This window comes from Rattus norvegicus, chromosome 4 (assembly GCF_036323735.1).
Source record: "Rattus norvegicus strain BN/NHsdMcwi chromosome 4, GRCr8, whole genome shotgun sequence".
Lineage (NCBI taxonomy): Eukaryota > Metazoa > Chordata > Mammalia > Rodentia > Muridae > Rattus > Rattus norvegicus.
In genome coordinates this window covers 80974319-81045981 of record NC_086022.1, presented here as the reverse complement: position 1 = coordinate 81045981, position 71663 = coordinate 80974319, and the positions used below count along the sequence as shown (strand labels likewise).

At 43.4% G+C, this 71663-nt stretch overlaps 3 protein-coding genes and 1 long non-coding RNA gene across 4 annotated transcripts in view; 3 read left to right on the top strand and 1 right to left on the bottom strand.

The window, feature by feature from the left end:
• Npvf (neuropeptide VF precursor) overlaps window positions 1-2854 on the top strand; it is a 3918-nt gene extending 1064 nt beyond the window's left edge. The window contains exons 2-3 of the mRNA NM_023952.2: window positions 724-1103; window positions 2599-2854. Coding sequence (NP_076442.2) covers window positions 724-1103; window positions 2599-2692 — 474 coding nt within the window. The 3' untranslated portion in view covers window positions 2693-2854. The remainder of the gene's footprint in view (window positions 1-723; window positions 1104-2598) is intronic.
• A 24065-nt stretch (window positions 2855-26919) lies between these two features.
• Spmip4 (sperm microtubule inner protein 4) lies at window positions 26920-51836 on the top strand. Its single transcript, NM_001024329.2, has 10 exons — window positions 26920-27070; window positions 27565-27720; window positions 31735-31911; window positions 35511-35582; window positions 37452-37481; window positions 40129-40310; window positions 40621-40709; window positions 47520-47694; window positions 47973-48064; window positions 50960-51836. The coding sequence occupies exons 2-10, from the start codon at window positions 27587-27589 to the stop codon at window positions 51773-51775; spliced, it is 1767 nt and encodes a 588-aa protein (NP_001019500.1). The 5' UTR covers window positions 26920-27070; window positions 27565-27586; the 3' UTR covers window positions 51776-51836.
• Window positions 47690-61010, bottom strand: LOC102546410 (uncharacterized). Its single transcript, XR_010065797.1, has 3 exons — window positions 60872-61010; window positions 57100-57353; window positions 47690-50067 (listed from the first exon to the last, which is right to left on the bottom strand). It is a non-coding gene; the product is annotated as an uncharacterized LOC102546410 (long non-coding RNA).
• A 204-nt stretch (window positions 61011-61214) lies between these two features.
• Cycs (cytochrome c, somatic) lies at window positions 61215-63315 on the top strand. Its single transcript, NM_012839.2, has 3 exons — window positions 61215-61281; window positions 62077-62253; window positions 62359-63315. Exons 2-3 carry the CDS (start codon window positions 62085-62087, stop codon window positions 62505-62507), a joined length of 318 nt encoding a protein of 105 aa, NP_036971.1. The 5' UTR covers window positions 61215-61281; window positions 62077-62084; the 3' UTR covers window positions 62508-63315.
• Window positions 63316-71663: the final 8348 nt, after the last annotated feature.

The following is a 71663-nucleotide window of genomic DNA, read 5'->3' as shown; positions in this document are numbered from 1 at the left end:
TGAAAGTTTCCTGTTAGTAAGTATCAGTCAGATTATAATCAGAAGAGAATTATTTAATTTTTTTGCATGTGGTTCAGTGTTTAGGGTGGAACCAAGTCTAAATATTCACTGCTCTCTGTGAGGCTCCGGCGTTGCACTAAAAATGTAATCTGCAGTCTAATTAAAGTGCAACCGGTTTTTTGAAACATGTTTTTCGAGTGAAACTCTGAATATGAGGGAGCAAAGAAAGAAACTCGATGGGGCCGCCTAGGCCCATTCCCAGACCAGGCAAGATCCAATTCTGTGGGTCTTTAAAGGGGTGAGGTGAAAGACAAACACACAGGGGAAAGGAAGTTTTCTCTAAAGTCATAATATAAGCACATAAAAATACTCCATAAACAATATGAATCAAAAACCTGAAAGAGAATAACTGTAATAAAATAAACTTTTGCCTTATTTCGATACTTCATTATATTCCTGCTGCTTAAACATACTGCTGCACTCACTATATATTTTTATTAATATTTTATAGTTGTCTTATAATAGTCAGGGGACAGAGAAACTAGATTGCTTTAAGAAGCTTAATACAGATTATTTATTTAAAAATTCTGCATATAGAAACACAAACTTTGTTTATAGCCAGAGCAAGTGTGCAGATTAAAGTCTGGATTTAAGTTAATTTAGGGTTTAAATCTATGGCTTGTAATAATAATAAATTATTTTAATTCTTGTTTCTAATTATAGCTGAGAGGAATCCCAAAAGGGGTAAAGGAAAGAAGTGTCACTTTTCAAGAACTCAAAGATTGGGGGGCAAAGAAAGATATTAAGATGAGTCCAGCCCCTGCCAACAAAGTGCCCCACTCAGCAGCCAACCTTCCCCTGAGGTTTGGGAGGAACATAGAAGACAGAAGAAGCCCCAGGGCACGGGCCAACATGGAGGCAGGGACCATGAGCCATTTTCCCAGCCTGCCCCAAAGGTTTGGGAGAACAACAGCCAGATGCATCACCAAGACACTGGCTGGTTTGCCCCAGAAATCCCTGCACTCCCTGGCCTCCAGTGAATTGCTCTATGCCATGACCCGCCAGCATCAAGAAATTCAGAGTCCTGGTCAAGAGCAACCTAGGTAAGTGTGGAAAAGCTGCTCGGCTGCATGGGGGCGGAGAATGAAAAATGTGTGTCCCGCACTGTCAAAGTGGGCCACTAAAAAAGCTAGCTTCTCAGAAGGACAAAGGCGACATCCCAAGTAAATAAGTGCCTGTACACACAGAGCTCTTCAAGGCGCAAAAAACCAAGCCAAGTACGGCCATACACTAAATCCATGCAATGACCAGACTGCAGGTTTAAGCTATGACACATGGTTCAATGTTTATCTCTCTACAGCAGAAGTCCCATGTGAGAGAACTGTTCCCCAGTTTAGATGACACAACCATCTCAACCAGATGGTAAAAGCAGGGATTCCCCCTGAAGAATACTTTGGGGTGGTAACGGGGATGGAATGTGGGCCTTATACATGCCAAGTCAATCAGACTGGATGCCATTCCTGCCCGACTTTTAAATGAAAGTTTTCCTTTTATACGTAAGTCCTTCTACAGTCATTCTGGATTACCTAAAAAGTATTTATTACCCACTACCTAAAGATCAGAGTACCAGTTGCTATATGGGATTAGAAAATGTTATTTCTAATACAGACCATATATTAAGAAAATTCAAATTCCTGACTTTAGTTAGGGACTGAGGGATGTAGGGTTGCAGAGTCTGTGACAGAATCAGAGAAGCTGCCTCAGAATACACCTGGCTTCCTGTTTCCAAGAACTTACAGCCATCTGACTTACATGTTTCGGTTCCATTGTCTTTAACAGACTTTCATTTCTGTAAGTTCTATCATTTTATCTACTGCCCTAATGTTTGGGCCTAGACATGTGACTGCCTCGTAGTAAGTCCTGGGTATGTGAGGGAATGAATGCACGTCATAAGGGACTAATAAGATCCTACAGAGGCGGGTTCATCCGCGGGAGGGAAGTCAGAGATATTTCCTCCAGAGAGTGGCGGGAGTCTGAACATGAAGAGACTGTGGGGAGGAGACAGGTCATTTCCAGATGAGGATGGGCTAAGGCCCTGAAGATAGCAAGCCATGGGGAAAGTCCTCTGTGGGAGCAGAAACAAGTGAATAGATGGGGACATGGGTAGAGGGGGAGCAATGCAGACAAACGGGACCCAGACATGGGCTGAGGCCCAGTAACTGGTAGATGGAGAGTTGCTGTCGATTTTTGCTGAGGTCCTGGGGTATGTAAAACATGAGGTAGACTTGCACAACTAAGTCAATGGTAAGAGCGTATAACAAATTCAGAATTCACCCAATTCAGCTAAATTATAAGTAAGTAATTACAAGGATGATATTTTATTTTATTTTATTTCGAGACATCATTTCACAGTGTAGCTCTGACTGTCGTGGAACGGTCTCTGCAAACCAAGCTTGACTCAAACTCACAGAGATCCACCTGCCTATGTCTCCCAATGCTGAGCTAAGGGCGTGCACATCTACACCCCAGATGGGCTGTACCTTGACGTCCTTCTGCTTGCTAGTGCTCAGATGAGAACACTGTTTTGTTACATTTAAGGAAACGGGTGTTCACGGAAACAGATGATGCAGAAAGGAAACAAGAAAAAATAGGAAACCTCCAGCCAGTCCTTCAAGGGGCTATGAAGCTGTGACCTGCGGTCTGAGCAGCTCTGTGGTGTTGGCAGGAGGAGCATCGAGGAGAGCCATCATTCCTGTCAGTATAGGTGATGTTGAAAGTTGTTAAACGGGATCAAGGATGCTTGTAACGTAAATGTAAAGTAACCTTTGTCAGAATAAACAGTATTGTAAATAAAGAAGCCTCTGGTTAATGAGAGGGAGGGAGGGAGGGAAGAAAGGAGGGAGGGTGGGAGGGAAGGGGAGAGAGAGAGAGAGAGAGAGAGAGAGAGAGAGAGAAGACTGAAGCTACAAGACTGCACATCAGAACATATGTGTCCCTTCCTCCCTACACCCACATCCAGCATTGAGCTCTTCCTCCTGCTAACTAGGTCTGGGGAGGCCACCAGAGCCTGGCATTTACTCCATAGCACCCAGCTCCACCTCCAGCTCAGTCAGCTGAGGGATTACAGGACAGAGCTGGGGGGGGGGTTCTACATCTATGTGATGGAGAAAAACTTCCCAAAGGTGCAGAAATGCAGTCAGCCTAGGCTCCCAGCCAGCTCCTGCTGCCCCATGAAGCTATGAGACCTGGCTAGAGCCCACCTGGGCAGAGCAACTGCCCAGCTCCTGGGGTCCTTTTTGCATTCCCCCTCCTTGTATCACAATACCCTCAGGTCTTCAGTGCCCCATCAGATAGCCTTCTGAGGTCAACCTTGGGTTACATTTCCAGAAACATGGATGAGAGGATGCCTTCATTGCTCTCCCATGGAGAAGGTTCTGTTGTTAGGTGAGCGTGATGACCACTACACCACGGAAACACCCATTGAGAAGGTTCTATTGTAAAAAAGGAAAGAAAGAAAGAAAGAGAGAGAGAGAGAGAGAGAGAGAAGAAAAATCACAAAAAAAGGTTTGTATAAAAACATATCAATGTACTACACGGGGATTCTTTCTGAGTCTCTATCTCTCTCTCTCTCTCTCTCTCTTTCTCTCTCTCTCTCTCTCTCTCTCTCTCTCTCTCTCACACACACACACACACACACACACAATCATATGCACAGTTATGATTGCTTACAAAGTTAAATAGAAGTCTGCCCTAACCGATAGCAGGGTAAAGGTTGATTGACATGTGAGTGGACCAAGGTGACATGGTCACTTGTGAACATGTTTTAAAATGTCCTCTTCTCCAGGTCACTTTAAGTGATTCTGGGACAGGCTGGAACTTAAAGCCAGACACCTCTCTGTGTAATTGGACAAGACAAAGGAAGCCCCGTGGTTGTAGAGGGACGAAAGAGAGACCACTGTGAGCTGATTCATTTAATGTCTCTTGCGTCCATAATTAAAAACTCGCTTCTCATGCATCTCTCTGCTCCTCATTTAAAACTTTAAGGCTTTGATTTGACAAAAAAAAAAAAAAAAAAAAAAAAAAAAAAAAAAACATCTGGCCACTCCTTACCTAACAGTTTATAAATGCAGCGGAACCAAACTCAAATGCACAGTAACCCAACCTTCGTCCTAAGAATATGAAGCCCTTCATCAGCTGTAACGGGCTCACTGGACGGCCTCAGCTCCACAGGGGACCCACAGGAAATGATTTTCTTTTTCCCCTACCAGCCTCCACTGGGCCTTGTGACTCTCCCACTCCTGCTGGGCAGAGATTCATTAACGGTACCCTGGACAGACTCTATAACTTCCTTGGTCACTTCTTGATATTAAAAAACTCTGTCAAGTTCGGGTGAAGACACCATCCTCATATCCAAAGCAAATTGTTCCGTCCCTCACCACTGGCTGGCCTGTGGGCTGGGAAGATCCACAGTGGGAATGGACGATTCTGCTCTTCCCTCTGCCCGCAAACCTCAGTGGCGGTGTGGTGTGAGGGGACACAGTCTAGAAATCTAGAAAACAGTCTGTCCCCTTCTCCAGAGTGTCCGTGTGGGCAAAGGGTGATGGGAATTCAGAATAAGAGATGCTCATACAGTCTGTATGAGGTTGCCATTTCTCACAGTGATTAGTCAGGGAGCTGGACGGGCTTTCAACCTGCCTGGGTCACTGCCCTGGGGGCTTACACGCTGCTCACTCCCTACTGCCTTCCACCCGTCCTGTCCTCTCTGTACCCTCCTATTGCCTGAAAGCAAGGCTTGGCTACCTTTCCAGTAACCACTTGGGACATAAGCAAGACAAGTTACACTGGTCACATAAGTCACACAAGAATATGAGAGGCTACCATAGAGCTTAGGTGTCCCAAGGAACTACCCGGAATAATGCCCTGATACACACACCAGAGTCAAGAGCACTGGTGTTGAAGAGACCAAAATCTCCCATTCTTCTCTCCGCTACACAGCAGCCTGTGGGACCTAGAGCCAGAATGGTCTGAGAGCTCCACCTTGTAATCCCTTGGAGCAACTCACTCCATGCTTTGTTCTCTTCGTTTGATTTTGGTCCTGGGACAAGAGACTGAGGTGCATATTTTACATACCAAAGCAGGCCTGGCCTCCAGGTTCTCCCAACATCCCTCAGTCCCTCGTCCCTGGGTCTGAAACCAAACACGCTTTACCTCATCTTTCCTGTGGCTTAACTTCCGCTCTGGAATAAACGTCTCAGATGGCTTTGCTCTCCTTTGCACAGCTGTAGCACAGCCAATTTAAACATATCCCCAACTAGCGTACAAATAAATGAGACTCACACTTTTGTTACTTGACTTTGACAATTACTGGAGGGGGGGACCCCTAATCTACTTTTCTAACCGCTGACCTGGCTACTTCCCCAGCGGTGTACCCCATTTACTTGCTGTTCCTCCTGGCTGTGTGCCCATGGTCCATCTCCCATCATGGTGGCTCCCTCTTCTCTCCTCAGTCTTCCTCCTTTCCCTCCTGTTCTCTCTCCTCTCTCTACTCCACCCCCAAGCAAGTAACTCAAAACCCACCTACCTCTTATCCCTCCAGTAGCCGGTTGTAGCAAATTTTATTTAACCAATAGTTTTAAATTAAGGAACAAGGTTTTCACAACAAAACCTTGTAACCAGGAGAAATTCTCGTAGGCCTGGACCTCTTGATATAGAATTTAGCATTACAATCCATAGCAACCGACCAAACTTGAACATATACCACTCTGCTCAGTTAGATCTTAGGGAAGGCCTCATTGGATTCATTCATTACTATCCTCTCATGCATCCCCACCTCAAGGCCGCCATCTTTCCTAGGGCCTCACCAATATGGAACAAATTACAGCGTTGTGCTCCTGAACCTCCAAAACTGTGAGCTAAACCATCTCTTCCTGAAATAAGGAGCCCAGTTGGAAGTATTTTGTTATAGCAATGAGTGAGACCTGCCCCTTCCAAAGGTCATTACCTCCTACGACACTCCAGAACTAGAGCCAAACTTCCAGCCCATGAACAAGCTTAAGCTACCCAGACCGCAGCACCTGACTTCCAGAGAGCCACGGCAGGCCCACTGCCAGGTCTCTCATCCGGGCTTTTGTTGCTTACCCCAGAGTAGCTTCACAAACCTGTGACCTGTGGAGTCTCACAGGGCCCAGGCTTGATGATGTGAAAGTTTGGAGATGACTTAAATGTGATCCTCAAGGGCTCCTGTGTTGGAGGCTTGGTCCCTACTGTGACGGTATGGAGATGTGAGACTACGCGGAAGTTCAAAGGTCTCTGAAAGTACCTCGCTAAGGGCATTAAGGAAGGATTAGTAGGAGTCTGGGTGAGTTTTCATGACCTCGGGTCACACAGACCCAAGACTTCTGATTGCCTCGTTAGCTTTCTGTCTTACAGTTCAATCACTCACTCCTGCCCAGAAAGACTGCCGACATTGTGTGTGATTATTATGGTTAGGGTATGAGATGTGCCCATCCCGAAAATCACGCTTGAGCAGTGATGGAGTCATATGGGCACTACCCTCCTCTGTGAATTAATCCATCGTGCTGGAGAATTCTGTGTCAACTTGAGCAGAGTTGCCTGGAAGGAGGGAACCCTACTTAAGGACGTGCCTTCATAAGATCCGGGCTCTGTTTAGTATTATGGTCTGTCCTGCCTCCTTCAAACTTGACGATTCATCGATGTGCGCTCTTTTTTTATTTTGTGGTACTGGAAAATAAACCCAGGGCCTGGCGTATGCTAGGTAAACAGTCTTCTGCTTGACTACATCAAAAAAGAGGAGAGAAAAGAGAATGCATGGAAATCTTTCCCTGTCCGTGACTGAAAGCTTACCAGATGCTTTGAACTTTGCTCCAAAAAAAAAAAAAAAATCAGATCTTTGTCTTTGGTTGTTGCAGCTATTTTTTTATTTATTTTATGGGTATGTGTGCTTTGCCTACATGTATGGATGTCTGTGTACCACATATATACCTGGCACTGACCGAGGCCAGAAGAGGGCATAAGATCCCTCAGTGGAGTTACTGTTTTGAGCCACCATGTGGGTGCTGGGAATTGAACCTGGCTTCCCAGAAGAGAAGTAGCAAGTGCTCTTAACCACTGAGCCATCGCTCCAGCCCCCCTCTGTGCTTTCTAAGTAAAAAATACATCATGTTTAATTAACATGATTTAATACTTCCAACCTTATTTTAAAAAAATAATAGCACATCATTGTACCCTATAAATATACCCAACTATAATTTTTCTGTGTATAATAAAAGAGACTCAAAAATTGGAAAAATGTGCATACACACATACAAAGCCTTGGTCCTAGTGTAATCATCAATTGGCATTCAGAGTTCATTAGTCCGTTCATCCCCTACCTCCTACCCCACCGTGCCAGGTAGGGCTTGACTTTAGAGACAACAGTAAGGGTGAGCTGGGAGTTCTCGTCCAGCCTCCGTGCTCTCTCTCAGCCTGGCTGCTCCCTTGGATTCCACTGATAGGGAAGAGATCCAGATGAGAGGCAGGAGCAGAAGACAGTTCAGAGCAGGCTGGAGAGACTCTCAAAACCGGAGGCTAGCCCTTTGCTCGCAACCCTGCTGTTCCCCATAATCCCTTCCTGGATGTCCTGCCAGAGTCCTGGAGCATGGATTCCCACTCCATACACGCCTGTGTCTCCTCTGGGGGCCCCTAAGGGAAGGACCTAAATCACGCTCTTATGAAGCACATGTATGGTCATGTCCGGCTCACCCTTCCTGCTTAGGCATGATTTCAAGGGAACTCTGCCCTGCCTCTCCTGCCTGTAACATTTGGAGCCTTTGTTTCAATAAACCACACGAAAGACATTTCCTCAACCAAGGGAAGCCCCTCAGGCCTGAGTGACCGGTGTTGGGAATTTTGTAACTGTTAGATTTTGGTGTTGGCCTACAACTCAGAGGGAGATTTTTCTAAGAGTTCAGAATTATTGGAAAACTCATAGAGATTTTCTTTAAGTTTTTGGATTGTTTACGTGTGTGGGATTCCTGCTGCCTGTGGAGGTCAGAGTAACCCAGACCTTTTGCACGAGCAGGTGCTCATAGCTGCTAAGCCACCTCTCCAGGCCATCAGAAGAGATTTTGATGTCAAAAAGTTTAAGGATCACAGCAACAGATTTATTCTAGTATAATTTTAAGTGAGCATCTATTTCAATAGATAATAGGTGATTGATGTTTCTCCCTGGCCCCCAACACTATCTTTTTACAGTAGAAAAAATACAGAAAGGAGAGAGAGAAAGAGAGAAAGAGAGGGAGAGAGAGAGAGAGAGAAAGAGAAAGCACTCTCTCCAAGCACTTTGCTTCCCTGTAATGTACCTGGACCGTACAACCCAGCTGGCCCGAGAAGGGGAGCAGGGACCAAGGCTTCAGGAAAAGCTGGGGATTGGGCAGTTCTGATACAGCAATGATTTTCACGGAAGTAACTGCCACGTGGTCTCAACGCCACATTTCATACATCATGCTCTGACAATGACCTTGAAAAATACAAAGAAGGAAAACGTGTCCTGACTCCGGGGCAATTTCTTATGAGAGAAATGAAAGGTCGGTGCTCATCTAACTGTGACCAAAGAAATGAAATAGTAGGGTAATAGGTAAGCGCACTGGCTCCGTGTACCCTGTTCCCTTTTCTCCTTCTTAAAGACTGCCTGGGCCATCACACAGTACCTCTCCTTCAGAAGATAGAAACTTATCACACTGCATAATGAACAAACCAAGCTGCATGCTATTTTCTGTACCTGTGTCTATGGAAATTTCTTCTTCATCAGGAAAGCCTGTTTCCTACTTAACAAAATCCCTGGTCAAATTTGGTTGCAGATGCATGCAACAGAAAACCTAAGTAATATTGTTCCAGCCAAGAAAGGCTTCTTTCTTCTCACATACAAAAGGGGGGTGGGGAGGTGGTGGTGGGGCAATCCTGAGCTGGTGTGAAAATTCAGTCAACAGCCAACAGGGACCCAATCTCCTGCTATCTTTCCCTCCTCTAGGTCTTAGTAAGCTACCAGGTCTGGCTCTGAGAACAGAAACAGAGCCAAGGCAAAGGAATCCTCTATTCAAAAACAAAACAAACAAAATAAACCCCTTCAAACACTAAGTGGTGATTTCCTTTGTTTCGTGCAAAGGGCTACCCTCATCTGGAAATAAAACAATGCTTCTTTCTACTCCAGAGTGTGGCCCCACCACTCTGACTGTGAAGGAAAAAGGCAAGCATGTAGCAATTGGACAGGCAGCCTCTACAAGCCACTTTCATGGTATATAAAATGCTTATCACATTTTAACTGTTCACTAGACAACAGTAAGCCATTGAGTTTGGGCTCAGGGACTATTGGCACATCACCAGTTAGTTGGCAGTCCACATAGTTTCTATCTATAGTTTTACCTGTTATGTGACAATGGGACTACTCTATAAAATGTCTCTTGACACTACCAAATGTTACCTGGAGGTCCACATAATTCCTGATTAGGAACCACTTAATTCAATTATTCATTCCTAAAACTCCTGACTATTTATTGCTGTGGGGATTATGTCTGTTTTAGCATTTACTACGTTCTGTTACACTGATATCTATACATGAGAACAGGGCTTAGAAGAAACAGGAGCCAACAAACCAGTTCAACAGACTTTAACCTGTCTTAAAGGTCACACTCTCTTCAATCCACTGCCCTGTCCACCAGCAATGGTCTGCTCTCCAGCTCCCTAACATCCAGCTCTCTAATGTACTGAGCATGCGGGAAACGCCAGCTGAATTAAGCACCAACGGTAAAAAAAATAAAGGATTCCCGAGATTAAATCCTTAGTGTTTTAAAACACCATACACGGATTCGGAAGGGAAAAAGGGAAGGGATGGGGACAGGAAGAGAAGCAGCAGAGTAGGAGGGAGAAGGGAAGGAGAGACAGAATATAGATTCTGGAAGAGCATTACCTTGTCTCTTCCCCGAGGCTTCTAACTGTAGAGGAGGAAAGGAGTACCCACCTCACCAGGAATAAGGAGTAAGGGGTACAGGGTCAGAGAAGCTGAAGGGTACCATTGTTATCTTGGGTCATCAAGGAGTAACTAATACATTTTCTTCTCCAGTGTTTCGGGTGTTTCAGGTTGCACGTCTGTCTGTGTACACACACACACACACACACACACACACACACACACACACAAAGGCAATGTATAAGTATAAATGCATGTGTACATGTGCATATGTGGACATGCATGTAAAGACCTCAGGTGCTGAGATTTTCCTTTGTTTTTCTTTTCTTCCTTCCTCTCTTTCTCTCTTTCTTTCTTTCTTCCTTTCTTTCTTTCTTATTATCTTGAAGAAGTTCAAGTAGGCTAAGCCCCCAGATCCACCTCTTCCTACGTCCTCCATACATGATGGCAGTGGACCACCGTGAACCTCAAGTCCTTGTGCCTGCAAGGCAGCACTTACCAGCTAAGCTTTCTCCCCAGCTCCCAAAGCACTCTTGTTGATGATGAAGACCAGCTTCCCATTCCGCTTCTGCACTGAAGCTGGGCCAGAGGTACAGGAAATCTCAATGGCTGACAAACAGAATTGAGGAGCAGTGGCCAGAGGTGCTCTCTACCTGCAGAGGTCATACACTCCCTGGGTGATTTGCAGTCTGTTACAGATCTTATTCGGGAAATGGAACAAGACAATAGAGCAATTAAAATTAATCAGCAGTGTGCCCTGACCCTCCAGCATGAAGTGTGGTAGACGCCCCCAGCCCATCCCATAGATGGATGGCTGTAGCCATATGCTCAGTGCGATTCACTTTGGAAATATTACCCAGCAAGCACCAGGCCCTCTTCACTAACCCCAGTCTATGTGAACTTCCCATTTATTAATTAACTCTGCAATGTTTGTCAGATGTCCATGCTTTACTCACTATTGTGCTTTTTAAACTGGAGAGATGTTGCTTGCCTTTTGAAACAAATTTTTATTGTGATAAAAATCCATATAACAACATTTATCCTCTTAATTTCCTATATGTTTACAATTCAATAGATTAAATACACCTCACTAGTCGTTTTCTGGAGTCTGGTTCTATTCGTTATACGAATGCTGATACAATGCAAGCACACCCAAAATTTTGTCTTAATTATGCAAAAAAAAATCCCATGAAAACAACAAAGCTGGTTTTTTCCAGAGGCCTGGGCTCGACAACAGTGCTTCCTTTACCCAGAAATGTTAAACCACATCACCTAAATATTTTTCTTCTATAATGTCGTTAGCATGTCTCAGAGGAGGCTATGTTGCCAGTCATTTCTTCTCCCCTTTTATTCACTCATGGCTAGCACACTGCACTGCCCAGGGTCCCAAGCTCATGGAAGGCTTGGAAGTACCTGGGCGAGCACAGCTTTCTGTGAGCATCAGATATGAAGAGACACTTAAGAACAGTCGTGAAAACAGTCTGATTAGTTTAATTCTCTTAAGAAATAAGAGGCCGTGCTGCTGCTGTGCTGTTTTGCAATGCTTTCTCGTGAACTTGAAAACTCATTCACGTTCTTCGCAAGAACATAACTCATGGCATTGCCTCTTGCCTGTTTCCTATTAAAGACAGTTAAAATCTAAAGCTTTGCACTTGATGTCAGAAAAAATCCACCCCAAAAGATGTCCAAAAATAACCAATAAAAAAGCCCCTTATAGAATGTATTGTAGCATTTTCCTCTCATAACGTAACCTGAAGGTGACGTGCACAATCCTAAATGCAGCTAAGGAAATAGCGAGAATCACTACCCATACCCTCATTCTCAATATAGGATCCAAAACATGAAAGGAGCCAAACAGGAAAACCACTATTATAATCAAGAATGGAACTAAATTATAACCCAATTGATGCAAATATTAATATTTTCTTTGTAGAAATAGAAAGATATTATTTTAATCCTGAAGGATAAATATCACAAAATTGATTTTACTTCTGGCCCAGATTCTTAGGCACTGGTATATTGTGGTTAATAAAGAACAATCTATTGTTCCTCTTTTGTACAATATGCAATAAAAGTAGTTAGCTATGACAGGGCATCATGCAATTCTCATACTTGCAAAATTAATTGTGTCTTTTTTTTCCCCCTTGTAAATTGTTAAGTAGAGCCAGCATTGCAAAATTACTTTTATCCACTAGGGGGCAGAAAATGTTTCACATTTGTATATTACCAACTTTAAATTCTTGAGCTAAAAAGAGTCTCCACTACAACAAAAGGTCCTCAAGGTCGTCCTGTGTTCTGTACAGCACACTGCACATATAGTGCTCAGTTGATAGCTGTAAGGGTTGTTTAAATGAGGATATAGTCTCCTTGACCCAACAGTTCACTGACGGTGGACATAAGTATCCCTCGGAGACTAACAAATCCTCCGGGAAAGGAGGGTTGCTTAAAGCGGGCTCACAGCCTCTGAGGGCAAGCAAAGTCCTTTCTATGATACAATGTCTGCAATGTGATGCAAAGGTGGGGCTTCCTCTACAACTGGGTTGACACTGAACTCACAGAGCTACAAATGCTCCTCTACTGGCTCTGGAAACTTTGTTACATGAATTTGCCATACCACAAGCTAACAATAGCTTCAATGTGACAAGCATGTTCTTAGTTTCTTCTTAATGCATCTCTGTGACCAATTAATATGTTTCCCTTGTTCCCATTCCAATAACTAAAGCATTACTTTGATTAAAAGACACAAGCTCTTTACTTTTTCTCTCTCCTTAACTAAAACACATCAAGGTAAATTGTCCCTCTTGGGTTTCCATCTGAACGGGTGACCTTTTAATACCGTTCCTTGCTCCTCCCCTCCGTGTCAGTCTTGGCCATGCCCTACATCACTGGACAGCAAAAGTGTGACAATAGCAGGCTGGTGGAGGAATGGGGCTGGCAGGGAGCCAGGAATTATCCATCACCGAAGTTGGTGACTTCACCGATGCATGGGGCTCTCACTTGCCAGTCAAACCTCACACAGATTTTAACTTGCATGGCTTTACCCACTACCCTAAATCACTTCGACTGTAAAGTGTTTTCCCTTAATGGAAACAATTCTTCTCTCTCCACTTCCTAGGTCTATGGCCGACACTCACTCTAACACTAAAAACCACAAAGTGATGGTATGGAGAAGCTGGGAGTGGGACAGTGTGGCAGCGTCTCCTCTTTAGTAGTCAGAGCAGTCTGCCACTAAAAGCAGGGCCTTTCGACTAACACCAGGTCTAGGAAGGTGCAAATACTCAAAGTACAGATGTGTTTGAAAATACCCTAATCAGTCCCTTCCTTGTATATGGTTAACAGATGCTAATAACAATAAGGAGAGGGACTGGGGAAATGGCTGGTGTAAAGGCAGCTACCATGCAAGCCTGAGTTTGACCCCTGAGATTCACATGGTGAAAGGGGAGCACCACCTCCTGCAAGCTGTCCTCTGCACTCTACGTGCACACCATGACACGCATGTGCTCTCACAACTAAGAAACGGTGATTTGGGGAGGGGACGGGGAGAGAGAGAGAGAGGGAGGGAGAGAGAGAGAGAGAGAGAGAGAGAGAGAGAGAGAGAGATTCATGTTGCTTCTCACTTCCCTTTATCCACTATACAGTCCAGGATCCCAACGAGGGAATGCGGCCAACAGAGAGTCCCCTGATGACCTGTTAACATCAGTTGACCATACACTTCAGATTTATCTCTGGTTCTCTATTTTATTCTACAGTGCATGTCTACTACAGTGCCAGTAAGGACTGTTTCCAGCCTACAGATTCCTGAAATGATGTTAAGTCAAGGAGCGTGATGTTTCCAGCTGCTTGGTTCTCAGGATTATTTTAGCCATTAGGAGTTTTTGTGATATGATTCCATGTGAATTTTAGGATTGATATTTTTAAATTGTATAAAAATGGGGAAAGAGGAACTTCAGAGATGACTCAGTAGATAGAATGCTTACTAAATGGGCAAGAGAACCCAAGTTCAGGTTCCAGCATCCAAGTAGAAAGCTGGATGTGGTGGTTTGAATAGGAGTGCCCCGCCCGACCCATAAATTCGTGTGTTTGAATGCTTAGCCATAAGGACTAGCCCCATTAGGAGGTGTGGCCTTGTTGGAGTAGGAGTGGCCTTGTTAGAGGAAGTGTGTCACTGTGGGGCGGGCTTTGAGGCCTTCTGTGCTCACATTATGCCCAGGGTTGCACACAGTCTCCTCCTTCAGATCAATAGAATTCTCAGCTCCTTCTCCAGCATCACACCGCCTGCATGCAGCCATGCTTCCCACCGGAACAATGGACTAAACCTCTGAAACTCTAAGCCAGTCCCAATTAAATGTTGGCCTTTATAAGAGTTGTCATGGTCATGATGTCTCTTCACAGCAATAAACCTAAGATATCGGATGTGACCATGTATTATGCTTATAGGTCCAGTGCTGTGGGTGGACAGACAGCCTAGCTCCTCAGTGAGAGACTCTGTGAAAGAAGCAATAAGGTGGAGAGTGACAGAGGAGGATCCCTGATGCCCTCCTATGCACTGTGGGAGCACTCACATATGGAAACCCATATACATACATGCATATACCACACACATACAACACACATATGTAAATATATTATACACCACACATGTGTGTGAATATACCACGTTCACATATGCATATATACTACCCACACTTATACATATATCACATGCATACATCACACACGTACATTTGACATCCACACATAAGTGAGCAAATATTGGAAGGTGGCACAAAAGTAGCCAATGGCAGTATAAAAAGGTGCCCAAGAACATTAATTATCCAGTAAATACAAGTGAAAACAACTAGGAGATACTGTCTCACTGCTGTTAAGATGGTATTCATCAAAAAGGGAAAGAGAATAAAGACGGGCAAAGGTTTGGGGGAAAGTAAACACCTGTACACTGTTATTGGGATGTAGAATGCTGTAGCCAGTATGTTAAACAGTACAGAGATTTCTAAAGAAGTAGAGTTACCCCGTGACCCCAAAATCTATCCTCTGGGCATTATTTAAAGGAAGACATCACTATCCCTAATGATACCTGTACTCCCATGTTCACTGCATATATTGTGTATATGTAATACATATTGTATTATTGGTACCATACTTGATTAATTTTTTATTACTAATATAAATATATATATATGGCTTGTGTTATGCATGTGAAAGTGGGATATATATCATATGTATTATATATTTATATACAACCATATAATATAACAAATATAATAGGGGATGGGAATTTAGCTCAGTGTAGAGCACTTGCCTAGCGAGCCCAAGGCCCTGGGTTCGGTCCCCAGCTCCAAAAAAAATATATAATAAATATGTTAATATGTAATTAATGTATTGTATTATATACTACACATATCCATACATATTATAAAATATTATACTTATAACATAAGCCATATTATTTATATCAATTACTTAAACTATATGCAATTTGATGCATATATGGTGAAAATTATCCAGCCTTTAAAAAAAAATGAGATCTTAGGGTTGGAGATTTAGCTCAGTGGTAGGAAATCACTCAAAGTGGCTCATGAGGCCCCAACACTCAGTAAGGGACTCCCGGCCATGGATAGTTGGGGGACACCTGTCTCCCAAGTTACCCCGTGCTCCAGTCATTACCTCCTGGTCATGCTCATGCAAACAGCTCTGATTAAACCCAGCGGGTCACACACAGAAAGGAGTAAGGCTTCATGGGGAGAAAGAAGGGTTTCAGTGGAAGCAGGAAGCAGATGAGAGAGGGATTGGAGGTGAGGAAAACTAAGATTCAATTAATTTAAAAATGGAGGGGGTGTCGTTTACAGTGTAATTTTCAAAGCAGAGTACGTTTGCTCACTGGTTGTCTTTCTAGTGAGCGGATGCATATCCTGAAACCAATGCGGGACAATGCTTCATGTTTTTAAATGCAATTTTTTAAAAAAAGTACTGACAGAGGATAATACATCTTCCAGGCAAGGAATAAGATCCAGTTTTTCTTTGTTTAAGAAATCTTCTTATCTGCCAAGAAGTTCCCTCAAAAACTTAATTCATTTTTGAAATGCCACTTTGTTAAAGGTCTCTATAAGATTTAAAAGAAAGGTTATAGACTATAATTCAACCTTTAAATTATTATATATGTCCTGGAAATTCTTTAAGTGAAGATAAATGGTCCCATCGTTATCTGGGACATTTTGTCAACGCAGACACAATGTTCTAGGCATTTTCCCATTTATGTACCCTCTGAAAAGTTCTCAGAATTCCAAATGCCCCACAATCGTGCATTATCTGCAGCTGGCAAAATCATGCTTCTGCTAGAGCACGAGGCAAATCATGGTCAGCTGCTGTGGGCTGAGGCTGCCCACACCTGGGAGTTTTACCTAAAATTTACTTCCATGTGTGGAGGACTGCTAAAGCAGGAAAATTAGCAAGTGAGAAAGAGATCAAGCTTCCTGAAGGAGAAAGGGGATGCAGGGTGTTGATGCCATCAATGGTCACTGCATCCTAAGTGAGTCACTGTGACTGTCTAAGCAGGTCACTTGTGTTGGTGGGCTAAGGCAAATGAGTTAAACCGTCAGTGCTAGGGATCAAATGTATTCTCAAACATATAGAGCTGACCCTGATGTTGTCCCTGAGAGCCTTTCAGAGATGTGTAGCTGGCCCCTGCTACCTTGGGGGTTCTTCTTTTTCCCACCCTTTTATGCCCCTGTTTCACCCACTAACACTAGATAGAGAAACTAGGAGAGAGGGGAGAGAGGATTTAGGGAAATCACTGAATCTAATTTCATTCTCTTTCTTCTTTGGCTGTGGCCACTGACACATTGCAAGCAAACTCCCTAAAGGACCAACAACCACTGACCCAGCCTCTCAGGGCCCTCAAATTTATGTACCCTCTGAAAAGTTCTCAGAATTCCAAACATTACACTATCACAGAAGTTATCCTAGGCTGGCAAAACCATGCTTCTGCTAGAGCATGAGGCAAATCATGGTCAGCTGCTGCTGACAGACTGAAGCTGCCCCCCATTCCTACACCTGGGATTGAAACAAAAGAATATTCTTATATTTCTGTTTTATAAAGAACCCAAAATTCTAAAACTCAAAAATGTCACTACAGAGATTCATTTCCAAAGAACACTTGTTTTAAAAAGATGGTGTCTCTTTCCTCTAAATTTTTAGTTAAAAAGCTTAATGATGAAAATAATTAAATTTTCTACCCTTTACATTCGGATGAAAAAGAAAAGAAAGAAATAAAAAGGAAAGGAAAGGAAAGGAAAGGAAAGGAAAGGAAAGGAAAGGAAAGGAAAGGACATGAGTGCTACTAGGTATGGTGGGGGAGAAAGTTTATTACAGATGTGTGGGAGAGCACAGCCAGAGGGAGGGACATCTGGGAAGAGTCCAGAGGGGACGTGACCTGACTAGGCCACCTGGGCAGAGGAAAGGAGAGAGAAGGGGAACCAGGTGCAGCACACAGGAGGACAAAGATACAAAAGTCGAGGAACAAAAATGATTGGATTATATTGGGAGGAGCATCCCAGTCCCCTGGGCTCAAGAGTTTAGGATATCGGGCAGGTATGCCAACCAGGAGGGCCCTGTGCAGGTAGGGACTAAGGGACTACAGGTAGAATCTGGCAGCCAGTGTCTGATATGTTAAATAGGCACTTCGACTGTTTATCTCAGGTTTGAAACCTAACAACATTCACTTGAATTAAAATAAAAACATAAATCCACCACAAACAGGTTACAGCCATATCATTAGAGGCCTGTGCCTTTAAGATAGCCATAGCTCATAAGAAGCCAGACCCCACAGCCAAAACAAACAAAACAAACAAACAAAAAACAGATCATGACCCATGACCCCATGACATTCTGTCTCTGAACAGAGATTAAAGAACTGTCCTATGTTGTGCTTTTACAGCTCCTAATTTATGGTCCTAACCAGTATCTAGCTCTCCTCTGCTTGCTGTCATGTGTGCTATGTTGAACTAATTCACCTAGTGTAAAGTATCCACTTATCCTAAAAGGCTATACAAGTCCGGTACCTCCCTTGTTTGGGGATTTCTCTGACCAGGATGCTCTGGCCCATGCCTGCCCATCCATATCCACGAAATCCTCCTATGGTTGGTGGCTTTCTAACTTCCTGCCTTTTGTTCTCACTCAGGACGAAGCTCCTCTCTAGGTTTTAAAGAGAAGCTTCTCCTTCCATTAGGACCCTGATATATTGTCGTTCTTTTTTGTTTATTTATTTTTATTAGCTTTTTTTTTTTTCGGAGCTGAGGACCGAACCCAGGGCCTTGTGTTTGCTAGGCAAGCACTCTACCACTGAGCTAAATCCCCAACCCCTTATTGGCTTTTTTTTATTGGATATTTTCTTTACTTGTATTTCAAATGTTATCCCATTTCCCAATTTCCCCTCTGGAGTCCCCCTAAACATTTCCCTCTCCACCTGCCTCTGTGAAAGTGTTCCCCACCCACCCATTCCCTCCCATCTCCCTGCCCTGGCTTTCCCCTACACAGGGGCATGGAGCCTTCACAGGGTCAATGGCCTCTCCTCTCATTGATGTACAAGACCATCCTCTGCTACATATGTGGCTGGAGCCATGGGAAGAAGAATGAATCTTCCTTCTTCTAATGTCCAAAGTAGGTCTCCAGCAGAAGGTGTGGCCCACACGCCTGGATCTGGGACTTGCTTTGTCCCAGATGACCTTGAACTCAGAGATCTTCTTAACTTGATCTCCGGATATTAAAGGTGTGTACTACCTTGCCTGGGCCTAAGCTTTTCAAAGCCACTATGCCTCAAGATCTCCATGCCAAGATCCAGGTCAGAAACTATTGTCTTCCAACCTCAAGATGTGAATCACAGGTGAGCCCTTCAATTCTGGATTGTAGTTCATTCCAGATATGGTCAAGCTGTCAACCAGGAATAGCCATTACACTTCTGGATAAAGGGAGGAAGCCCCTCTGCCCCTCTTTCAGTCTGTATTCATACTGAAAGTCCTTAAGCCCTGCTCCACAGGAGATTTCTGCTCCCCCAAACACTTCCCTCTCCCCCTCCCCTTCCCCCTCTCCCCCTCTCTCAATCACAAGAACACAGAGAAAAAGAAAGAGAGTGCACAAGCACACATAAGCACACATCAATCAGAATTTATTAAGGCTTTAAAGCAGCAAAGACAGGGACTGAGGACCTGGTGGTCACTTGGTTCAATGACAGCCAGGACTCTGCAGAGAGACCCTGTTACAAGCCAGAAGTGTTAATAATGTCCCAAGTGGAATGTGTAGAAAGAGTGCATGAAATTTTCAAAATAGTGCATCACCAGAACGTCTTCAATTCATGTGGACAAGGCCTGAGAGAATGTAAACAAAACTGAAAAGGCAGGTGGGAAATGCTCAAAACATACCAGAACAGGCTGCCTGGGGCACTCAAGGGTTAGGCCCGAGGTGTGACTCATCATGTCCTGGGAGGGAACTGAGGTCCCTGACAGCAACTGGACCTGAAGGCACCACTGGCTGCAGGTTGGGGTACTCTGGGTCTCTTCCCAGGCTTTCTGTTCAACAAGGCTTCTTGACAGAAACATTCTTGGAAGAAAGTTCCAGCACGTGGCTGATGTCTCTCCAGAGCTCCAGGTCCTCCTTGGTGATCAAACCCTTGAGTTTCTCCAGCAGGCATGGCACCTATGCACTGGTGTCTGGGGAGCAGATGCCCCCAAGTGCGACAGGGTGGTCCACAGGGCCAACAGCAGATCATCTAGGAGCTTCTGTCTGCTCCCTGGCTTGTGGGTGGCCTGCACAGGTAGCCTGTGTCAAATGGGACCCAGAACTGTGGTGAGTATCTTGTATTGCTTCTTGAAGCACTCTGCCACAGCCTAGAAAGGGCCCAGCACCTCCAACTGGGCATTGAGTATGGCGGCCAGCTCCCGCTGTTTCTGCCAAAGCAGCAGCTAGTGTCACAGTTTCAGCATCTTCCCCTGCAGCCTCTCCTTCTCCAGGTACATGGCTACCAAGTCCTTCTCAGTCTTCTCCTACAGCAGACTCCCTCACAGACAGTGGGGTCAGCAGCAGTATCTGGCTCTATCCATGGTCTCCTGCAGATCCTGCCTCTTCTTATGAAGAGCTCTTTTCTGAAGGGTTGTGAAGGACGTGTGGCCTCTACTTTCTTTGACATTGTCCTGTCTAACTGGGAAGGTGCTTTTGTTGATGGTGGCAGAGAGGTCTAGGGTGGTGGAGTTAGCATGGTGGACTGCAGGTCATGCATGGGTCCTCATCATCGGGGGTTGTGGATTGCTGCTTGTGTGTTCTGCTCCCTCAAGAGTGCCTTACTCAGGTGTGGTCAGTGAAATCTTAATTGGTCAGATAAGGCTAGAGTCTGTGATTGGGCAGTGGAAGGAAAGGCAGAGCTGAAAGTTTTAGAGGGGAGAGAGAGATGGAGGAGAGAGAGGGAACAGAGAATGAAGGAAGGTGGAAGAAGATGGAGCTGAACCACGTAGTCATAGGAGCCATAAGTAACTGAGGATTTCATAGCTGGGAAGTAGAGTAATGTAGGGTGCATTTGCTCGATCTAGGTGTGCAGCTTGTATTTATATCAATTGATTTTTGTGTTCTTTGTAGGGCATTTTGTGGTTGGAGATTTACTGTTATAAATCTGGCCGGGATATTACAAGTCTTTGGTGTTATCATTTTATGGGGCTAAGGGTACGTGGAAGCCAACAGCCGGCTTTCTGCAGGCTAGCCACAGGTAGTGGATGGCCTGGGAAGTTCGAGCCACCTGGCAGCAGCTAACGGAGAGAACCAGGGCAAGACTGCAGAATGGGGCTGGTCACGGGGGTGGGGGGTGGGGTTGGTGCCGGTGCCTAGCTACTTTAACATGGATAGATTTGTTTGTTTGTTTTTTTAAACTACAAGCTACAGATGACGTCCATTTTGTGGTAGGCAAGAATCCACTAGAGATATAGATTCCAAGAGTGGGAGAATCAGTCTCTCTCAGTGAGAGGAGGAGAGTGACTCAGGCACACAGGATTCTAAACAAAGAAACATAGGGTTAGACCCAGTTCAGCCTCTAAAGTTACCCTGCTATGAATAGAAAAATAAGTAGAAGCTGCCTGCGTTCTACAAGCAGGTATTCATAGAGGTTTGGTTTAATTGTGTTTAAAGTTAGAAGAGGATACAGATTTTGACCGAGTCACATGGGGAATTTTGCCACAGTTTGAATTAATGCAGGAAAAGGGCCCAGATGTGGGAGCCCCTGCGGTGTAAGGACAGGCTGAACTATCAAAAAGGCTAATGCTTCCAAAAAAGATAATAAAAAGATGGTATGGGGTTGGGGATTTAGCTCAGTGGTAGAGCACTTGCCTAGCAAGCACAAGGCCCTGGGTTCGGTTCCCGGCTCCGAAAAAAAGAAAAGAAAAAAAAAAAAAAAAGATGGTATAAAGGTAAAAGTCTCTAATAAAGTCTTACAGGATACTCATATTCTTTCTAACGTGGGCTCCACAGGGATTTCAAGTTAAGAATCCTGGCTCGATGGATTAGAAAAGGCCTAAGATTGGCTCAAATAGTATCTGTTTCACTTTTTTAAAATTGTTTAATTATCAAGATATGGGTACGATGTTGAGTTTTGTGGTTATCTTGTTAACCCTCTGGGAGAGAGGTCAAGCTAAAAGTTTTCCTGGTTTACTGCCTAAAGGACATACTAATTTGGGAGAAAGGCTTTGTGTTTTTAGAAAGGGTAATTAGACTCAGGACACCTTCCAGAGTTATATGGATCAGCTATGACAGAGAGAGACACCCTGAAGAATGCCATTCAAGAGAATCAAACACAAAAGGTAAAGCTTCTTTGTGCCGTCCTTCACATGGCACAAATGAAGACTTATGATTGGTTTTTAAAAAGGGCTCATAAAAAATTGTCTTTCACATGCTCAAAGGAGGAGCCAAATTTCATTCCTAACTAGTCTGTAACCCTACACAGACTAACACAATCCATACAGATATCTTGATGGCACTTATATTCTGTTTTAAGATTTCTGTATTGCAGAGTGTACAGTTTTGGTGAGATTCATCTTCAGACAGGCTGGAACTCATGATGTCATGGATTCCAGGTTGCCTTGCGTCATTCAACCTTACAGATGGATCCAGTCAGAATTTAGACATCAGAGACTATAACAATTGTTGGCATGGCCTTCTTAAGGCCTAACCAACTCCCCCATTTTCCCTACCCTTCCCACCCCCTTCAACGATACCACACTGCCATATTCAGCAGGAAGAAGTTATGACGAATCATTGTCATCTCAGTTCCCGGGGCTTGGGGGTCTGCAGGTGGTTATTCTAGGATGTCTTTCTGGGGAGTTTAGAAATGGTCGTATTTTGAACAAGGAGGGAATAGCTAATATTGATTTTGTAACCATAATCTCATTTGGTAAAAATCTTCATATTGTTACAAAATTGAAGTTATAATTTCATATACATTGGTACAGAATTTATTTGGTACAGATTTAAGGTTTTCATTGGTATGAATTTCTTCAACTGATAGAAAACTTTAAGAATATAAAGCTTAGACCCAGTCCTTCTCTAACTGCCATTACAAACTGATTTTAGATGATTAAGCACATGCAGTAAGGGCCAGATAACAAACTCGTGGTTCTGACTTAATTGTAAGTGTGTTTTCAAGGTATTTTAATTAGAAATAGCTGCAAGTAGTTAAAAGACAACAGTCTAGATTACTTTACATAGTTTTCAAAACTCCGGAAATCCACAGAAAGTGGCATTAATGCTAGCTAATCATTTGTTGTTGAGACATATGCTCCTGACATCACCCTATTCTTGGATTCAAAGAAGAAACTGAGCGCCTATACCTCCAGGTGAGGTTGTACATCATGGCAAGGTATCCACTGGACAGATCGTCTATTCATCTACAGACAAAAATACTGTCCAGAAGAAAGGACACACTATGCGGAATAGTCGACTGATAATCTCTGCCTAGAGACAGAAATCAGTCCGTCATAATTCTGTACCACAGAGGTCTGTCAGAGGATCCTGGGCCAAACAGCCGCAGACTGATGCTCCAATGCGTTGAGAAACAGTGGACTGTGTCGCTAGGCAGCTGTCTCTACAATTTGTTTGTTTTGAAAGCTATCTTAGTGCTTCCCATACTTTCAGGTAAATTTTATGTCACTCTTGGAACTCTGAGGGGGTTGAAGACTAGTTGTACTCTCATAGCCAACCCAAGCTGTTTAGCATCGAGCAAGATGATATAGATTGAGAGGACGGTTTTCAGATGATACACAATCTGAAACCAGGACATAACATGTTTACGCTAGGATAGATGATAGTGCTTTATTTAATTGACAAAATATATGGACTGGGTGTTAAGTATGTCTTATACTTTATAAATTACAGAGTGGTAATAGCTGTGTTCAATTTATAGCTGAGAGGAAAGAGCCTTTTAATTAACCAGGGCAATATTGTGGATTGCTGTTTGTGTGTTCTGCTCCCTCAAGAGTGCCTTACTCAGGTGTGGTCAGTGAAATCTTAATTGGTCAGATAAGGCTAGAACCTGTGATTGGGCAGTGGAAGGAGAGGCAGAGCTGAAGGTTTTAGAGGGGAGAGAGAGATGGAGGAGACAGAATGGAACAGAGGACAAAAAGAAATGGAAGATGGAGCTGAACCACGTGGCCCTAGGAGCCATAAGTGATTGGGAGTTTCGTAGATGGCTGCTAGTTGCATTTTCCTGTGAAGCTCTAATGATAAATGACATGAGCAAAGCTGCCAGGCAGTGGCCAGAAAGAGTCAAGTGAACCCTTAACTCGGTGGTTCTGCTAGCTTCTGCTTCTGCACATTGCACACAATGACTCTCCTCCGAGTCCCAGTGTCTTGACTTAGTTTCACTAGTATACAATTTTATGCATTCTATACTTGCTTATTCAAGAACCACTCTTAAAGGTACAAAACTTATTTCCTAACTTCAGTAGTTTTTGTTTTTCCTTTCTCGGGGTCCCAATATTGGCTCTATTTCATTTTCTAATAATTTCTTCAAACTTCCTTTGCAAGTCAAACATTAATCTGGAGCTACCATTGTGCAGTTATTGTTTCTGAGATGAGAGTGCACAGCATACACCTGGACCATTAGGGCTGTGCTCTGCGGTGCTGTGCTGTGCGGTGCAGTGCTGTGCTGGGCTGGGCTGTGCTCTGCGGTGCTGTGCTGTGCGGTGCTGGGCTGGGCTGGGCTGGGCTGTGCTCTGCGGTGCTGTGCTGTGCGGTGCAGTGCTGGGCTGGGCTGGGCTGGGCTGGGCTGGGCTGGGCTGGGCTGGGCTGGGCTGGGCTGGGCTGGGCTGTGCCCCTATGCCTCAGTTTTTAATTAAGAATCATTACATCGGGCTGGAGAGATGGCTCAGTGGTTAAGAGCACTGACTGCTCTTCCAGAGGTCATGAGTTCAATTCCCAGCAACCACATAGTGGCTCACAACCATCTGTAATGAGATCTGGTGCCCTCTTCTGGCCTGCAGTCACATATGCAGGCAGAATGCTGTACATAAAATAAATAAATAAATCTTTAAAAAAAAAAAAAGAAAGAAAAAGAATCATTACATCAACAAACACTTAGTTTCACAGAATTCACCAGAGCAGAAGGAGAAATAGAAAAGATGGATATAGTAGAATAATTATGCACACCAAGGCCAACTGAAAAGCAGTCACGCACTAATGAAATCTATACTGCCATTGTCCAGGGCTAAGGTTAGGAGAAATGGGAACAACTGTTTTTTACAAAGAACTGTCATGGGCTACTGAGATGTCTCCATCCTGGCCTACTGTAGGCAGTCCCTTATTTCCGATTGTGGGTCCCCTGGAGGGATGTGTCGCCTGCTTCTCAGGGTCCCAGACACCATCCTTTTTTAAAAGGAGCTGCCACAGGCTTCTGAGATGTCTCCATCCCAGCCTGCTACAGGCAACCCCTATCAGGATATGCTGTGCCCAACATACTGGACTGTTTCCTCACCTGCCTATCCTGTTTATTCCTGAGGGTGGGATCTCTCTCCCTTTTCCTGGTCCTTGGACTTCCTTCCCTCAACTACTAAAACCATGGGCCCGAAAGCTGCAAATTCACACTTAAGAAATATCTTCTGCCCTAATACGTATTTCAGAATCCTGCCAGGTCCACGTGTTCTCTCAAAATCTGCATCCCTCAGATGGTCCCACAGAGCCTGGACAGCAAGTGAAATAGCCAGCTCTCCCAGGACTGTGCCAAAATCTCCCAAAGATTTTGTTGGCCCCAGATAACAGGAAACAGTTTAAAGAGAGCAGCTCCCTCAAGTCCAGCCTCACCATCACCGCTTCCTGTTTCTTCACCTTTAATAATAAATGGGAGGAATGTTGTGAATCGGGCACTCTGCCAGTGTGCCAGCTCTGCAACTCGGCGGCGGCAGCATCTTTCCATGGTAATGCGTTTCCACTATGCAGCACACACATCCATTAAAAGATCCTGGCCACCCAGATCTATCTCTGTCTGTGTCTGTCTTGTCTGTTTGTTCTGTCTCCTGGTCTCTTGTCTCTCTCATGTCCCCACTGGGAGAAGGCATTTTTCTCTTCCTTCCCTAATAAGCCCCTTGGGCATTAGATCTGTTCTGTAGCACGAACACTTAGCAACACACTTTGGCCCCAACCTGCCAGGGTACTCCAGACACTTTATCCTAATAGTGTTGGAAATAATACATTCAAAAGACTTTGAGGGCTAGAGAAATGGCTCAGCGGTTAAGAGCACTGGCTGCTCTTCCAGAGGTCCTGAGTTCAAATCCCAGCAACCACATGGCAGCTTATAACCATCTGTAATGAGAGCTGATACCCTCTTCTCGTGTGTCTGAAGACAGCTACAGTGTACTTACATATAATAAATAAATCTTTAAAAAAAATCAAAAGACTTCGAAAACCAATAAGTTTTTAATATTCAGTTCTGCAGAAAGCAACAAGCACCAAGAAAAGCCAAACACGGCTGGTGTACTGATTTGAAGGAAGACGGTGGCTTTTCCCGTGACATCGGAAAATTTTCATCCTCTCTTTATATAGACCAGGACTTTCCCCCTTTCCAAATTCTTCATCCTTTGGTTTATCCATAATTTCGGGCTTGAGAGTGTCCCCTTCTCTGATCTAGCGCTCAGCAGGCTACTAGTAGCTCTCCAATTCTCCAGAGCTGTGAGATAAACTGGGTGACCCACCAACTAGGAGAAGGGGTACCCAGTGCCTCGGGCTTTTCGGTAACTGATGAACTGAAAGAGCACATCATAACTGTAAACTGACTATAACAATCTGTTTATTATACAAAGATCTTCTCGTTCTCCTACCCAGGACCAGAGCTTTTGCTTCCTTCACACCTTGAGAAAGCATGCTCACTCTAGGACAACTGTGTAGGCCAGATAGATAGTATAGGGATGAAAGGATTGCCAAACTGGCACCACCAGAGGGCGCCTGGGGTCAGCCTGTAGCAGGGCGTGAGGTAAGACAGGGTGGGGGCGGGGCCTGGGGCTGAGTTGGTGCCCATTGGAGGCCTTGGGGCGAGGAGGGACCTGGGAAGGAGGGAGGCCCCAGGGGCGAAGAAGGACAGGCGTGTGGGCGGGGCCTAGAGCGGGGGCGGAGCGCAGGGGTGGTGTCGAGTCTGTAGCTGAGAGGCACCGGGAGGTGCTGGAGTTTATAGGTGCTAGGACTCCAGTGCCCGCGATGGAGCTGATGGGGAAAAGCGGCGGTTCCACCTTCCCGCTAGCCACAAAGCCCTCTTGCTTCACTTCCGGCCTCTCTTCCAATTCTAGTGGCCTGGGGTCCTCTGAAGGGCTCACCGCCGCTCATCGGCCTGCGCTCCGACCAGCCACGCGGGCGCCCCACCCTCAGGATGTGTTACCTAGTGCGTGGTCACCGCCGCCGTCACAGGCAGCCTCAACCCCACCCCGGCCTACCTGCAGCCTTTCGGCCTTCCTGCCCCGCACCTGCCCGCACGCTCCCGGGGCCCGCAGGTGCGGAAGACCACGAAATTCCACGCCCCGCGGAGAGAAGAACCACCAGCTCCCTAGACAAGAAAGGGAGGCGCGGTCAGGCAGCGCTCCCGGACAGATGTGGCAGGTGCGTGCGACCCCGGGCTGCAGGGAGCCTCCGACACGAGTCCTCCGAAGGGCGGGCTTCTCTCCAGCGCTCTGGGGAACCCAGTGTCCCCCCAGTGTGGCCAGAGGTGCTGAACCACCCAGTTTAAACTGCCTTTAGAGGAAGGGCTCTTGACCTGTTAATGAGGAGTCCCCCCCCCCGCCCCCGGCTTAGAAAGGCCACCACAGTATAAGTTACCTGAAGACATGAATTGTAGTAGGGGGCTCGATGCTTGTTTCACTTCGCAGGTTTGCTTCAGTTTATTTCCACAGAAGTTAACGTCACTTTATTACAGGTTTGACAGAATCCACAGACCCTCACAGCCAGTAAGACAGTAAGTCCCTGATTTTTGTGCGTCGATGAGATGGAAGAATTTTGGCAGCAGAAAATGTTTCCTGTCAGACCTAAGGCAGAATCACTGTTATACTAACCAAGACAAGACCAAACGTTAATTTTTTTTTTTTTAATCTATCCAGATTGCCTTTTTAGGCGAGAAAGATGGAGGTTATTCACGGCAGACCCTACTGTTGCAGGGAGCTTGAAGGAGCTGACATTCTGTCAAACACCTTTTACTCTAATGGACTGCACACCCCTTATGAAACAACTATTCGACCAACCGCTTCAGAAGACAGGTAACACAAAAATTAGAGAAATTCAGAAGAAAGATTTCCTCACATTAGTGACGTTATTCTATAGCATACACATCTCTATAGCTCTCCCATTTATCACATGAAAGTGAAGGCAAACTACTACATGGTTAATCTGTTAAAACAGGAAAAGTACTGCATACTATAAAAAGGCAGACATATTCTTCCACTGCATCAGAGAGAGAGAGAGAGAGAGAGAGAGAGAGAGAGAGGAGAGAAAGGAGAGTTGCTAGGGACTGAACCCTGACCTTGTGCCTGCCAGGCAAACAGTGCCACCAAGTTACACCTCCAACCCTGTTCTAGAACCCTAGAATGGCCCCTTCCTTCACTCGGAGATTGTTTTAAATAGATTATTGTGGTATACACTAATAGCCTGTCTACCAACACCTTCTGCCCAGAAAGAATCCCAGAATTGGTTGCAAACACGATGCTGTGTGAGCCCTGCATCATTTTGTTGTAGCTCTTTGCCTCCTCATGACAGCCATGAGAACAGTGGGAACTGTTATCCTCCTTCACCTATGACATATGTAGGGTTAAGACAAATACTTTGTCAGCTCCCCCCCACCCCCATGACTTACTTGAATCACTTTTAGAGGAAGAATAACTGTCTGTTTCTAAGTACCTTGTGTAGTTGTGTTCTTGTCCTGTGTTTTTCTAATTTCACATGGCCAAGTCCCCAATAATTCTTTATAGAAGGGGATAGGTGGTAGATGCCTCATCTGGAAAAGTGCTGACCACACAAACCTGGGGATGTGAGTTTCATCCCCAGTACCTACATAAAAAGCATGTGAAGGCAGTGTGAGCCCATCACCCCAGTGTTGGGGAGGCAGAGGTAGGAGCAGCCCTGGAATCCCTGGGGCTCACTAACTAGCTAGTCAGTAAAATCAGTAAATGCCAAGTTCAGTGAGAGACCCACTCTCCAAAAATGGAGAGCAATTGAAGAAGGAATTTAACGTCAACTTCTGGCTTTACACATCTGGATAGAAATACATACACAAACTTTTTTATTAGGGAATTAGACAGAAAGCTACCTTGCCTCAGTTTAAACACTTTCAAAGTAGGGCTAGAAAGATAGTTCGGCTGTGAGAGCACTTGCCATTCTTCCAAAGAACCTGAGTTTGGTTCTCAAGACCTAAGTTTGGCTCCCATCTCCTACATTAACATGGTAGTTTGCAACCACCAGTAACTCCGGTTCCTGAAGATGCAATGGCCTCTCCTGGCCTCCTAGGGCACCTGCACACATATGTGTACCATACATGCAGTCAGGCATGTACACACTCAGAAGACAAAAACCTTCCACAGTGGTACACTGCTTCCACACAGGTAATCCCTTCCACCTTGGACTGTCCCTGGTTGTTGATCATTTTCTTTGGGATGTTTCTAAGAAGACTTTTCTTTCTTGTAACTTCTATCTGCTTGTTTTGGCTCTTCTGTCTGAAACATATGAAATAACAAGTAACCATCCCCAGGCCTGGAGCTCTTCAAGGGTCTCTCTAAGGGTCTGAACCCCAACACTGGTTCTCCAAGACACTCCTCTTATATTTAGTCTCTTGCCATCCTGGTCAGGTTTCATGGATCCGTTTCAATTTATAAACCTGCTCTTTGCAAAAGTTTTTTTTTTCAGGGCTGGAAAGATGGCTCAGCTTTAAGAACATTTGCTACTCTTACAGAGGACCCGGGTTCAGTCGCTGGCTCACACTCCAGTTGTATGGAGTCTGATGCCCTCTTCCAATGTCTGTGAGCACCAGGCACACATGTGGTGCACATACATGCGGTGCACATACATGCAGGCAAAATATTCTTATTAATAACAAATATGTATACAGATGTTTGACATGATCTGTGCTTTTGAAAACAGAAACATTTGAGAAAATTAAGTGACCATAAGATCAGTTATCCATAGAGTGGGAGAGGCCATTTAAAGCAGTGTCTGAGAACGACGATCCTGGCTTCTCACAGGCAAGCCTTGCTGTCCCTGTTATTTCGAGTGAGGGCTTTCCTGTTGTAGTCTCCAGACAGAATGCCAGGATGACCGTGTGCTCCTAAACCCTTCCTCTCAATTCCTTCATTGGGAGGCGCCAGGCAGCTTAGAGAAGATACTTTCCTTCAGCCTTCTGGATGTTCTGGAAAGTTTCATTAGGATAACAGCAGCATCTCCACATTGTCCTACCTGAGGCTTGCTTCCAAACAAGTTCTGGGTCAATGGCTCTCAACAGAAACCACAGGGTACTCACCAAAGCAAAACAAAACAGCAGAGAACAGAAAGCCCCTGCGTGCCAGGGAATCACTCTCCTTGGTGGTAATGAGAAATCAAAGTCCCCGTGTATGTCAGCGTTCAGAAACTCAGTTTCTAAGCATAGACAAAGGCACGCCCTTAAAAAGTGTGACAGATTTTGAGTTAATTTGGCAATTTTAATGGTTACATACAATCACACCAGCCCAGTTTGTCCTTTACGTAATGGGCAAAGCAGTCAGAGTACATTAATTCACCTATGGATAATCCCAGCAGCTTATCCTTATAATTTGAGCACTTGGGAAGCTAAGACAGTACCATTGAATAAGAACTGTTGTCATGAGTTCAAGGCCAGCCTGGGCTTCCAAGTAAGACTTTGCCTCAAAAAAAAAAAAAAATCACTTGAGAAGCTTTGTGAAAATATACATTCCCAGGCTTAACCTTCATGTATTCTAGAATGCAGAAGAGGGGCACAAGAACCTGAGGAAGACTGAGTGAACTGTAAACAGTAAGAGAGTCAGAAATAGGGTTCTGGCTTACCCAACGATCAAAGAACGATCTAATCTTACACTTCACTTCAATTATCTTATTCACTTGTGTGCTTTAGAGCACTTGCAGTGGGCAGTATTTTATCTCAGTTGTTCTCCTCTGAGAATGTTAATAGGCAACATACCCTTTTGTAATTTTTTTTCTGTTGAAAATTTAGAGACAAGGAACAGTTCGGTGGCAGAGCTCTCGCTCCCAGGCATGAAGCTCTAGTTCAATTCCCAACATATACTCACACCAAGTATCTAAAATAAAAGGAAATATACCGGGCATGGTGGTTCACTCCTGTCAATCCCAGCATCCAGCCCCGACACGGAGAAAGACTGCAGGGGCGGGCAATAGGGGGGTCATGGTTGATTTAGGCATTACCTCTTATTTAATTTTATTTTAATTTTTTTTCAACTTTCCAATGTCACTGTGTTCCCGTACACATGATTGATTAACATTTCCTTCTGGCTTGTCTTCCGGGACAATGCAATTTACTGGGGTCAGATATTGAGAAATTGACTCATTTATGATTCAAATGTAACTTTACAAACTTAAAAATTAAAGCCTAGCTTATCATTAATCACAAGTGTTTAATATTTTCCCTTGTCATGACCCCTAAACCATATGTGTTGATCATCGTCAGAGCTGGGGAGAGGGGAAAGGTTTGACAGCTAGCTATTTGCCAGGTCCCCAGAGGAACTGTCACCAAACTTTCCTAGACTGATTAGTGTAGAGCCTAGGACATGTTCTCTGTATCGAGCCAGACAAAACAGTTCATGCTTTACAGTTTTACCACAGATGCTCAGTTCTCCTGTCGCAGGATGAAGGCAGCCACAGACTAGTCATACATAAATGAAATGCAGGACTCCAGTAAGATACTATTTTCAAAACAGTTAGTAGGCCCATGGGCCACAGCTTAGTAATTGTTTACCTAGCAATTCCATTCAGTTCTATTTGTAAGCTAGTTCTGAGGGTTAATGATCCATTACACTTAGAGGTTACTGTATGTGGGTATGTGTGTGGGTGTGGGTGCTCTAAGCGCTTACTATGCTAACATAGAGACAGAACTACCTGGCAGCTCATGCCTCTCCAAGCTCCACTTCCATATCTCTGACTGCTCCCCTACACTCTCGTAGTGCAGCCCACAGGGCTCAGAAGCCATCAGGAGACCTAAAACCCTAAAGAAGCAAAAGGGATTCTCAGTGCAGTCAAGAGTCTGTCCTGTCTCACAGGTATCAGGAGTTGAGGCAGGCACTGCCACAATGCAGGCTTCGGTGGGGTGCCGACCGGGAATATGGTGGCATGCTTCCTGTTTCCCTTCCCGAAGAACACAGGCCAAAATGTGAGCCTCCTCGCCTCATGAGCAAAGGACATCAGCATTATGGATTTGGTGGAGAGATCTGGCCCAAGTAAGTGAACTTTCCAGCATTCACTCACATAAGGTCTGCACTGACCATTCTCACCTTCACTGTTGGCTCTTTGTCAACATGTCTACTTCTAGGCTCCTCTTATTGCTTATAGAGAGACACAAATAGAAAAGCGAATTCTGTGCTTCCCAATTGTGAAGTCAGCAGAAAGTCTGTAGGATTCGTTTTAAGTTGCTGTCCATTTGAGATATTGAAGTATTGTAATTAAAATTTTTAACTAATTCCCCACGTAGTAAAACCAAATGAGGGCTGAGAGGTGGCTCAGCTGTTAATGAGCACAGGCTGCTCTTCCAGAGAACATGGGTTTGGTTCCTAGTACCCAACCCCATGACAGCTAACTCTAGTTCTGGGAGATCTGCGCCCCCCCCCCACACACACACACACAGTTACAATAACATGTGATACAAAGATACTCATGTAAGCACACACAGCCATACACATAGAACAAAAATTTAAATTAAATGAGATAAAGGGTAGGAGGAGGAGATTAGGTTACAAATGTTTGTGCTTGAGCAAAAGCTAGCCCAGTTTGTACGGACGTTTGGTTTGAGACTTGGCTTTCCAGTTCTTTCGTCAGTCTTTACTACAATATTTGAAGCTATGGGACACTATTTACATATTTTTCGTATGTGTCTAGGGTGGGTTCATGGAGGTCAGAGTACAACATTGAAAGTTGGTTCTCTGCTTCTGCTATATAGGTTCTGGGCATTAGTCGGGCTTGGCAGTGGGCATCCTTACCCACTGAACTCACTGACCCGGTCATATTTTTAAGTAATAGACTGTGAAGTCATTCCTTCAGCAAGGGAATTGAAAACACAAAACTGAAGGACTCTGAGGCTGGTGATGCAGGTATACAATCCAAACTGACTAAGAGGCTAAGGCAGGAGGATCAGGGCAACTCGGTAAAAAAGACCCTGTCTAAAAATGAAACATAAAAGAAAAAAAATCAGGAAATAGCTCAATGTTCCATGGTGAAGAACTTGCCTAACATGCACAGGGCCCTAGGTTTAAAACAATAAAGCATGAGCAGCAAATTAAATTAGATACCACAGTGTTTGCTGAAGGTTATTGTATTTACCCAGAACGGACTCCATAAAACGGTGACACAGTGCCCACCTTCTTTCCTGCCTTATCTAACACCCCCAGTTGCCTGGCTTACTAACAGTCTAGGTAGCTAGTTTCTTGTTATCCTAAGCATGTGAAAGACATAAATTAGGAAAGATAAGCCACAGCTAGAAAATGAAATGTTAATACATGGCCACGTGCAATCAGTGACCTTCTCTAAGCATCGACAAATCAAAAACAAGACCCCACAGAGAGTAAACGGGAAGATTCAGGCAGGTCACAGACAATAAGGATCTCAAGTTCGAACACTTGTTGGATAGACATTAAAGGCTCCGCTCCCACAGAACCCCTCGGCTGCCACTCTTCCCTGGAGCCTCTGAGGCGTTGCAAATCTGTAGAGCAGAGATCTGGTCCCATGTTTGTTTGATGCTAAAGTCCCAAGTGCGTCCACCCGTTCGATTTATTGATTGACCCACTTATTATCTACTCCATAACTTGAACATAGCAAGCACTGTCTTAGCTACTGGGTTACAACTCTTTGAGGAACACACGGCCATGGTCCCAACATCTGTATGTTAAAGAGGCACAGCATTCTAAAAGAATTAGAGGAATTCACACTGAACGCCAGTGTGTTTAAAAAAAAATAGGGAGAGCCAAAAAGATGAGTGTTAAATATTCAGAAATCCAGTTTGAAAGGAGGAGGTTCGTTGTTCTGACTGGACATGGCCTTAAGACCCTGAGGAGGGAGTACTACTCCCCTTAGAAACATCAGTCTTCCCTGACTCAGACAAGGTATCTGTTTTTCTCGTGCTCCTTGATATCAGAGCCGTTGTTTTAGCATGCTTCTCTTGAAAATATCTCTTCAGACATTCTTTATCTTGTAGCATACTGCAGAAACTGTAGAAATGATTTATGTTCTCCCCAACAAAGACTCTTCTCTTACGGCATTTTGCTTTCTCTCTAAAGAGAGCCTTTTATACAAAGTATTTTCCAGGTTTCTGATAGCCAAGCCTGAATTAGTTCATAAAAATATTGCCTTTGAACCAACAGGTCATCTTTCCTAGGTGGGAAGGATATTTCAGTTGGGTTCTCTGCTTCCACAGCCACTACTTGTGGGGATGTGTGCTGGTTATTTTTTGTCAGCTCCATAGACTAGTTCCCCCTGTGAATTAAGGAACTGTTTCTATCCAGTTGGCCTGTGAGCATTTCCTTCACTGATGATTGATGTGGAAGGGCCTAGCCAATGGCAGTATCCTCTAGGTACGTTGTCCTGGGTTGTATAAGAGCCTGGAGAAGCAAGCCAGCAAGCAGCACTCCTCTTCTGTGGGCTCTGCTTCACTTCCTCCCTTTAGGCTCTTGCTTGAATCCCTACCCTGGCTTCTTTTAATGATGGACTAACTAACCTTTAAGATGTAATAAACCCCTTTTCCCCAACTGGTTTTGGTCAGTGTTTATCACAGCAGCAGACAGCAAACTAACACAGGGTAGGCTCCTTCTTCCTTGATAACTCTGTTGATGAGAAGCAGATGCCTGCTCCTTAGGGATATGTCATGGCGACAGTATTTGAAGCAAGGCGATAGAAAAAGCAAGACTTAAGGAAAGGTTAGCTATCAGCAGAGTGATTCTGTCATGCCATGGGAGCCATCATTGCTCTTCCAACTCTTCTGACATGACTATCTGTAAGTAAAACTCTTTAAAGGGATTTTGAACAATACTCACTTCACGCTTCAGAAATTCTAAGTGAACCCAGACATCTCCCAATTCATCCGTTCACAGAAAGAATAAAATCAACATAATGAAAATATGTGGTCTTGTTTTCACTTTCATAAATGCTTTTATTTATGTTTAATCAAGTAGCAAATTTCTGAGTTCTCCATAAAAAATTACTAAATTTTTCACTAAATTACTGTCAAATGATAAAAAGTATTAAATAGACCCATAGTACCATGTGAACTAAAGGATTTGTGAACTTTTTCTTGGTGGTCTTTAACAGTAATGATGGGGTACCTAAAAGTTAATGTGACTACAGGAAGAAAAAGTTAAAATGTGTAAAAGATAAATTCAAAATTTATCACCAGACAAGAACAAAAAAGGAAGGAAGGAAGGAGGGAAGGAAGGAAGGAAAGAAGAAAAGCATATGTCATCAATAGGAGCCAACCAAGAGAGGAAACTTGTGTGTAATTTATGCCAGACTCTAACTTAATGTCTACCAAGAAGGCATTTGGAGCCAAGCGCTTCTTTGTCCCACAGATTGTAAGATGCTTAGCTTCCCTGCTCTTCACCTGTAAACGACCCTTAGCTGTAACAAGTGGGCTAAAGCCACCGCTTCAGGCCCCAGTGCTGTCCCATCCTGTTTACTGAAAACCGACCTTACAACTACCTAAAGTGCTACCTTGTATACATTCTATATAGAAGCTCTATATAGTCATGGCTGTCTTCACCTTCTCGTCCTTTACTGGCTCATGGGTGTGCCGTATTTTTGTAAACATACATTGTTTACTGTGTTGTCTTTTCAGAAAGCTCCCTATTGAACAGTATTACTATTTGACACAGAATAAGAAGAGTGACCTGTATGGAAACGACTCTTTGTAAGTCCTGGGCAGGGGCTGCTTTATGTGACGTCACAGAGTATTAAGTGGAAATGAATTATGTGAGAAATTCAAAAGCCCTTTTATAGAAATAAACCTTTCCTTCATATTAACGACCACCAGCACCAGAAATCAGCACCAAGCAAATGGAACAGGCAATCCATATGTGACTATATGTGGTCTTTACACAAGCCTGTGGAAACTAAGGACTAACGGAGAGCAGGAGGGCAGGGTGGGTCACCTCAGACCTTGCCCCTGCCTTTCTCCTCAGTCCAGTGAGAATCACATGCTTTTAAAGAGTCACCAAACATGCCAAGGGTCCTCAGCACAATTTGAATTTGAGTGTATGATGAGAGGGGTTATTATGATCACCTGATTTTAGATACAGGCTACTTGCTATCTGACCTGCAATTTAAAGTGCTTTCTTCATCATATTAAATTGCTTACATGAATGGTTTCTTGTGTATACTTAAAAACAACTACATTGTTCTCAACTAAAAATAAAATGCCATCTCCTTAATGGAGCCCAGTTCCACGTACAGTGAACGTAACAGCAATTGCAGAGACACTGAATAACAGGGAACCCTTAAGATTTGTTGCAAGAAGCTAATGCAATATAGGACTGAGCCACTAGATGGAGCCAAAATTTGTGTTTGCCCAAGCTTTACCCATTTGAGTTTCATTAACAAAAGAACTCAAACTTGGCAGAGTTTAAAAAAAAAAAAAAGTGTCTCTGAACATCTGTTAAATTTTTAATTTTAAAAAACATTTCATCATCTAATTTTTAACCAAGTCCATTTTAGTCATGAATTATAGCAAAATTTGTCATGTAAGAACAATGTTAGACACCAACTCATGTTTTATTTATATAAAGTCAGTGTAGCAACACTAAATCCTTTGGATTCACACACTCGTCACTTCTGCCCCCATGCTTCTGCTTCAGGAACATAGCTGGAAGACAGAAAATTATTGCTTTTTTCAGTTCATACCCACAGAATACAAGTACAGATTAAAAGCATCATGGCTCAAGCGAATCATGCGTTTATAATGCACTATAATAGGATAATACAGTTATATGGTTGACTGCTTTCTTGTGAATATATCCAGCATGGAGGATATCTAAAACAATTAACAGTGTATTCAAATTTATCTGATTTTATTGCAAAACAGTAACATTCTCATTATTTTCTGCACCTGAAGCCTCTCAGTTTTATGAGCACAGGCCGAAAGTGTCACTGTCAGTGTTTAGCTCTCTCTTCCCGGGCTTGTTTCCAGCTCTTGTGGTGTTATCTCTCGGCCTGTGGGTTCAGAGTAGTAAGTACACCACATTGGAACGAACTGGGTCACAAACCCAGGCCTCTGGGAACTTGGCTGGTTTTGTTCCCTTCCCTCTGGTGATTGTGCAATCTCTGTCTACTCTCATGAGAGACCGGCAGCCACAGGCCAAGGGACAAAGCGTAAGCAGTAGTTATGTATCCTCCCACCAGGCCGCACGAGTCGCTTTAGGACACACCGTTGCATCACACGTGATGTCAGTCAGGCTCTCAGGACTGCCTGGCTACTGCCTGCTTATGACTGCAGAGGTAATAACAGGAACCCTAGCCCCTGAAGTGTCCCTGCAAATAAAACATGCAGAAGGTTTGGTGACCAGGGTCAGGCTGGAATCAATGGGAAAACTGACCAATAGACAACTAAGATATGGAAATACCAATGCCTGTGTCTTACCATTGTGCAAGGCAATAAAAAGTTGCCCACATGTCAGCATGGTTTAAACACAGAATAACCTTCATATTCTTAACATTTTAATAGGAATACAAGTGTTTAAAAGCTCCAACTTAAATTAGGACTTTTCTCTTGTTTTTATTCAAGGTTACCCAAACCACCTAATTCAACAGTAGGGTAAGTATATACTTTATATTTTCCTCCCCACTATAATAAAAAATGATAGCACCACTTATGAGTTAGATGGGTCTGAGTGCAGATGGGACTTGTCTCGAAAGCTGCATTTGAAGTGCTGGAGAACAGTCTGGTGAGGTCCAAGGCAATCATGTTCTTATTTCTCTTCCCTTGTACCCAGTCGGTCTTTCTGAATGCAATTTTATTTTAGCACACTTTTAGGCTTATCTACGATTAGAAGTTTATTTGTGTACCCCTGCTGTCCCTCCTGGGAGCCTCTTAGCATCCACGCCGCATGCTTCTCATAGCAGATGAACCAGCAATGCTGCCCTGTAGTTAATGAGCCCACGATGCAGATCTGATCAGCTGTGTATGCTGTCCTTGTCTGTTCCAGAATCGCACCTAGAGCACCATGTTGCATTTAGGGCAGGTGTCCTTGGGGGCCTCTTGGCTGGGACAGCTCCTTAGACTTGTTTTGATAGTCTCAACAGTTTTGAGGGTTATAGTATACTTATAGAATGACTCCAAATGGAATTTGACTGTTTTTTTTTTCTAATGGTAAGATGGGTGCTGTGTTTTGGGGAGGAAGACCATACTTGACTTATTGCTGATGTGACCCTTGGGTGCTAGGCTCAGGGATGCTCACGGGCTTCCTGACTGTGGCTACTCTTTTTGTCCTTCCTTCCTCGTGTGCTCTTGAGAGAGTTGATGTGTGAAGATGGTATCTGGAATTCTGCACTAGCTTCCAAGAGCAAAGCATTGGTATGAACTGCTTAGAGCTGGGATGTAGCTAAGATGGTGGGACCCTTGCCTAGTGTGCCCCAGGCCCTGGTGTGAGTCCTGGCGCATGCCTATAAGCCCAGCATTCTGGAAGAAAAGGCGGAAGATCATGAGGCCAGGGTCGTCCCCAGGTATATAGTGAGTTTGAGGTCAGCCTGGGCTGTGTTAGTTTCTGCCAAAAAATTTTTTCTTTCTGGTGTTCTGCATGGGAATTTTACATACTCTTATATAAAAATTAGGGTTGTTTTTTAAAAATAATAACCTATTTCAAACTTGTGGGTGTTTGTTTAGGTTTAGGGGCTCGGGAAGGAATCCAGTGCCAGTTCCCTTTGTGCCTTACACTGGCCGTAAGCGGTCTTTGAATCAGTCCCTGTGTTATGTTAACGTTTCCCACAGTGCAGTGGGTTCTGAACAGGGTACTACATTTATCACTTACTCCCTTTCTGGCGTGATGAGATACTTCTGGGCCATCTCGTTCATTTCCTGCCCACTCCAGGGACCTTGAGATACAGAGCTCTTTTTGTTAGAGACTGGCATAAGGAACTGTATTTGAGCAGTAGGTGCTCCTGCCCACTGAGTTCTCCTACACCTATTGGAAGTGTTAACATGTTGAAACTGTGTTCCAGATAAAGCAAAGAGCTAGCTACTCAAAAAACTGTCAGAATCCAGGTCAAGGTTGGGGAAGCAAGGTATTAAAAACAGCTTTTGATGAATTTTTGTTTGAGTGTTTTACAACTCTTCACAAAGAAGGGAGTGAGAAAGGAAAAGCCCTTCTGTTGGGTTCCATTTCTTGGGTTGGTCTTTCTTGAGTCTGATTTCTAAGAGGCAGATTAGAAGCACAGCATTACAGTGTAGGCAGGATTGGTCCCTTTAAAGAGTGGTGAGGGGAATCCTGGCTGGCCCAGGGCCTGCTGGGGTACAGATGTGTCCTCTCAGTTCTGACCCCCATGGCATTCTCAGTGCACACCTCCCTGTGTCCAAGTTCGACTTTCTTTTAACCAAATAGCCCTCAAATTAGGAGCCCAGCCCACTTCAGTATGACCCCTCTCTTAACCAATTACATGCACACTGACCCTATTTCCAAATTAGTTTATAATAGAAGGCTTTGGGGTAGCATTTCAACACACAGATTTTTGAGAAGGAACAATTCAGCCTGTAATACAGGTCTTGTTTTCTTGAATTCTAATTATAAACAACCATTCTCTATTCTGTGGCGCTTGCCATCTCAAATTTCTCTCGTTCTTACGGCTCCTGTGCTTTCCCTTAGTCTGGGCCAGTTCTCCCAGCAATAGCACACTCAGATCCCGCTGCCTCTCAGACAGTTTATTCCACAGTGTTGTTCTCGTAGGTTTAATGTCACGAGAGAGAGAGAGAGAGAGAGAGAGAGAGAGAGAGAGAGAGAGAGAGTTGTTAATTGATCAAAGGAACAAGTGGCCTGGGTTGGAATTCCTGTCCAAGACATTGGATTACTAGGTCAGATACTCAAAATGGTTCTGTAATAATAAATTACATAGATCTCCTTAAAACATGAAATGGTAGTTAAAAGCAATAAAAAACAATCTATCTTCCTACAAACTATAAAATTAATACATTGTCTATTTTATAATAGCCATTTAGGAAAACTACTCACTAATAATAATTATGGTATTATTTTCAAATTAAATTAGTTTTGATTTATCTAGAAAAATTAGGATTTCCTTGTTTTGGTAGTTTCTAAAGAATGCTATCTCTATGAGTATAGGAAAAGTGGTCTGGGCCATCTCCACAGCGATTAGAACAGCATGTGCCACAGCCAAGGAGCCCAGTAAATATTTGATGGGTTTTTTTATTGTATTTCTTTGTCTGTTTTTATTTACTCAATGAATCTTAGAGAAATCTGCTCATCATATCCAATTGAACATCCCTATCATACGCACATAAGCCGTGGCGCCATGTTTCCGGCCTTTACATCACCTAAGGACCTCTACACCGGTGTTAAAGCTCGCACCCAGCAGCCTTTTCCTCCTACATTGCCAACCAAGACCTATGATTCAACAATTCTCAAGACAAGAGGTAAAATGTGACGAAATCAAAACTGTATGACTTCCTATCATTGGCAAGAATTCTGTAGTAAAAGAGGCAAGGAGATCAGCGGATGTAGTGACCTCACACCAGTAGGTTAGGAAAGATGCCCAGCTTACCTGCAGTCAGCTGAGGGCCCCAGACTACATCAGCCTCTGCAGACACTCATGACCGCACTGCAAGCTCAGCCTCTGTGGTAGAAACAGGATCTCTCTTCCTGGTCTTACTGCACCCGTAGGTCTGGTTAACTAAAAGACCATGCAGATCTCTTCAGAATAGCTGCTTTTGTTTCCATTTTCAGGGAACCCTTACAGATATGAACTACTTGATCTTCCCACGGATTCAAAGAAAAAGGCATTGACTTGGCCAGGTCAGAGTGTATATTATGATGTAAGTACCTTTCCAAATGTGTGTTTAAGGGGAAATTAATATAGTTTTACCTAATACATTTATAAAATACACAAGATAGTGCTGGGGAGATACTCAGTGGGTAAAGTATTTGCTGTGTACGTGTGAAGACCTGAGCTCTGATCTCTAGTACCTACCGGCTGAGATGCCGGGTGAGCTTAGCCAGCTGGTCTAGCTGAGTCAGTAGAGACTGTTTAAGGATTAGAATATGGAGAATGATAGAGAAGGTCCAGTGTTAACCTATGGCATGTACACACCCCTTAACAAGCACATGCCCACCCTACCCCACCCACATACCTGTGTTACACAATGCATGCATCAGACACATAAAAGTTCACATGGGGGACCGATTATTTTATATCTAGATGAAAAATGTGCCATTTTAACTTTCACATTTTCTTACTTTCTTAATGATTTCATATACTTGTGATAGTTGTGGGACATCTCAGGTCATAAGCCAAAAACGGTTATGTGTCCTTCCTTCAAACTGCACTTGGGACAGACTGCATTCCCACCCTCTGTATTCTCTAACTCCACCCTTGGGATTCATCATAAATTAAGTACTTCAAGTGGTTCCACCTATGATAGAAGAAATGGAAGGTTTGCTTTAGAAAGATTCATCAGCTATCTTCATTCCAGTCATTAGTAATGCCTTTGTATCACAGTCTAAGCGGAAACATAGTGTGTTAAATTGCTGCACACAATCATTTAAATCTTACAATACGTTTCTAAGATTCCTATCGCCAAGCTCATTTTCTAGATGGGGACACAGACTCAAGGTTTGTGACTATGCAGTGATTACAGAGTTCAGGTTTGTGAGGCTTGTCTCTGCCCTTCACCCCTGTACCAGAACTCCACATGGATAAAACGGGGGCATTTTCCAGTGTGAGGGAATGTATCTGGGCGTTTTCCAGTGTGAGGGAATATATCTGGGCGTTTTCCAGTGTGAGGGAATATATCTGGGCGTTTTCCAGCACGAGGGAATGTATCTGGGCATTTTCCAGCATAAGGGAATATATCTGGGCATTTTCCAGTGTGAGGGAATATATCTGGGCGTTTTCCAGTGTGAGGGAATATATCTGGGCATTTTCCAGTGTGAGGGAATATATCTGGGCATGTGAAAACAACAATTGCCAGCACTTATTGGCCAAGTGGTTTCTAAGAGGCAGAGCCAGGTTCACCCAATGGCAGCTCCCTACACTGAGACTTTGTGAGCTAGGAAAGCAGCTCACTGTTGATACTATAAGGTTGGAAACACCTGACCTCTACTGAAAAACCCCTGTGGCAGGCAACATGTGGACACTGCAGTAACATACAGTTGTCCATACCATAAACAACTCCCATTTGTGATTTGAAGTATGTCTGAATCCTTGACACAACCATTTTAACTGGACCTCACTTTTTACATCCCTTAAAAATTAGTTGTTTAAAAATAAGCTATTATTTTAAAATAAAAACATCACAGGACCTCTGATTCTTTCAGGCACAAATCTATTCTGTAAGTGACATAAATGTGAGAGCTATCCTGGTGAGCACCCCACTACTTCATGTTCTAATAGTCCCTGCTGTGTGCTCTCTTCCTGTCACTCCCCTTTGGTTATGAAGGCCAGTGACATAGAGGGTCTGGAAGGCCTCTGCTAGCCTTACTTCTCCCCTCAGCTGCTCTTTCCTCAGTAGATTCCTGCCCTGAGAAACCCTCTTCCACAGCCTTTCTGCCTGTCCAAAATTTTCTCATTTTCTGGGGCTCAGCGCCACAAATTGTTTCTATTGAAACATAGTTGGGATCCAAGTCATGAGTCCCTTGTTCTGGTTAATAGCTGTCCTTAGTTGGTATCTCCTGTCTCAGTGATATGGGAGACATATTGTTTCTTTTCGAACTTTGATTAACTATGATTTCAGGAAAGCACGAAACGTTTGGGAATAATATAAAAACTGGGACGTGCTGGGTAAGCTATTGCTTTAGTCCAGCTGGGGTTCTCTCTGCTGAGCCCGACTATATGCTATAGCCAATAACTTTCCACACTGGCTCTACAGCTCACCAACTACAACTCCTTTGAGAACAGGGAATATCGTATTTTTCCCTTCCACAGTGTCTGGGGGGTGTTGTTAGGTATTTGCTTGTTATAACAGGATTCCATGTAGCCCAGACTGGTATTGTACTCTGCCTGTAGTCAAGAATGACCTGGAACATGATCCTCCCGCCTGCCTCCCACATGCTAGAACCCCAGGCGTGTGCCGCTGCACTGGTTTCTGCAGTGCTGGGGATGGAACCCAGGGCACTATTCATGCCAGGCACTCACACTACCAACCGAACTACAGCCCAGACTCTCCCATATTTGCTTTATACAACTACTTACCACTGGTTTTACTCTTTCTCATGTCTCTCATGTTTAATTTCTTTTGTGGTCTGTTCTAATTATTTTTAACTTTTTGATCATTTTTCAAACCATCCCTAACCTTAATAAATTTTGCCCTCCACTAGGTGGGTGTACATCCTGGTTCATCTTCTTTTATTTTTGGTTTTGTGTGTATGAGTGCTTGCTTATGTATGCAGTGTTAGGTCTGGTGCCTATGGAGGTCAGAAAAATGCACTGTACCCTGGAACTGCAGTACAGATGGCCGTGAGCCCCTTGTGGGCTCTGGGAACCAAACCCGGTCCTCTGCAAGAGCTGCTGGTAATCACAACCTTCACTTTCTGTGAACTCTGAGAGTACCCTGAACTTTTCCTCTCCCATTTCCCTCCTCTTGCTACTCGAATGGGAGAGTTTATAGAAACCCCTGATTTTTGGTTTTTCAAGACAAGGTTTCTCTGTGTAGCTCTGCTGTCCTAAAACTCACTCTGTAGACCAGGCTGGCCTCATACTCACAGAGATCCACCTGCCTCTGCTTCCTAAGTGCCAAGATTAAAAAAGGTGCTCACCCAAGCAGTGTTGGTATATACATAAACATATACATATATACATACATATACATATACAAATACACACACACACACACACACACACACACACACACACACACACACACACACACACGGAGTCAGAGAACAACTACTCCTGGTGTCGTTCTCTCCTTCCAAGAGTTCTGAAATGAAACTCAGGCTGTTAGGCTTCATGGCAAGCATTTCTACCTACTAAACCACCTCACTGCCCTGCAGCTTAGTTCTAACAGAATCCTTTGAATGCCGTCTTATCCGCATCCCCTCTGACATATGTGTGAAGCTCATACTATGAGGATCACTGAGCTCCAGACCCTCATTCCCACCCACAGCCCACAGTACTATGTTTTACCTGACCCCCTGTTCCCCGCAGTCACTGCTCAGTCCTCGCTGTTCTAACCAGATCTTCTCTGTATTTGATTATTCTGTGCTATGTGGATTAGCCTAAATCCCTTTCTCCCTTTTATTTGTCAAGAACAGAGAGCACTTAGTGTTGGGTTTGTGATATAAAGTCTCTTTAAAGTGAAATGTACTTTGTAACCATCTTTTGAGTAAAATGACATAGGATCCCAGAAGGAGGCACCATATAATTTCCTAACTTTGAGCTTAATTTGAACAATTTTCAGAGCCTCTCCAAGCCTATTTATTAATTTAATGTTCACTGCAAAATGGCTTTCCTTCAACCCAAGCATGTGTACAGAACCTTGGCTTCCATTGAAAGAGAGCTGGCTTATTTCACCATATGAAAGCAGGAATAACCTCCTTTCTCTTTCCTGTTGATGCTCACCAACCTCCAGAGCCTCACTGCTGGGACAGCTGTCACTCCAGTACAGCACCTGGCTATAAAAAAATTAGAGTGAGCTCCCAAGCAAACCTTTTAAACTCCCTCTCCATGCTGCTTCCCACCCACACATCCCACATACCCCTCATCCCCTACCCCACCCCCACTCAGTCCCAGCCACATGGAGGGCATTCAGAAAATGAAACCCCTCATTCTCGCTGATCCTCAACGCTCTTCCATACCCCTGAACACTCTCTTCCCTCTGGTCCTCTCTTCCAATGTCCTAACTAGACACAGAGAAATCTGCCACTTTATTTGTTCTCGTTTGTGTCTTTTTTCATTCCATAGGGAAATGATCGAAGTTCACAATCATAACTTATTAATGTGATTCACTGTAATTAAGTGAAGTAGGATCCAGTAGAAAGTGTCTGACAATGCTAAGATCCTTGTAGAGGGGGCATCTGTCTGCAATAGGCTTTCTCTTAATCCCCTTTTCAGCCCAAATAAGCACCAACATACAAAATTAAAGCACAACCAAAAGAAAATGTTGTAAAATTTCACTTACAATGTCACCACTATATGACTTACTAATGTTTTAATGGAGGTTGACAGTTTTGGTGCCTAGTATAGAGCCCTCAGAACTTTGCACATAATTCTATATTTAGTACTGACTCAATAAGTGTTTATTAAAGATTATTGAGCTGTGGATGGGGAGATAGCTAAGAGGGTAAGAGCAATTTGCTGCACAAACATGAGGACCTGAGTTCACATCCCAGCACTCAGGTAAAAAGCCAGCTGTAGTCCGTGCAAACCGCAAGCTGTGCAGAGAGGGGCAGAGAGGGGTTTGCTAAGGCTCTAGCTGCTGCTCTAGTTCCAAGCTCAGTGAGAGACCCGGTCTCAAGGGTAACATATAGGACAGCGCGCGCGCGCGCACACACACACACACACACACACACACACACACAAGATATATATTTCATGGGCTCTGCAGAAAATATATCATCCTTCTTATAAACTGGAGTATCTGCACAGTCCTGAGCTGGACATACCCCTCCCCAATGAACCCCTGTCATGATTGCTGTCAACTCCCCTCTCACTAGCCCCTAAGGAAAGCATCATCGTAACAGCACCCCACTCATAATGTTTCCTGATTGGTCAACAACTCCTTGCCAGAACACTCACATTTCCTATTTAATTTATTGTGTCCTAGACTACATTCCAGTGGGTGATTATTAATTCAACCAGGATAAAGTCCATTAGCCTAGCCTCTTAGGACAATGTTTGAAGAAGGTCCATGGTTTGGGTGTGTTTTGTTTTGTTTTGTTTTCAAATAAGCTAGCTCTAGAGATAATGCAAAAGATACAGAAAGAAAGAGGGCTTAGTGCTCTTGTTGAGGAGCCTGGTTTGTTTCCCAGCATCCACAACTTCCTGTAACTCCAGTCCCAAGTGACCCAACACCTTCTTCTGGCTTTTGTGGGTTCCTGCACACAGGTGGTATACATAAACTCACACAAGCGTGTGTGTGTGTGTGTGTGTGTGTGTGTGTGTGTGTGTGTGTGTACACAAATGAAATTTATTACATAATTCTTTTTAAAGGGGATCCTTTCTTTACCCCTGAGTAAGCAAGCGATAGATTGATTAACAGCATATAGAGGTAGTTACTTAATATTTCCTGACGCAAACTCAAGTGCCTTATGTAAACGAGTTCTATACCTAAGATGAGAGTTACTTTAACATTACAAGAATGCTAGCAACGATCTCACCCTAGGCTCAGAACTTTCCATAGTTATTCCCTGCCCTTCCTGTGGCTGTGCTCATCCCTAGAGAGCTTGGACTTCATGGAGTAAGGAGGCTGTGTCTGTGTGCAACACGTGTTCCTGTCTCCCACCCCACACCAGTCTAGAGTCTCTTCTTTGTGTCCATCCTTAAGGGTTATCAGTATACAGTATACCCCCAACCAGTATACAGCTCTAGGCCCACAGGGTAACCGGAGGTGGCTAGTGTCCAGAATGGGGATGCTGAGAACGAGCAGGCAGAAGAGAGCACTAGGAGGACCTGAGGCTAAGTGCAGCACCTGGCCCTTCCTGAACTGCCATGTCTTGGTGCAAAACTTGTAACAGACTAAGAAGTCTGAATTTAGAACTATTCTCTGGATTGTTAAATGTCATGTCAAAGTAGATAACAGTTTGTTGATTTTGGCTAACTGTTTAGACAAATGGAAGGTTTCTATTTATAGTTTAGCCCTTATGCCCTGCAAACATGAAAGGCGGGCTTGGATTTCAGACAACAAATGGCACCATATCCCATACTGCGCACCTCCAGCCTACCTCTGCTGCTGCAGCTTTTGTCCCCATCTCTCCGCCTAGTTGCTGTGGTGGGGCATAACATGACCTTTCTCACCTGTTCCTGGCCTCACTTCTCAATTCAACTAGAATCAGTCTCTTTCTTCAGTAAACTTCCAAGTAGTTTTGTCCAACCTTCTTAAAAACCGCTGTGGGAAGTCAGCTGCTTCCCCCTGCATGACTGTACTCGCCAGTGTACTCCTGGAACGTTTGCTTCCGATGATCCTTGTCCTCTGCCACAGGTCTGCACATCCAGGCCCCAGCTAAACAGCCACAAAATGCATCCAGGCATGTGACATGCACAACTCTAGAAAATACTAAGTAAAGATGCTGCTGTACATAAAGAATGACCATTATATTTGAATTTGCGTGAGTTAAGGCTTCATCAGCTGTAGCCAACATCATGCAGTTTCCTTTCAGGGACAGAAGACAAAGCAGCAGCCATTTTTGGCTAAAACCAGCCAGCAGTACACAGAACCCTCAGGACGGCTAATGAAACTGTACTAGCAATAAACTATCCAGGGACAAACTCCAACCTAGGTTCTCAGAGACTTTTAGAAGAGATGTTAGCATCTCTGTGATAAAATGTGGTTATAGTTACAGCCACCAGGCCTGGCTTGAACATTGTAATTAATGAAGAAAATGACCTCAACTGCTGCTTGCTGGACAGTGAAGCAGTCCTTACTCAGGTAGATACACTTGTAACAGCAATCTTTATGTTCCTATTCTAGTTTCCTAAATGTGTTGAGAAAAACAAGCCAGTATTCTACCCCAAGCCTCCTAAAACCTTTGCTCCTAACTCATCTGTGACTCCGTGGGATACTATGACCTCTGCAAAGGATGCCAATATACAGAGAAATCTTGAGCGTTCTCACTGGCTCACTTCATACACTCATGATTTTACAGGTATGAGTTCACAGCAGTACAAATAATGGAAACAGAAGGGGAACACTCAGCAAATGCTGTCTGCCGCAAGCTTCTGTTTCCTGACGTTCTTCCATGCTCTCAGCAAATCAGTGGGAGAGCTCAGTTTCTTAAGTGGGTGACTGGGAGGTAGGGCTGGCTTACATTTTATTGGTTCTAATTTATACGATAAAGTGGGCAGGTTTTCCTATTTACAGAGTAATTTAATTATCATTTTTCACTTATCTCTACCAAAATAATAAGACAATGTTTCCATTAAGGTCTAGGTCCTATGAGCCCCCTTGAGCTGGATGATTACCGTGAGAAGGAGCTAGCAGAACTAACTGGACAGATAGGATTTGACCCACAGCCTGTAAGTAATTGCAGTCAACTCTCAGTTATTTGGGGGAGATTATCCAGGTATCGTCTCCTTGCTCTTCCCATGTTTTGTGTCTTGTGCATTGGTGGCCACCTAAGCAAAAGGACAACTTAGTGGGTTTTCAAAGATAATTGAATTTACTGGAACTGATTCAGATATCCTTGCCACTATTTGGAAAAAGAAAACTTTTTCACAGTATTATTCGTTAAACATATTTTCTGTCATGCTACTGTTGATAAAATAATTCACAAAAGAATTTGCTTACAACTTAGCTAGTAACTTCATGATTTCTTTTCAATTCTGGATCTCTGCAAACTTGTGTATCTTACCATTACCATTACTTTTGAAAAAATGACTGACTTCTTCCTAATAATCACAATAATTGAGAGTTGGCTGAATTACAATCAAAAGCCAATTAAGTTTTTTGCCTATATCAATGGACAATTGATTATATAAATGGCTTGAAAGAAATTATCAAGCCCTGTAATAAACTATTTAATCTGTTAGACCAATTATATAAAGAATGTGAAATGACCTAATATTCATGTGTTGGTTTACTGAAAGCCTAAATTATATTCTCTATAAATATAAATTTTGAAAACGTAATTTTCAAAGCTATAAATTGTGGAAATATATATAACTATAAGCATACAAAATATGGATAATTTTAAGATCACAACAAGCACTTTAATGTTATATTAGCTTCAGCATTGTTAAGCGGATTCCAAATCAAAAACCTGGATTGGGTCCAGAAACTGCCCTTCATCAGTCACCAAGGACCTTTTGATTGTTTTGATTCTGTACTTGCAATGGGCACTCTCTGTTGGATTAGTTATATGCTTCGACACTGATGTGTGCTCAGTATGCATGCCTAAGTTCAGGAGAGCATGTGTTACTGAAGATAAAAGTCCCTGTGAAGCTTTGTAAAGCATGAGATGCAAGTCCTGAACTAGAGATGTTCAGTTGGTAGTGTGCTACCTTAGCAGGCATGACATCCTGGTTTGATTGCTCAGCACTTCGTAAACCAGGCATGGTGGGGCACAGCTATGATTCCTGCACTTGAAACTTGGAAGTAATTGGTTCAAGAGTTAAAGGTCATCCTTAGCTGCATATCAAGTTCAAAGCCAGCCTGTGATATATCATAAAAAAGGAAGTACTAAAAGCTCTTGCTTACACAGCTGATACTATTACAGTCTGATATCCTATTTTTTTTAATGACAAATTAGTGAAACATGTCAGGAAGCTGGGGTCTTTGCCTCATATTCACCAAAGCTTGATTAGCTAAAGGTTATAACAATTACTGATCAGTATGGAGATTTCTCCAATGAATCACTCAGAAGGATCATTCTCCAGGACGATCCTCCAAAGTCCCTTACTCTTTAAGTCTGTGCTACTGTTGCTATGTTATCACTGCTCATTTTTCCCCAAACATGGGGTGTCATGTAGCCTAGGCTAGCCTCAGACTTTCTGTGTAGCCAAGGATGACTTTGAACTCCCAATCCTGTCTCAATTTCCCTAGTGCTTGGGTTACAGGCTTCTGCCATAAATTGTGCCCAGTTTAATGAAGCACTGCCAACTGAACCCAAGCTTCTGAGTAAATAATATCCTGACGAATAAACTACATCCCTACCCACCCCAAGACACACACTCATAATTATTACCTTCCCTGATGTGGACATATGTATACTTCTTTTTGATGTTTTATTTAGCATATTATAAACATTTTCAAACATGCAGAAATAATTTTCATTTAAGACCTGTCTACTCACCAGCTAGATTCTGCTATCAATGCTTATTCAGTCTTTTGCATAATTACTCCAACCACCCATCAATAATTTTATTATTTTTACACATTTTAAACTATAGAGCTTAGTATATACTTTATCCCTTAAGATTTGACATGCATACCATTTACCAGAGTTAGAATTTTGGCTTTCTGTCCTTCATTCATTGTGAAGTATGCCTTCATTAAAACTGTACAAATTTTAAATGTGCATCTGTCAAAACAAAAGCATACAGCTTTTCATTCAAGCCTCTGCCACAAAATAGAACACATGCCACCTCTTCCTTCTTCCCCTGCAGACATAGCTCCAGCAATGATATCCTGAATGTGCTTCCTATCTTTGGAGTTTCCAAGTTTGACTGAATCCACGCTTTTAAAACATCCCAAAAGCTCAGACAGGGCAGTGGGTATACCTTGGTGGCAGAGCATGTATTCAACATGTGCGAGGCCCTGTGCTCAGTCCCGAAAACTAGTAAACAGACACAGACTCAACATAGTGCTTCTCCAAGCATTTAGCATGGCACCAGCCTTAGCTGCACCCAAAACATTTGTTAAAATGCACGCTCTTTCGTTGGGAAGAGAGCTCACAGTGCAGGAGTTTGTTCCCTCCCAAAATAAGGGATCTCAGACCCCACTGTAGACTTCACAAGTCCTGGTCTTGGAACTAAAGTTAGGAACTCCACTTTCTGCCACCTCTGAGGTGATTGTGATTCAGCTGAGGCCTGTGATGATTTAAATAACTGCATAAGATGGATAGTCAGCACAATCATGGTTTCATAAGGTTTTGTCCAGTGAGTCCCTTTGTATCTTTGAAATTTTGAGAGCTAAGAATTTCCACACTTGAAGAAAAACTTGTCTTTAGCCAAATAAAACCTATATATTTTCCATTTTACCTAAAGCCAGTAAAAGAGAAGTATGTATTTATTTGGGCCCAACTTCATGTCTTCAAATAAGTACAGAAGTATCTTAGTGTGTGCACTTCCCTCACTTCTCCTGTTTACTAAGATAGTGAAAATGAGTATGAGATTAGCCTGCTGGTAGCTACATCGTTATAATATTACATTTATTAATTAGTTTATTTTCCCCCTTTTATTCCACTGGTACAGCAAGAAAAATTCCATCCTTCCTTAAAACCTCCTAGACCTTTGGATGGTAGAATTGCCCGACTTATTCAGAACCAACGACCTCTGGAGGCTACGGTGCAAATACCACCTTCCTGTCCAGACTGTACCCCAAGAGTTTTGTGTGCTTTTCATACATTCATACCCAGTTCTGCAGAAATGATGGCAATGAATGATCACCTCCTGTCTGGACTAACCCATAAAAACCAGAATATTGAAGACAAGATTAAGGAAGAACAACGCTTGTTGTCTACCTATGCACTCCCATCGAGTTATGAATCAAAAGACATGGGTAGTCTTTTTGACCTACACTCCCTTCCAAAGATCACAGACACCAAAAAGTCAGATGATTTGTACTGGAGGCAGCTGGACGTGAAGCCCCTACCCATAGCCCGCTCTAAGTCAAACCATTACATTGATTATGAACCACATAAGTCCACCTACCGTGACCCATATGCTATGTGTCTAAACCCTGTTCGCCTCAGTAAGTCTAATATTCTACAAAACAAAACAGATATGGCTGATCTCACTTTTGACAACTATTTAAGAAAACCAGAGTTTTTGGGCACAGACATAGAAAGCAGTGATGAAACAAGACCTCTCTTGAATTGGATTTCTCGAGCTGGCGTGCCCAAGCATCATACCAACTTTCGAGATTTTAAGAACTCATTTTCAAGGTCCATGGCACATAAACGTTTGCATAACTCCATTCAAGAAGAACAAAAAGACCTCAGAGATAAATTGCAGTGTGGGATGAGACATCAGTTTTATGGCCACAATAGCCATTATTTCTATAATTGAGATATTCCCTTGAAACCCAGCCTCTTGCAAGAAAATAAAATATGTCATAGAGTGCCCTGCATTTGGCTGGATTCTGTTTCTGTATTAAGCCATAATAACATTAATAAGGTTGTGTTTTCAAGAATTTAAGTTAGAATCTGGTCAGGGGGACCAAAATAATGTCCTGACTTCTCAAAACACTTAAGTTTGTCAACAAAGTATCAAAGCCAGAAAAAGTAGTGTTTAATGTCATCTTCAAATTACACTCTGAAGAAGTTTCCCAAAATCATGAAAATCAATGTGTAGACAAAATTCACATCATCATTTTGTGAGAAATGAAAAAGTTGAAAAAAAATCATTCAAATATTGAAGATTTGAGAGACAGCTATAGAATGTATCATGCTTTAATAAAATTAGTGTATCAAGAATCTCTTTCTGTAAATGTTTTCACAAAATAATGGGCAAAAAGGTAAAATTAATCTCTGTGAGTTCAAAGCTAGCCTGGTCTACATAATTGAGTTCTAGGAGAACCCCAGTCTCAAAAAACCAACAAAATGGAATGGGGTAGAATCCAAAGCCTCAGAGCCTCAGTTCACTGAGTGTAGAGTGGCTCTCCAAGCTATACACCTTCAATAAAAGTATGTCGACAAGTCAATGGGAAAGATGAACCCTGAATGTTCTGTGTGTACACATTACATTATAGGATATATGTGTTTGCTTCCCTTTAGCCTTCTAATACCAAACAGCTATTTTATATGGATAAAATTATTTTGTGACGATACAATTTATTAGATTTGCAATTTTGGCAAGAAAATGTGTGGCTTGATGCTAGTCATTCCAGATCCCAACACTTTCATCTTTGAAGTGTTTGCCTAATGTGTAGTTAACTTCCATATGCAAGCCAGCACATCAGTATATCAAGAGATATATATTTAAAAGTTCTTTCATGCTCTGTGTGCTTGTGTGCCCATCACAGCCCCAGTGGAGGGATCAGAGAGCAACCTTAATGAGTCTTCTTCCACTGTGGGTTCCAGGGATCCAGCTCAGGTCATCATGCTTACACGGCAAGTGGTTTTACTCACTGAGGCTTCTTACTGGCCCAAGAAATACATTATAAAAATAATTTACCATGACAAGCTTACTAGCGTGAAAAAGTTAGGAGTTGAGATAAGCTGAGTTGCTTAGAAGAGCCTCAGATGAGACCAAGTATGTGAGTGAAAACAGATCAGCCAAACTACGTGAAAGGAGGTCAGCTAAGCTTCCCAGAAGAGAGCCTACATGAGCCTCCAGCATGACAAGCTACTTCAAAATGTACCGTGAGTCCCCAGCTTTTGTGAACTGTCACCTGAGCTGAGGCAGGCTGGGATGCACCTGTTTGAGTCATTTCTATTCCTGTCCATAACCGTCACCTATAATCCTATAAGTAATGCCAGTAAAACTTACTGGCTCACGTGCATACACAAAATAACATTACATGTTTTGAATTTTTTTTGTATAACCAACATGTACCTTCCTGAAGCCCATTCTGAGCTAAAATTATGAATTATAGGTAGGTATAAAGGAAAGCAAAACATTCCATATTGAAATACTTAAACTGTATGTAATATAATCAATCACATGACAACTCCTGAATCATAGTCTTTATAGACTACAGCTGGAGTGTAACTCAGTGGTAGAGTCCTTCACTAGCATGCCTGGGTTTGATCCGGAACACCACACCTTCTAATATAGGTTCTGGGAGAGAGCCCAGCAGGGAAAAGCACTTGTTCTCCAGCCATAAGGACCCACATAAGGCAGCTAGGATTCCAACCATGCTTGTAAGGAGCCCTTGGTGCTGGAAGAAAAAGAACAATCACTAGGGCTTGCTAGGTTTCTGCCCACCTGAAAAACCCTACCTAGCTCCACATCCAAGGAAAGATCTTGCATCCAAGGCATAAAGTAGAGAGTGATAGAGGGGAGCATTTCGGCATGCACACATGCGTGTAACAGACATCAGAAATTTGGGGCTGACAGATGACTCAGTGGGTAGAGGCACTTACATGCAGTCTGATGACAGTGGCATTCATGCACTTGCACTTAACACAATTTTTTTTGTAAAGTAAATATCTTTTTAAAAAGCCATACTCAAGTTAATAAAAAAAAACCAGCTTTTAACAAATGGAAAAAAAAAAGCCATTTGGATATCCAAGGTAGTGGGCAATACAGTGGACATATTAATTTAATCCTTTAGTCATAGAACATGCCACAGGACAGAACTTCTAAAGAACAAGTATTTAAAAGACACAACTCCACAGTATAGGAACTCAGTTCCACCCTGTTTCTTTTTACAATTGTCACACACACACACACACACACACACACACACACACACACACACAGTGCGCACGTGGGAGTTAGACAACTCAGGTTGCTGGGCTTTGCTGCAAGTGCCTTACCCACTGAACCATACGTATACGGGTGCAAGAGCTTGACGTTCTCATCATACACTTTCCTTGAGTCTCAAGGGTGTACAACTGCATCCTAAGCCACTGCTATGCAGAAGTACCACAGCCTTCGATTCAGTGCTGTCACAGTTACCAACTCCTAAGAGGAAGTCTACCCTATTCCTCACTGCTGTAATTAAGATGAAGGGCTCTGTCCTTTAGTGAGAAGACAGCTGTATTCCACACAGTTCATTAAAAAGGTCATTGGTGACAGTTTTTAATGGAGGATTCCAGGTTGAAGAAGACTATCCATCCAAAGTCACTCTTAAAAAATAACACAGGAAAACTTTACTTTGCTTGTTAGATTATGTCTTATGCTACAAGCGTACAACACACACAAAGGCATCTGAAAGCTGAAAAGTCCAGACAACTGAGTAGCATGGTGAAATCCACACCCGGAGAGCCCACAACCAGGGAATCTAGTGCAGTATAATTCTGCCTAAGAACTAAGGGCTTGCTGGTACAAGTTCCAAAGGCCAGAGAATCTAGAACTGCTTGTCCCACAGGTAAGAAGGGAGCTCTGGCTCCTGAGGAAACAGCAGGAATGCCCTTCTTTGTTTTCTCTGGGCCCTCAACCAATTGCACATGCTTACCCATTATGGATGAAAGAGGATCTGTCTTACTTAGTTCACTAATTTTGAAATGCCAGTTTCTTGGACATAATTTATTGACATACCTAGAAATAGTACTGGCTACCTGGATATTATAGAATCCAGTCAAGCCAACAAAGTTATCCATCTCAGGATGTGTGAAACTCCAGATTTGCAAGATGGAGTTCTATGAGCAGATATTGGTCAGTTGCACAGTATGCCTATACTTAATGCACCACCGAACAGAACATGGCAAACTCTATGTGACGTGTTTTACCACAATAAAAAGGAGGAAATTAAACTACAGTAAATCTAATTAAGAAAGCTTAGTCAGGGTTTCTATTCCTGCACAAACATCATGACCAAGAAGCAAGTTGGGGAGGAAAGGGTTTATTCAGCTTACACTTCCACATTGCTGCTCACCACCAAAGGAAGTTAGGACTGGAACTCAAGCAGGTAAGGAAGCAGGAGCTGATGCAGAGGCCATGGAGGGATGTTACTGGCTTGCTTCTGCTGGCTTGTTCAGCTTGCTTTCTTATAAAACTCAGGACTACCAGTCCCACAATGGGCCCTCCCACCCTGGATCACTAGTTGAGAAAATGCTTTACAGCTGGATCTCATGGAGGCATTTCCTCAAGGGAGGCTCCTTTCTCTGGGATAACTCCAGCTTGTGTCCAGTTGACACACAAAACCAGCCAGTACAAAAGCCATGTATCTGACATTCTCTATTCTACTCCCTGGTTTGCCTTCAAACTTATAGTAACTGGCATTTTGTCATTGCTTTATATATAGTGCTCTCTCTCTCGCTCTCTCTCTCTCTCTCTCTCTCTCTCTCTCTCTCTCTCTCTCACACACACACACACACACACACACACACACACACACACACAGAGAGAGAGGGGGGGGCAAACAGTATCTTATGGTGGGGAAACACAAGAAAGAAGTCTCATGGCAAAGAAGGAAGCAAGAGGGACCAGGCTTGCTCCTTCATAACAGCTGGCTCTCTCAGGAACTAATCCACTCTTGAGGGAACTAACGTATACTTACAGCCAGAGCCGAAAATGGCTCGTCATTAATTCTGGAGCAAGCTTAGAGGACATGAATCTTTGAAGAATAAACACCAAAATTGTGTCCAAATTGTAAGCAGAGAGCGTCTCCTCCTCCCCCTCTCCCTCCCTCTTCCTTTTTCCCTCCTCCTCCCCCTCCTCTTCCTCTTGTTCTTTTTCCTCTTCCTCTCCTCCCTTCTCCCTTCCCCTCCTCTTCCTCTCTTCCCCCCCTCCTCCTTTCTTCCTCTTGTTTCTTCTTTTTCTTCTTCCTCTCCTCCCTTCTCCTCCTCTTCCTCTCTTCCTCCCCCTCCTTTCTTCCTCTTGTTTCTTTTTTCCTCTTCCTCTCCTCCCTTCTCCCTTCCCCTCCTCTTCCTCTCTTCCTCCCCCTCCTTTCTTCCTCTTGTTTCTTTTTTCCTCTTCCTCTCCTCCCTTCTCCCTTCCCCTCCTCTTCCTCTCTTCCTCCCCCTCCTTTCTTCCTCTTGTTTCTTTTTTCCTCTTCCTCTCCTCCCTTCTCCCTTCCCCTCCTCTTCCTCCTCCTTTTCCTCCCTTTGTTTTTTAAGACAGGGTTTCTCTGTGTAACAGCCCTGGCTATCCTGGAACTCTCTTTCTAGTCCTGACTGTCCTTGAACTCAGAGATCTACCTGCCTCTGCCTCCTAAGTGATGGGATTAAAGACATGCTCACAGTAGTAAAACCCTAACTATGACAACATGACAAAAATCAGAGTAGGCCCTTTAGGTTTTTTTTTTAATGTAAAATATGTGCTATTTAATGCTGGCTTATGGACTGAGAGGAGACCATCTCTGGCTGAACTAGTAGCTCAGCAAATCAGAAGTTCAGCTCAGAGAAGGTGGCAAAGAAAAAAATGTACAAGAAACCAAAGACAGTTTAAGACAATAACAAAACAGGTAAGAACCAAAAAGAACTTTACAAATTAAAGTTATAATCATGAAAATAAAGTATATACAGTAAAAAAAAATATGCTTTCTATAAGGCTCAATGCTGGCAAGGTAGTTCAGTGGGCAAACACCTTTTCTGCCAGGCTGATGACCTGAGCTCCACCTCGGAGACTCAATTGGTGGAAAAAGGGAACAGACTCCTACAGATTGTCCTTTCACAATCCACACATGCAACCTGACATGCAGGTGCCCACATAATACAGTAGTAAAATTTAACATGTAAGTCTAACATACACGCACACATACATTCAGTTAGGTGAATACTTACATGGTGATACAGCAGCCTCTGTCGATGACTTCTACTTCACGCTCCTATTCAGCAGACTGCCTTGAGCGCTTTAGGAATAAGCTGTATCTTTGTTGTTTCTCATTAGCATCTCAGGCTCAGAGTTTCCCAAAAGCACGGGGATCGTCAAGGACTTGGGTTTAGATATTCTAGTCCTCTGCAGATTCACCAGAGACCAGGATGCACTGTCCACTCGCAGCCACTTTGTTTATATTTTCAGACAGAACTTTCTTAGACTGTGCAGAGACAATAAAATATAATTCTGAACTTGCATGAAGGTAACCTGAAACTATGAAGTCCTCAGAAAGTGGTTTTTTAAAATTACATATTTATTGAAAATAGATTTTTTTCATACAACATTCTAATCACAGTTCCCTCCCTTCATCTCCTCTCAGGCCCTCCCCATTCACCCACCCTTCCAACTTCCAAATCTTCTTCCCTTCTCTCTTTACAAAACCAACAGGCAAATTAGAAATAAAGAGAATAGAATAAAAGCAAATAAACAGGCGAGGGGGGAGAAAGAGCACAAAGTGTGCTCACGCACACGTACAAAGAAAACACAAAGCCGGAAGCCATAATACAAGCAAAAGAACAAAAAGGTAAAAACTGCCCAAAGTGAGACAAAAAAAAAAATTCTCCAAAATCAACTGAATTGGTTCTGAGTTTTCCACCTATAACTGGCCAGCCCTGGCCTTCAGTGAGGTTTGTAGACCCACTGAGACTCTTGCCTCCACTCAGGAAACTAACTTTTCCTTTGCGTCTATGTGGTTGCCAATTGGAGATAGCCTTTTGCTTAGGGGTGGGAGATCATGCTCACTTCCCCCTCTCAGTGCTGGCACCCCACCTTGCTCGGGCCTGTGTGAGCTCTGTGTATTCTGCCACAGTCTCTGTGAGTTCGTATGTGCATCAGTTCTGCTGCATTTGGAAGACACAGTTTCCTTGGTGCTTTCCATTCCCAGTGGCTCTTAGAATCTTCCTTCCTCACTGTCCTCAAAGTTGAAGGAAATGGTTTCATCCCAGTATCACTAAATCCAAGGCAGACAAGACTAACCTGCTTACTGGGAATAACTGTTTTGATCCTTTAAAGTGTAGCAGCATTACCCAGGCGTCCCTGCCAAAGCTGCTCCAAGCCACCTCTGAGCTGAACTTCTCATTTGCTGAGCTGCCAGTACAGCTGGAGATGGCTTCCTCTCGGTCCATAAGCTGGCCCTAGACTCAGCATGGGACGAGCACATTATCTGCCTGCAAACTGCAGACTTCTTGTGGCCTCGGCTACATATTTTGATTGAGAAGGGCATTTTAATAGCTTTTTGTTCATAGTTTAAAAAAAATAGGCAATCCATGATATTGTTGAAAAGAGAGGAGTTTGCTTTAAAACAGTTACGACTCTTACCAGCCACTATCCTTCCAAAGGATAAGATAGAGCACACAGAGCAATGGAGATAAAACAATATGCAGTTTCCTTTTCCTACGCAAATAATTCAAGTAGGCTGACTATGGACTGCTGTTGTTTATGGTGTGTGTGTGTGTGTGTGTGTGTGTGTGAGAGAGAGAGAGAGAGAGAGAGAGAGAAAGAGAGAGAGGGGGGGGGAGGTTATTATGTCTCAAACAGGTCTTGAATTTGCTATGTAGTCCAGGATGACCTTGAACTGATGCTCTGTCTCCCTCCCAAATGTTGGGAGGCACTGCAACAGCATAGAATTTATGGTATCTCCTTTCCACAGGAAGGAGGGGTTTTTGCTTTGTTTTGTTTGTTTGGAGGGGGCTTGTTGTTGTTCTTGAGACGGGGTTTCTCTGTGTAGCCCTGGCTGACCTGGGACTTACTCTGAAGCCCAGGATGGCCTTGAACTCAGAGATCCACTGCTTCCCTGGTGCTTACCTCTGCTTCCCTGGTGCTGGGATTAAAGGCACGTTGCCACCATGCTTGGCAAGTGATTTTACTGTTCTTTCCCCTTATCTCCCCACAATTTTTAGAAATAAGACTCTTTATCCACAATTGTTTTAGTTAGAAAAAGATGAAGAGCTGTCTATTTCCTATTCTCTTCCTCATGGGAATAAATTTGTTTGAGACAAGGTCTCCTTATGTCACCCAGCCTGAACTAGCCCAGGATGACGATAAACTTCTCATTCTACTACTGTCTTCTCCTGCCCAATCCTGGATTCCTGGTGTGGATTACAGCCACCACCACAACCATCATCCATTTGCACAGTGTTAGGGATCAAACCCAGGGCTTCATGAATGCATGCTGGATAAGCAATCAATTGAGTATATCTAGCTTACGGGAATAAACTAAGATGTCAAACTATTCACTTGGTCAGCTGAGTCACTGGTGTACCTACAAGACCTGCAGTAGGATGTTCTTGGAAATCTTCTCATTGGCCAATTCACTTATAAACTAAAAATGGTTATCTTCTATTCTACAAAGAAAAGATATTGAGAGCACAGTGACTTCAGTTGAGGACTACACTTTCTTTGGAGAAATATGGAAGGCAATATCAGGGCTTGGTTTAAGGACATATTGAATGTCTACAGATTTGCTATACCATGTCTTTAAAAACTTTAAGAGTCTGACGAATAAGCCTATATACGAACAACTTAAATGTACATAAGCACTGTATCTGAATGTTCAATTAGTACCCCCGAAAGCCACAAAAGTCTTCAATGTGCTGTGAGTCCCACTGTTTTACAGTAAGATGTGGCAGTATAATACTGTTTTAAGAGAAAGAGGAATTAAAGTTAGGACTATTTAAAAACAATGGAAATATGTCAGACCTTCCTATCTATGGATTCCACATCCATGTCATCAGAAAACAGCAGATGACATCACATACTACGTAGTTAGGCTAACAATATTCTCGCAAATACTGAAGGACTAGCATTTTTGTCGTTTTTCCTAAGTAACACCATATTTGGCGTTATATGTTATAATCTAGAAATAATTTAAATATTGGGGAGATTGTGTAGATTATATACAAATATTACACTATTTTATGTGAAGAACTTAAGTTCTGTATGGGTTCTGGGGATTGATTTTGGAATCAACTACCCCTGGGAATACCTAACATCTATACTCATACAGACTGAAGTCTTCGAGCAGATCACAGGACCAGTAGCTGGAAAGAGATCTTTGGAGATTTGGAGCCTTCTGACACCTAGTGTTAATCTGACGGTGGAAGGAAGGATGGTAGCATAGAAACAAACTCAACCAGAATATGTAGGTTTATACTGAGAAGGGCCTGACACACACCAGCCATCTATAAACACATGTCAGAACATAGGGAAAGGGCCGACATTCATCTGAATTTGGGAGACAGGAGTAATGAAGAAAACTTCCAGTGGCTGAATTTAGCGTGTCGGAGAGTTCGTTTTGAAGTACAACAGAAAACTTCCATCTCCAATATGGACAGAAGGGATGCGAATCTAGCAGATTCCCAAGTATCCTCTAATCAGGCAAATCCTGTTTCTTCCTTAAAGCTTGCCTGCACACCCTCCTTGTTTTTTCTACAAACTAGGGGAAGAAAACAGGGATAAGATCCCGTCTGCCACATGTACCGCACCATCCCCAGCTTTGAGGCTTTCACTGGGAGAACAGAAGATGGTTTAACAGAGTGAAGGTCACCAGCATGAGTCCGGTGCAGTTACGCTAGTCAGGGAATCTAGACCAAGCCTGGGTAAAGGTCGCCTTCAGACTGGGCGGCGGTCTTAGCACTACCCGTGGGCGGAGGCAGAAGGAGTCCTAAGAGCCGGTGTTACCTGAGCCCAGCCGCACCCAAATCCCGAGGGAGCGACCACCCCGCTACTCGCTCCTCCCCAACACGCAGGCCGGAGGGTGACGTCATCCACGTCCACGCCTTACGTCCAAGGGCCTGTCGTAAGTGTCGGGCAAACGAGGCCTCTAGAGGAAGGGCGCCCTCTCGGTACAACCTACCATGCTAGCCCGCATGCGCGCGCACCTTGCTAGCGCTCCCAATCCTGGAGCCAATGACATGCGGCTACGTCACGGCGCAGTGCCCGGCGCTGCCGCACGTCCGGCCGCGGGAGGGCAGAACAAGTGTGGTTGCATTGACACCGGTACATAGGCGCGGGCCGGCGTGTCCTTGGGCTAGAGAGCGGGACGTCTCCCTAAGAGTCTGATCCTTTGTGGTGTTGACCAGCCCGGACCGGTGAGCGCGCGACGGGGACGCGGGGCGGGAAGAGGGCGAGGAGACCGAGGCAGGCCTGACCTACAAAGACATGCGGAACTGTGGAGGCTCCGTGGGTGAAGGGCTGGGGCCCAGAGTTCTAGAGGGAGCTTGCCCGCCGCACCTTCTGAGAGCAGAAGCTGCTGTTTCTTAAGAACTGGGCTGGTTCTTTTTCTGATTAAGTTTCTGGAAAGGTGGGTTTCTTCAGTCCCCTTTGGATGACCTCGTGGTTACCCCTGGGATCTCAGAACGCGAGAGTGAGAAGGTTCCTTCCCTTGCCTTCCCGGGCCGGACTAATGCAAGAGTGACTTAACCTCCAAATGAGACCAGAGCAGGAGGAGGAAGCACTTAGGATCTTCAGCCCCCGAGCCCCATTGATGTATTTTCCCTTATCTTTGGAAGTGACTTTAAATGACAGCACAGACAGCAATTAAGCATTCTGAAATGCTAAGAGGTATAGTGGTTTTGGCTTAACAAAATTGTAGTCTAGTTTCATATTTGACTTTTTGACCTTGCCTTCTTCAGAAACTGAAGCTTGAACTGTGGGTTTCCATTTCCCTTCCTTGGGCATGAGCCTGTCTTGAAAGTTTGCTTTAATCCTAAATAACGCGCTTGCTGTTGAAGGATATTGCAAACAGACTGAGTTATTAGATAGCATCCAGCCTGGTGGTAGTATTGTAAAGGGTTGGTACTTAAGTGATTTGAGTGGTCATTGGGATCCATAGTATGTTTTGCTGTAACAAGTGACTTGAACCGTTGGGTCTTTTTCATTTCTAGAATTTAAAATGGGTGATGTTGAAAAAGGCAAGAAGATTTTTGTTCAAAAGTGTGCCCAGTGCCACACTGTGGAAAAAGGAGGCAAGCATAAGACTGGACCAAACCTCCATGGTCTGTTTGGGCGGAAGACAGGCCAGGCTGCTGGATTCTCTTACACAGATGCCAACAAGAACAAAGGTAAGTGTGGAGCTGCTGTTCAGACAGAGCACAGGTTGCATGGGTGTAACCAATGCAGACTTATCAGGTATAAAACATTTAACTGCTGCATCTCTTTCTGTGTAGGTATCACCTGGGGAGAGGATACCCTGATGGAGTATTTGGAAAATCCCAAAAAGTACATCCCTGGAACAAAAATGATCTTCGCTGGAATTAAGAAGAAGGGAGAAAGGGCAGACCTAATAGCTTATCTTAAAAAGGCTACTAATGAATAATTCCACTGCCTTATTTATTACAAAACAAATGTCTCATGGCTTTTAATGTATACCATAATTTAATTCATACACCAAATTCAGATCATGAATGGCTAACAATGTTTTTGTTGGACAGCCCCGATTTAAGTAAAATTGACTTGTCATAAAGTGGATATGATCTTTTTTAAAGTAACACTTCCAATTGAATACATGTTATCACTGCTTTCCCTTTCTCAAGATAAGATTGGACTTAATTAGTAATATTTTCCTTTCCATAAATATGAGGGTGTCGCCTCAAACCTATTGAATGGTTTTATACTTAGATTTATATAACTGGGTATATGAATATGTTCAAATCCTGGGAAAATTCTGTCACTGTCTCAGAAACAAGAAGACTCACCCGTGCTTCAGTGTGTGTAAACTGGCCTCTGACAGGCAATGCTAAACACCAGGACGGAACTATTCTTGACAGTGCTGTTTTAATTAGAATTCCCTACATCAATGATGCTGCCTTTCACCACTGAAAGGCATTTACTGTGGTTTATGTATGATATCAAATAAAGAGTATTTAACACTTCTTTATAGTTGATCTACAAGTTAAAATGCTTTTAAGAACAAGTTAGCCCTTTTAAATCTTCTCTTATCTAAGACTAAGCTGTAATTCAGAATTGTCCTTAAATGCCCATTCGGAAAGTCATAACTGGAATTTCTGTTCATGCCTGATTGGGAGTGGTACTCTTTTCTAACTTACTAGATGGAAAGATGAAAATAAAGGAGATAATTTGTAAGTTATCAACAGTCAGAAGATAATTAAATCAATCACAAATCATGATCTTTTGATTGTGCTTTAATGATGGTTGGCAAAACTTAAGCTGTTTAAACTTTCCCTAGTAAAACCGTGGTCTAGTGAAAGCACTGGTTGATATTACCTTGATACGGGGACAACTCAGACTAGAGCAACACTTCACCCTTACTTCTTTGGCCAGAATCCGACATGTAAAGGTGAACAGTTATACACTCATTGAATGGTCCTAAATTTTATAGAGAATGGCAGGGTGAAAGTGGTGTCTCTGAGTGAAAAGGCTGGGGAAAGGACCGCATCGATGACTTCAGACTGATTAACTAGGTCTCAGGTCAAACACAGCACTTGATGACAAATCCTGCTTCATACAAGAAATTGAAGACAATCTGTGGAAACAAGTTCTGAAGTTCTGTAATTTGGAGTTTTGGGCTGATGGATAGGATCTTCTTGTTTGTTTTTGGATTGATTTTCTGTGTGTGGTGTTTTGTCTGCATGTACACCTGTGTGCTACACATGTTCAGTGCCCTTGAAGACTAACCCAGGGTGTTGGGTCCCTTGGGACTGCTGTTACAAGCAGGATCTGTAGTGTGGGTGCTAGAGTTCCAGACTGGGTCCTCTGGAAGAGCAGCCAGTGCTCTGAGTCCTCTGCAGCCCTGATAAGCTTTTTTTCCTTCAGAGGTTGAGCTTTGTGGCAAGATTAGATGAGTCCTAGGTTTTGTAACAGCTTTCCAGGGACACTAACCAATGTGTAAAGAAATGAAGCCCTGGAGTTGTTTCCTCTAGAAATGATAGGGAGAGAAAGTAAGCCATTGAGACGAATATATAAACATTGTAAGAGTTTATAACCATGGGCTTTCATTATAAATTCAAATGGGCCTCATTAGTGTGACAGGTCGTGTGTTAGTCTTACAGTTTATAAACTCAGATACTGTAACCCAGAAGTGATGAGCACTGATGACTCATTTCCTGGCAGCAGGCTGGTTACCTCACAAGAGGAAACTATGTGGGACCCCAAGTAAAGCATCCCTACTGATGGTCAAACTTAGATTTAATTTGTTATTTCTATACCTGTACCTAATACATTGTCTTTTTTTTTTTTTTTTTTTTTTTGGGTTCTTTTTTTCGGAGCTGGGGACCGAACCCAGGGCCTTGCGCTTCCTAGGTAAGCGCTCTACCACTGAGCTAAATCCCCAGCCCCTAATACATTGTCTTAAGACCTATGTTATATATATGGGACCTCCTGTGTTTTTAGGCTAGCTAGACTCAGGATACCCAGTGATGAAAAGAGTAAACCCATGAGATGCAAAAAGGGGACAGTCTCTGCTGTTAAAGGGGACACATTTTACAAGTAAGGACGTGGAACAAAGGGCTAGCATGCTAACTCATGCTTGTTCTTGTTTATTGTAAGTAGCTGGTTCAGTGATATCGGAAGGGAAAATGAGATGAATTTCTAATCAGATGCTTAGAAAAGCTTGCCCCATAGACCTTCCTATACTGGATCGTTTAGATAGGTGTCCATGACCCAAGTGTGGCTGTCAAACCCGTGAAGTGTACGTGGGATGACTATAGTAGCTAACAGCTGCTGTGTTTATGGCATTCACCTAGAACTAGATTCAGCCAATGTAAGCACTTGCTTCTGAGAAGCTGGAGTTAATACACATAAACTCTAATGCCTTTCTTGAGATAATTCCTGTGCCAAGTCCCGCGTTCACTTTGATTTCCCCATGTTTCACCCGTCAAGTTTAAGTTGCCTGTTTTAGGTAGGTAGACCACTGTCTGTCTTGTTTGACTTTTACAGACATTCTATATTTGTTCGCTTTAACTACTGGAGATTGCTCAATAAAGGACATCTCAGAGTACACACTGGCTGTCAGGAAAAGGGTCCTTAACAGATTTTCCACAGCTACATAGTCTTAGATGACTTCATTAGTCAAACTCAGAAGCAAGCTGACACATTCATTTCTAGTGATAGCTATTCCAGCTTCCTTTTGTTAAAATATTTTGGAAACCAAAGAATGGGCCCTGAATGAGAGCCGTGTAGATCATCCAGGTGAACTCCTGCTCCCTGATGAAGCTTTGAAGTACTATTGAAGGACACACTGACCTCTGTCTGCATGCACTTGTTAATAATACACAAAGTTATTAAGTTTAGAATTAATAGTTGGGTTCTACATTATTTTGTTTGAGAATTTAGTGTGCTTGAGAAACTGTCCCAAACTTTCTCCTCACAAAATACAGGCTTACCATATACATGGATTTTCAAAGAAGAAATACTGTGTTTTATTGGCAAGTTCCCTGTCCTTCAATATAGCATACAACTCATTCATAAGGAAGACATGGGCAGGGGACCAATGTGTAATGTTAATGCCACTCAGTTTCTAGAAGTAGGCTGACTTCAATTGCTAGAATTTTGTTTTAATGACCCTGTTTTAATCACATTATTTACATCTCCATGTGCCGATGCCTGGGGAAATTGTAACATTTTTCACCATCCAGCTGGCACAGGTGACGCTAACTGGGCCAGGCATCTGTAGCTGTGGAGCAGCATAGATGAAACCAGAACCAAGGAACCTTGTCAAAATCCCCTATCGTGGATTGATCAGAGTGTTCAGTGGGTCAAATTTGCCTACCTGCTTTCAATCTTAATGACCTGAGTTTAATCCCAAGAGTCCACATAATCGAAGGAAAGAACTGACTGCATATTGCCCTCTGACCTCCACACACGCTGTGGTACGCACAATAATTAAGATTGCCTTTTGTTTCCTGTTCACTGGAAATTCCACCACATTCCACATTAGGCTCATATCAATAGGTGTCTATGTAACACTGAAACGCTGAGTTAGTATTTTTGACATTCATTAGGTCGATAGCTTAAATTGCAAACTTGAAGGAAAAACCATTGCACTAAATCATGGTAGTATCTGAGGTGGAATAGAGAATGCTGGGCTGGGAACTAAAACCGTAGAGCACTATGTCAACACATAGCACAGACCGACCTCACCTCTAATAGAAAGTGAAACCCTACCGGATGAATCACGCTTGTTCATTTCTGTGTTGTCTACAGCTGGCTTCATGTTACCTTAGGACTTAATGACAGTTGGGTGTGTGTTGAGTTTTATGTCAGCCCGAGCTACACAGTGATGCCTGTCTCAAAAGTAAAAAGTGGCTACATGGCTGCCACAGAAACTGTGGCCCAAAAGCCTACCATCTGTGTGGTGCTTTAAGAAAGCTCTCCAGGCCCAGGGATGTCACTTAGTTGGTAAGAATGTTTAGCTCTGGGCTTGATGCCTAGCGTAAACCAGGTGTGGTAGTGCATTCTTGTCCCAGCACTTAGGAAGTAGAGACAGGAAGTTCAGAGGTTCAAGGTCATCCTTGGTTACATAGTGAGTTCGAAGTTAGACTGAAATACCTAAGACCTTGTCTCAAAAATACAGTTCAGTTCCACTAGCTCTGAGCTTTGCCAAAAAGCAAAACAAGGTTGTGGTGCTCATAGATGGTAAAAAAGTGTTACTTAGATTACTTTGCTAGCTATCATACAGGGTGACGGCTAAAACTTTATGTGACCTGAGTCGTGTCTCATCATTTATTATCTCACTTATCATCTCTTATTTATTAATTGGTAGCATAGACCTTGGATCCCAGCACTAGGAAGCAAAGGCAGGAAGATCTCTGAGTTCAAGGCCAGCCTGGTCTACAGAGGGATTCTGGACAACCAGGGTTATACAGGGAAACCCTATCTCAAAAAACCAAATAATGGGTTCAGCAGTTAAGAGCACTGACTGCTCTTCCAGAGGTCCTGAGTTCAATTCCCAGCAACCACATGGTGGCTCACCATGGGTTCCAATGTCCTCTTCTGGTGTGTCTGAAGACAGTAACTGTACACACATGAAATAAATCTTTAACAAAGCCCAAATAACAATACATACTTATTTGTATTTTATGTGTATGAGTGTTTAGCCTGCATTTATGAGAACCACATGTGTGCCTAGAGCCCACAGAGACCAGAAGCAGATATTAGATTTCCTGGAACAAGTTACCTGGGTCCTCTGTAAGATCAGCAAGTAGTCTTAACCACTGAGTCATTTTTTAATAGCTTTGTTGAACGGTGTTTGCTCCAGGCCTGTGCTCCAGTGGCCCTCAAAAATGGAGCCTGCTCAGTCTCCAGTTGTCCACAACAGAAACCTCTTCCTGAGCATTTCTGGCACAGATAGCCGCTAGTGGGATCTAGACATCTACATGACCCAATTGTCTACTACCCATCATCACCCGCTGTGCACTTAAGCTTGCTTCGGCTCTCTGACACCCTCTCTTAGTCATCTACATGCCGGCAAATGGTCTCTCTACTGCACTCACCAAAACTCCAGACCCTGACGTTGACTTCCGGCCTTTGTCTTTAGCCGGCCTCTCAGGATTTCTTCTCAGTCTCTGAATTCTCCACATCCTCTACCTTGGTCATTTGTACTTCCTTTCCTGGTTTATCTGCTCTGTAAAGCATTCTGAGAGTCCAGCCATCTGCTTTCTCCATTCCCATGCCTGACTTGAATCTTGGAGGATTCTACCATCAACCCCTGTACTGATTACCTCTAAGTGCACTGACTCATTGGCCTCTCTGACAGTCTGTTCTTTGTAGATCCAGGTTCCCAGTCCTGCAACGACTGTGTTATCCTGCTGCTTGGGCATTTTAACCCTCCCCTCCTCCCTGGCCCATGAGATGGCCCTCCCATTTCCAACATGAATTCTTTACCTCCTAGCCAAAAGGACGATTCATCCATCTTGCTGTCTGCCGTGTTCCTGATGTAGGAATGGCTCCGAATGGTCAGTTAGTCCATCAATATCTCTACATAATACAAATACCTCAGTGTGCTCTAACACCTTCAGCCTCCCTCTCACACAGAAGGTAAAATGCTGGATGTCTGCTTTCTGTTCATTTCAGGGCCTCTCCACGGGCAGCCTCACTTCCGTAATACAAATGTGCTGTGTGCATGAATTCTTTTTTTTTTTTTTTTTTTTGGTTCTTTTTTTCAGAGCTGGGGACCGAACCCAGGGCCTTGCGCTTCCTAGGTAAGCGCTCTACCACTGAGCTAAATCCCCAGCCCCTGTGTGCATGAATTCTTAAGTAGTAGCTTCTCTTACTCAGCATGCATAAAAAGTTTGTAACTGTCCCTACCTGAAATAGGCCTGTATGAGTCAAGGTTGGATATGACATACTTTTCCAGATAGAGTCACAGAAGAAACTTAGAGTCTTTCCAAGTCATGTCCATAGAGTTTTTACCTATTATATTTAAAGTATAACTTTTTGTGGTTTTTATTGGTGAAGGTTGGAAGAAACAGCTGCTGAAGACTTTAAGCTTTCTGCTGACAGAACCTAGCAGAATCAAGCACACTAACCTTTCTGTGCCTTCTCTGTAGACTGATGCAAGTCCTTAGAATTTTGAGAATTTAAGAAATTGTGTGCACCAGCACTCAGTAAGCAATGTTGGGTAGTTTTGGACAAGCTGGACCAGGTCTACTGCCACATTGTTCACAGCTATAAAAATGCATTTCAGACTACAGGACTCATGGTTTTCCCAGGTGGCGTGAACCTGAAGCTCACTGGGACACAAGTGCTAGCGTCAGAGTTGTATCCATGACAAAGGCATGCCATTCTAAAAGTTCGCTCATCCCTGCGTGAGCCCAAGAGTCCACGAATTGCAACCTTCACATTCCCCTAAGAGCATTTCTTAAACAGGGCTGAGTTTGGCTAAAAGGAAAAATAGACGCCTAACATTCGGGTGTGTCACCTCACCTGGCTGGTGTGGTTTTTAATCTGGTTTGCTGGTGTTAACACAAATCCTAGCCAACTTTTCCTGAACCTTAGCAATCATTTCAACACACAAATGGAGGTGATAATGTTTGCATTAGAGGATATATGGAGTAGGAAATGACGAGTTACAAATCCACTTTTCTGCTTCTCCGGAGATTCAATATTGGTCAAAGCAGCATGCTGTCTAGAGGACCCCACCTGTGAGCCTGGGAAAGACTCATCATAGTAGATCACCCACTTGTTGGGAGTAGTGTTACGTGTCAGAGGATAGGAGTTGTTAACTGGAAGCAGGGATATCTGGAAAATTCATAATAAATAAACACAGACTACTTTTTGGGTACAAACTGACAGGCAATTTTTCAAGGCTTAAAGTTACTCTCTCTGTATCTCTGTCTCTGTCTCTCTGTTTCTCTCTCTCTCTCTCTCTCTCTCTCCTCTCTTTCTTACTCACTCACTTGATTGCTCGCAGCTTGAGGCTGCACACACTCTGCTTTTCTCCTGTGCTCTCCCCTTTCACTCACACACACACTCTTCGCACACATCTAAAACATATCTCACACACGCACACTCTCCATGCATACCTCACATGCTCTTCTCATGCTCTCTCTTTCTCTCTCTCTCTCTCTCTCTCTCTCTCTCTCTCTCTCTCTCTCTCCACTTGCTCTCACATCCTCTCCTCTCTTTCTCTTGCCCCAGTCTTGTATTGATAATCCAAAAGCAGGTAGAAAAAAGACATTGCATAATCATTGCCAAATCAAAATCAAAAGAATAACCACATCCCACAGGGAACTAAGAATTACAATTGTTCCACAAAGTCTCAAGTGTCCCCTATTCCCAGGCCTGTGGCCAAGATAATAATAATTGCAAACTTATCATTATTTCAACTTTAACTTTTAACTTATTATACTGCAGAGCTCAGAGCTCCAAGGTCAGCTACCTGCATTTTCCTGTGAAGCTCTAATGATAAACAACATAGGCAAAACTGCCAGACAGTGTCCAGAAAGAATCAAGTTAACCCTTAACTCAGTGGTTCCGCTAGCTTTCTGCTTCCACACATTGCACATGACTCTCCTCAGAGTCCCAGTGTTTTGACTTAGTTTTACTAGTATATAAGTTTATGCATTCTAAACTTTCTTATCCAGGAACCACTCTCAAATGTTGTGCAAAACATATTTCATAATTTCAATAGATTTTTTCCTTTCTTGGGGTTCCAATGTTGGCTCTGATTCATTTTCTAATAATTTCTTCAAACTTTCTTTACAAGTCAAGCATTAATCTGGAACTGCCATTGTGTAGTTATTGCATTGTTTCCAAGATGAGAACACACAGCATGCACCTGGGCCATTAGGACTGTGCTGTGCTGTGCCTCCATGTTTCAACTCTTAATTGTTTAAGAATCATTTGCATCAAGGGACATCTAGTTTCACAGAATTCATCAAAGCAGAAGGAGAAAGAAGTAGGAAAGTGCGATATAATAGAATAATTATGCACACCAAGGTCAACTGAAAAGCAGTCACCCACAAATGAAATCTATACAGCTGTTGTCCAGGGCTACGGTTAGGAGAATGGGAACAACTGTTTTTTACAAGGAGCTTCTGTGGGCTTCTGATCTTGGCCTACTGCTGGCAGTCCCTGTCATGGTATGCTGTCCCCAGCAGTTAAGTAGTTGTACTGTTGATGACCTGGTTCTGGAACAACAGCTCTTCAGTGATTCTGGGGCGAAAAGTGTGTAATAACAAAAAATCAGGATGCTAGCCCAGTGAATAGTTTGCTGAGCGCATAGGCTAGAGATGGGAGGGAAGAGAATCAGACTAGATTAGAGCATTTTTAAAAAAAATGTTTCTTGGGAAATAACAGAAAAGGCTTGCCCATTTCAGTACCATCCCAATCTGATATCTCACAGTGGTGAGGGACAGTTTTAGTTGACTCAAGGTCAGTTGACTTCAGGTAAGTTCTCCAAAGCAAAATATAGCTGTATCTACTTGGTTGTTGTGTAAAGAAACCCGCTTGAAGATTTAGATAACACTCTTACTATTCTATACCCTGGCTTTGATAAGCAGGCTGACATCCAGCATCAACTTCTGTATTGGACAAAGCATAGCGCTGTCGGGTGTGTGGATTCTAGCAGATTCTGTGAGCTGGAACAGCCACCCTTTTCTCCCACAGAGTTCTCAAGCAGAATCCCTTGACAATGGGAACTCGATGTACCGCAACCAAACCCAACCTCTGAGCTCATAGGAAGGCAAAAGCGAGTCCTTGGGTAACAGCCGCAGCCTCTCTGTCCTTGTGTCAGGCTCGCTCCCTTTCAGCCTCATCAGTGGGCTTCTTTCTGCCCACCCCTTCCCTGCACCCATTCTTTCCTTTCATGCCATTGCATACATGGATACACCGAGTCTAATAATCCTCACCCATGCCCTCTCTTATCTCCCTCACTCTCCATTAGCTCTGCTTCTCTACTCATCCCCTTCTACATTCATGTTTGTTTTTGTGATTTTAAACCAGAGCCATTGTTGCGGTAAATATTTTTTTTAAAGGTAACCTTTTCTCCCACGCTAGCACTGGCACCGTTAGG

Bases quoted from the DNA above. Each gene is read 5' to 3' on its own strand.
- Spmip4 (NM_001024329.2), top strand. From the start codon at position 27,587: ATGGAGGTTATTCACGGCAGACCCTACTGTTGCAGGGAGCTTGAAGGA. The intron at 40,710-47,519 runs GTAAGTACCTTT...TTCCTATTCTAG, and splicing joins GTCAGAGTGTATATTATGAT to TTTCCTAAATGTGTTGAGAA. The intron at 47,695-47,972 runs GTATGAGTTCAC...GTTTCCATTAAG, and splicing joins ATACACTCATGATTTTACAG to GTCTAGGTCCTATGAGCCCC.
- Cycs (NM_012839.2), top strand. From the start codon at position 62,085: ATGGGTGATGTTGAAAAAGGCAAGAAGATTTTTGTTCAAAAGTGTGCC. The intron at 62,254-62,358 runs GTAAGTGTGGAG...CTTTCTGTGTAG, and splicing joins AGATGCCAACAAGAACAAAG to GTATCACCTGGGGAGAGGAT.